General features: G+C 39.8%; 2 protein-coding genes across 3 annotated transcripts; one reads left to right on the forward strand and one right to left on the reverse strand.

Annotated features, from left to right (window-relative positions):
• Window positions 1–7,955: 7,955 nt before the first annotated feature.
• naa25.L (N(alpha)-acetyltransferase 25, NatB auxiliary subunit L homeolog) lies at window positions 7,956–43,347 on the reverse strand. Its single transcript, XM_018263535.2, has 24 exons — window positions 43,190–43,347; window positions 40,997–41,082; window positions 40,733–40,871; window positions 39,429–39,547; window positions 38,740–38,814; window positions 38,505–38,612; window positions 38,007–38,085; window positions 37,134–37,245; window positions 33,202–33,291; window positions 32,671–32,840; window positions 32,188–32,300; window positions 31,417–31,624; window positions 30,253–30,339; window positions 29,455–29,635; window positions 28,421–28,520; window positions 27,468–27,619; window positions 26,402–26,527; window positions 22,558–22,801; window positions 18,953–19,076; window positions 17,347–17,412; window positions 17,163–17,260; window positions 16,879–16,986; window positions 10,356–10,502; window positions 7,956–9,434 (listed from the first exon to the last, which is right to left on the reverse strand). Exons 1-24 carry the CDS (start codon window positions 43,245–43,247, stop codon window positions 9,312–9,314), a joined length of 2,913 nt encoding a protein of 970 aa, XP_018119024.1. The 5' UTR covers window positions 43,248–43,347; the 3' UTR covers window positions 7,956–9,311.
• A 3,460-nt stretch (window positions 43,348–46,807) lies between these two features.
• On the forward strand, window positions 46,808–66,124 carry LOC108716941 (TRAF-type zinc finger domain-containing protein 1). Of its 2 annotated transcripts, none has more exons than XM_018263548.2 (13): window positions 46,808–46,960; window positions 51,321–51,471; window positions 53,376–53,511; window positions 53,985–54,038; window positions 55,336–55,666; window positions 55,845–56,153; window positions 57,550–57,620; window positions 58,912–59,106; window positions 60,622–60,837; window positions 60,979–61,105; window positions 61,288–61,525; window positions 62,498–62,558; window positions 65,404–66,124. In XM_018263548.2, the coding sequence occupies exons 2-13, from the start codon at window positions 51,428–51,430 to the stop codon at window positions 65,440–65,442; spliced, it is 1,821 nt and encodes a 606-aa protein (XP_018119037.1). In that variant the 5' UTR covers window positions 46,808–46,960; window positions 51,321–51,427; the 3' UTR covers window positions 65,443–66,124. The 2 variants fall into 2 exon arrangements, with proteins under 2 accessions (XP_018119037.1, XP_018119048.1); XM_018263559.2 differs by having other exon boundaries at window positions 46,824–47,019.
• Window positions 66,125–70,809: the final 4,685 nt, after the last annotated feature.

The raw sequence follows: 70,809 nt of genomic DNA on the forward strand, positions 1-70,809 counted from the left end.
TATTAGTCCCTGTTGCTTGGTGCAACCATGCTTGTGATACAAATAAGTAATCTATACGCCTGTATACTTGATACGTTTTTGAGAAATGGGTATAATCTTTCACCTTAGGGTGTAAGACTCCCCATACATCTACCAGGTATATTTCCACCATCTTTTGTTTTATCCTTTTTAATCCCTTAAAAGATGTATGACTTTTCCATTAGAAGAATCTAGCATTGGGTTTAGCGTCAAATTAAGATCACCTCCCATTATAACTACGTCCTCTTTAAAAGTATTTAATTCATCTAAAAACTTGTTTATAAACTGCACTTGTGCCTGATTGGGTGCATATATATTAGCTATAGTAATCTTTAGTGCCCCTATCTTACCCTTTATTATGACATTTCTACCTTCTTTATCTATTTTACTATCTTTATGGATCATTATTAGCAGGTCTGTCTTTATGGATCATTATTAGCACCCCTGTTGCTTTCTTCTGTGGATTATTACTATAATATATCTGTGTATAGTGTTTATCCCCCATTCTTGGACAATGACCTTCTTTAAAATGTGTTTCTTGCAGCAGTATTATTTACGGCTTTAACTTTTTGCCTGTGTTTATCATCTGGCTCCTTTTAACAGGCTCATTCAACCCGTTAACATTATAGCTTAATACTTTACACATTTATTAAAATGTTCTTTTTTTGTAGCCTATACCATTGCTATCTTTGCCATGTTGTCCTAGATTATCTACTTTTAAGGTTAAAGAGCACAAAGGAAGAAGGAGAGAAGAGCAAAGAACAATAGGAGAGTAAAAATGAGAAGAGAAAATAGAAAATAGAAAAGGGTAGTGTAAAGTATAGGGTGTAGCAAAGAAACTCAATATCTTGGTGAGAGTTACTATGCCGCCACAGACTTATAGAGGATAGTACCTCTTGCTGTTTCCTAAGGGCGGCGGGTGTACCTAAGCACGGTACTATGGGGTGTTATGGTTACCTATTAGCTATCACCTACTGGTAACAGCTGAGTTGTTATATATACAGGAATCTACTAAAGGATGCTTACCAGGGCCCTTCTTCTTTATTTTTCCTCTTTTTTTTCCCACTTACTATCTTTCGTTTGCTATTTACCCTTGCCATTACCTTAAAAGTTATTGTTACAAATTGGTACTCCTTACTACGCTTATTTCCTCCAGCACCAGCTGAACATCATGAGAATATTTGATGACTTTTATACAAACGCAATTTGCACCTATACCAGAACCATATGCTCGTCCTTAGAGAGAGATCTTTGCTTGCACATGTACTGAAGCACACCTTCCTCAGTGCCAACTAAAGTCAATACCTTTATGACCATGTGATATACCTGAAAGTAATGATATGTCAACACCTCCCGTGTTCCCCACAAACCCAGATAGTTAAATCCCCTTGTATGTGAGTGCGTCTGTATTATTTTATTTTTACCTTTTTACTTCAATGTGATTTTTTTAATTAATTATGATAGATGTGAGATTAAATAATCTAGTGTAGTGAAATGTATTATGTTGCCTTTTATACTTGTGATTACCTTTTATATATAATTTGAATATCCCCGACATATATGTGTATCAAATTATTTTAGTACTAGTAGGGGAGGAAATGCTGGCCCTTTTGACTCCCAGACAATTTCCAGCTAATCTGATGGGAAACCCAGCAATCTGTTTACTTCTGTGTAAAAATTGCCCCCTACTTATTACTTATTTCCATGGCAATCTCCCGGACTGATATTATGGGTCAGCAAATTGGTATTCTTAACTATCACATTTTCAAGTATCGATCGCCTAAACCACGGGCACACACATTGGTACATCGCCAAATGAGCAGATCTCTCCCCGATATGCCCACATTGAAGTGGACGATATCAGGCTGATCCGATCGTGGGCCCTAGGGTCTTCCACTGTCGGAAGTGGTCGCTAAACAGTTTCCAGGTTCGCAAAAGCTATATTAAATTCACGCAAAGCAAAATTTGTTAGCGCAAAGGCATAACTTTTCGCATTCAAATAGTTTTTCCGTTACCGACTTTTATTACATTCCCCCGAAAATCTTAAATATAATAAATGTGGTCTTGCGTCTGTTTAAGAATTGCGGTATTCTCCTTAAAGGAGAAGGAAAGCTACGGAGGCATTTTATTGCCAATAGATTAGCTGCAATAGTGCAAGCTAGAATGCTATATTTATTCTGTAGAATGTTTTACCATACCTGAGTAAAAAGCTCTAGAAACTCTCTGTTTGTTTAGGATAGGAGCTGCAGTATTAACATGGTGTGACATCACTTCCTGCCTGAGTCTTTCCCTGCTCTGGGCTCAGATTACAGCAGAGAAGGGAGGGGTGGGGGGGAGAGGAGCAGACTGAGCATGCTCTTGCCCAGGGCAATGAGGTTTAAGCTGAAGGCAGGAAGTCTGATACAGAAGCCCATGTGTACACAATAGAAGAAAAGAAATGTGGTGTTTATTTTGACAGGGGACTCAGAGCAGCACTACTTTGGGGGTTTACTAGTATATTTAGATGGACCTTTCTGATAAGGCATACTTAGTTTTAACCTTTCCTTCTCCTTTAATTAACATACTGCATTAGAATTTATTAGTACAGGGCATCACAACAAACTGGCTTTCAGTATTATAGTTTCCCCAGTGAATATATGTAATAGGCCTGGCTATATCAGTTTCTCTGTGAAAGCTAATCTTTACGAATGATTGTAATTTCTGCAGAAGGGTTCCTGTCACTCTCTTCTCTTTACCAACCTAATAACGTCTGTTTAATGGGTTTGCTTACATTTGTACATTTGTTTTAGCAAAATGTGTTTTTGTTCTCTTTTTGGATGTAAAAATGCCAATTGTATATTTTTTTATTAAGCATAAATCAACCAATAAGGCAATAAAAGTAAATCTCCAAACATTAAACAGCTGTTCAGCTTTGACCATAGCAGTAAAAGAAATGTTATATCCTTTTATATTGTATGATCTACAGTGCTTTATAACACAAAAAGAAAGATTCAATAGCTATCAAAAAGTCACAAATATAGTGAGACCTGGTTACTTGGTGATATGCGTGGGGTGGTGCACTTCCCTACTGGAGCTCTCACTGTATTTGGGATTATTTGATGGCTGACGATTATATCCTGTGCGACTGTGATATGGTAGATACAATTTGCAGGTTTAACACCCGTGTGTCAAGGTGAGAGCCCATTAGGTCATTCAGATCCGTAAACTAAAGGAATATACAGGGAGGAGGAGTGTTGTTGATTTCAACTGGTTTTGATGAATCTTTTTGTGTGTACCATAAATGATAGCAGACTATTTATAATAAATATTGCCCTTTTAATTAATGCTGGTGCAGATAGTAATGGAGTCTTTCTTTTTGTGTTATAAATAGTTGGTCTTTACCCATATGCACAGCATTTAGGAAGTAGTTTTCATTATTATTTATGCCTGGTGCTGTATTTGTATTTGAATCTACAATGGTGACACTGAAGTACCAGTGAGCTAGTGGTGCAAGTCCAAGTTCCTTTTTGGGAGAAACACAAAGAGTTAATGCTGCTATTTTCTGTTTGCACTTTGAATTTGATTAACTTTTTCTGTGTGGTTTTTATTTTTTTGAATATAATTAGAAGGTTCATATATTTACACACGTCCCAATGTGGTCAGCTTTTAGTCATAACTGAAATATTTCATACCCTTTATCAGTCTGCAGTCTTTTTTTATTTAATTGATGTCCCTTTTAAGCACTGGTGGCAAAAACTGTGCTCCATATAGTAGATGGGGCATTATTTTCTATCAGTTGCAATCTGGACATAAGTATAGACACGCATAGCATCCACTTGACAGAGGAGTAACAGGGCACATTTTTGCCTGAAATATCAAGCTGGGACAGCATGACATGAGAAATAAAGCCCCACAAGTACCTTGTACTAGCTAGAGGTTTGCCTGAGGATAGGAACTGGAAGCACAACATGGACAGTAGCTGGCAAGCCAAAATAGGTTCAGGTTAGGTTCAGATGGAAGGTTAAAATCAGGAAGGGACAATGAGCAACAAAGCCAGGTAAACAAGAAAAACTTAATAACCAAGGCAAGTATGGCCCCATAGCAACCTTTTAAGAGTACAATATGTGGAGAGCACACATGTCAAGAGTGTTGCACCGGTGTCAGGAGTCAGTGTCAGAACATTGTGTACAAAAACATTGGCATGCACCTGAGCACAATAACATAGCTCTGGGGAAGCACATCCATCCAATGAGTACAGCCAGCACAGTAAGAATCCTTACAGAAAATACACACTTGCTCGTTTGCATGCCCTAGACTCTTCTAAAACTATACACCCTTTTAGTACAGGCAATTCTTGCAGATATTGGCTGTCAGTGCTTTTTGTAGCTAATTGTATTATCCACAAACTCCTTGGCCCTTCTCCATCAAGGATTAACCTGTCTTGCGCCTGTTAAGGATAGAAACAGCCATATTTTTAAATAGTATAGCATCGTTTTCCATGGCAAGCACTTATACATTGCTTTCCGTGCCCTCTTTAAAGTCATTAATACACAAATTAAAAAAGATCCAATACAGTACTGTGCAACTCCCCACTTAGGCTATGGATACACAGGCTGTTGTTAGTGACTGTTGTCAGACTGCATATTTTTGCAGGCTGAAAGAAGCAGTGCCCCAGCTCCATTGATCTGAATTTGATCAGTCTGTGTGCGCTCACACAGGCTGAGATCAACCCAATTAGTAAATTCATTTATTAGAAGATAATCTCAAATGTGGTCTCAGGTTGAGATGGTAAAGCCTTTAAATATTGGAATTACATTGGTTTTCCTCCAGTCAGTTGCTACCATACCAGATGAAAGAGAGAGACTAGAAGCCAGAGCCCTGTTAAAAAGCCAAATAATTAAAAACACAAATAAAAAATAAAGACCAATTGCAAATTGGCTCACTATATCATACTAAAAGTTCATGAAAAGGTAAACAAACCCTTTAATGCCCCATAAACTGACTGCCACTGGGCTCTATTATCCTAGAACACAGAACGGGATCCTTGAGCCCAAAGCAGCTAGCTACTGTATATTTGGACAAACTGACACACAGAAATTCATTAATCCATTTAGTTGTTTATTGAGAAAATACAGATTGCTGGAAATCCTCATTTTAAACCCTACTTTTTATGATTGAGCAGTAATTTTTTTTTCTTTTTAAATTAAATCCACTACAATAACAAAACACTGTTGTCTTGGTGTTAAGACAATGCCGGTATGAGGTCCTTTATCCAGAAACCCATTATCTTGAAAGCTCCAAATTATGGGAAGGCCATCTACCATAGAATCCCATTTTAATCAAATAATTCTAGTATTTAAAAATGATTTCCTTATTCTCTGTATTAATAAGACAGTACCTTGTAACCCAACTAAGATGTAATTAATCCTTATTGGAAGCAAAACCAGCCTATTTGGTTTATTTGATGTTTAAATTATTTTTTAGTAGACTTAAAGGTACGGAGATCCAAATTACGGAAATACCATTGATCCGGAAACCCAACTTGCTTACCCATATCCCAACCCGAACCTAATAACCCACACTCTTTTCCCCCACCAAGGTAAACCCTCCCATCCCCAACGTAAGTGTTGCTGAACCCGAGGAGTGACGTCATTCTACAGAGCATGAAGAACATTCCAAGTACTGAACAATTTGTGGGTATTCCATAGGTACCCGACCCGCTGTGAAGCTTGTGGTATGTGTCATTTTAGCCTGTAGATAATTACACTGCTTACTTACACTATTACCTCTCCATCTGCCATTCTTTCTACACATTGCAAATTCTCCACTTTCTGTAGCAATCCTTTCATACTGGACATCTCCCCTTTCATGTCCTTTCCTCACTGGACACTGTGTGAGCCTGGACTGTAGCTCGAGGATACCTGTATATATGCCCTACTACATAGAGGTATGGTTCTGATTTATGGTTTCTCATTGTCAGTGAGACAAAAATCATAAGCTCTGAACCTGACATTGTGTGATCCTGGAATGTAACAATGATATATAGGGAGTCAAGTGTCACAGAAGGCCAGCGCAAAACAACCTCTTATACAACTAACTCTGTTAAATTACAGGAATTAATCACGTCTTCTCTGCAGTATGTAAACATTCCAGACCTGCAATACAACTGCTTTGTTATTCTTTTATCCATGATCAGAAGGACAACAGCAGTTTGGAGGAACATTGCCGCAGGAATATGAATACCAAGTCTTATACCCTCACTTACTGAAGTCTAGGCAGCATAAATAATACCAATCCTCTCCAATCCACACCATGTTCTGTAAGTATTGTCAGGCATAGCATCTTGTTGTAATTACTCACATGGGGAAAATTTCAACCTTACGTCTGCATTCAGTCCCAAACCCACCCCGTGCAAGCACTGACAATCCTATACACTACGAAGTTGAGTGGACTTGTGTTTTTTTGTCGGCAGAGACAATGCCCCGTGACTAATCAATCTAATCATCAAACAACCAACCTATAAAGGAATCTAACCTATTATCTATGCTTATTTACCATATATTTGAGACCATCCAACTCTTAGGCTACGTAGTCTTCAAAAATTCAACTCACAAGAATGTATTAAATAAACTTAAAAAACAAGGCTCTTTTTATTTTTGGCCATTATAAATAGCCATACAGTACTCCTTTAGAATAATCCCAGCTTTACAAAGGAGCCTGAACACCACAATACAGTATAAGGGACCTTATTGGGCAAATTTCTTTGGACAAAATCCAAGAACATACCCAATAGGGATGCACAAAATCCATGGCATTCGGCTAAATTCCAGACCCTAATAGGGCACTGAAAACATAAAAAACAATCTGTGCGTGCAGAAACAAAATGTAGTTTTTATCATGTGATTTCAATGGAGTTATCAAAAGTAGAATTTAGAGGTTTGGGAGGGTTTTTTTTTATACCTCGAATGAACTCACAACTCGAGTATTTTCCACTTTAAGAAGAAACTTGAATCAGTGAATTCCAACACAAAAACTTGAATTAATAATGTTTTCCGTGGGGGGGAAAAAAACTAAAGTTGCTCCAATCAATAGAGTTTTCGAGCGAAAACCACAGAAAAAAAAAAGGCTGTCATTGCCAGCAAAGGGTTTTTAACCAAGTATTAGAAATGAACATTTTATTTTCAGTTTTTTAATTTGTCCAGTTTCTTTTGAGCCCCTGAAATGAAGTGATTGTGTTAAAAAAAAAAAGGCTTTAGTTCCTCGCATTTTTATGCAATCTTTTTGTTCAACCCACTGAATTAAAGCTGAAAGTCTGTGGTTCAACTGCATCCGAGTTGTTTCATTTAAAATTCATTGTTGTAATGTACAGAACCAAAATTAGAAAAAAAAATGGTCTCTGTCCACACAGGCATAACTGTATATCCGTATACATATTTCTTTCCCCATTGCCTTCCAGTTGTATGGCTGCCCCATCCAGCAATGAATACATGTATAAGTTAATATATGCCGGATCCACTATACATAACCGTTTCTTTTGGTCGAGGATTTTGATACAGTACAGCAACACAACTCGTAAAAGGAAGCCGTACATTAGTTTAAACCCGCCTTCATAAATTACACAGATTGCTACTTGCAAAAATCCTGAATGTGATCTCTTACCAAACCATCAAATAACTTCCCAGTTATAGGCATCACATTTATTGCCATGACTGAAACCATAGAAACCCTTTTGGAATATTGGAATTATGTTTTTCCATTTTCTAAAAGGCACAGATGAGAATATGCAACAATCATGCTTTATGCAATATACGTGGATATCAGTTATGCAATTCTATATTAATATGAAATGTAATCAGTGGAATACAAATTTTATTTGATTATGTCCATAATTGTATGCCACGAGGGTATGGCCATGGCATGGCTAGATATCTAGCAGCAAAGGAAGTGGCAGACAAACATACATGAAAGACCATTTTATTATGTAGAGATTTATTTTAAAAATACTCTTGTCAACCACCTAGCATCACTAACAAAATGTGTGTTCATAGGATATGACAATGTTTTGATTGTCAGAATCTCTTTAAATACAGCTTTTTGCGATGCTCAAGCAGATGTGGGATTTTAAGTTTTAAATAGCCCTAGGTCTAAATCTGGTATTGTCCAGCTTGTGGCCCTCCAGCTTTTGTTGGACTACAACCCCCCTTGAGCTTCAGGGGAACAGAGAGTTCAGCATCAGTTGGAGTGCAAAAAGCAGATGTTATTCATCTAGAGGTTTTTTTTTTTTGCTGGTTTATATTGCACATTGGGCTGAGGTTTGCATTTATCACATACATATTAACTTGTCCTATAATACCAACAGTCCAATGAGGTTTGATTTCCATCAACAAGCTTACAAAGTAGAGCAAGGACTGCAACCCTGTGGCATGTAAAAGCATCATTCTGACTATATAGATCAAGAAAACTGCAGAGAAGGGTTCCTCCTAGAAGCAACAGCACAAGGACCAAAGATATTAACTCATAAAGCACCGGGACTCTGATAAAAGTAAAAAAACCTGTGTGTTCACTTGAATGTGGGCAACGAGACAAAGTGGCTTCAGGCAAAGCTGAACTATTTTTAGTTTAAATTATAGGAGGCAATTTCTACATCCAAGAATTTTTTGTGCAGCAACTTTGGTCTTGCAGCTAAAATCCACCATGTATTTTCCTCCCAAAGTCTGCAGTCCATTTTGTGTGTGTTATTCCAGCTGGAAAGGATTTCTATTGGTAACTGTGTGTTTGGAATCTAACATAGCAGCTCATGATTCAGGCTCTGAAACATCTTGCGTTAAAACAAAGTAACAAAAAAAAAAAACAGACTGAAAAAAGCTATTTTCAAAGCAGACAGATCACAGGATTAAAAAAATGTGATAAAAAAGTGAGTAATTATACTGTGCTGGTAATGGAAAAGAACTGTAGCGGTGACTCTGAACTAGCCCCCTCAAGATAAAGCGGACATCTATTGCTGCATCTACAAAGTTCCCGAGTTCACATGTAGATCAAATGGGTATAAACATCCATTTGCTGCTGCCAACAGGTTTATGATTATGTATAAAAGAGTGGTAACACCCAAACTTCGGGTCCTGCTTCCTGTTTATGTACAATAATTTAAAGTAGCCGTAAATAATTAATTCTCAAAACCTAAAATAGAAAAAAAAAAAAAAAAAAAGTTGATGGTTTAAGTCCTTCATGCATTTCTGAGGAAGTTCTGGATTAAGGTTAAGATGGCGTCAGGAGCTCTTTGTGATAATGAGCACTGTATGAAGCTGGGTCACATTCTAGATTTTAAATTTTTTGAATGTTTCGAGTCTCTTTTTAAGCAGATCCCCGATCTCTTGCAGTGAGTGAAGGTAGCTGCTGTGAACCTTGTCTACTGCCAGTTTTGTAAACTTCTTTTCATCCTGTGGGAAGGAAAGAGAAACATTAGGTTAAATGTTTAGTGAAAATCAACCAAAACTTTGTAATTGCCTGAGGGTTTAGAAAAATGTCAGTGCACCAAAGTGACAGTTGCTAAATGACTAGATCATAATCGCGTTCGTGTGATTTCATGAAATCTCCCCCTTACTGCTTGCTATGGCTACTGAGCACTGCCTCCTAAAAATCGAGGGCAACAAAGCACCTAAAATTTTCCTCTGTGCTAATTATCCTGGTTGGCAAGGTGTAAATAACATACAAAAAATAGGAATGCACTGAATGCAGGATTAGGTTGAGAGTCTTTTTCAGCAAGATTTGGAATCCAAGAGCCTGGCTGAAACGAATCCGAACCTTACAAAGTGTAAACATTTGCCATAAAAAGCTTCAGCCATGTGTGCATCAATTCTCTCTGCAGAAAACCCAAGTGAAGCTCCCGGAAAAGGATACGGTTTGGGGTTCAGCTGAATCACGTGGATTTGGCTGAATCCAGAAAATAATGATTTGGTGTTGCCCTCGGAATTTACTCGGCAACTACAGACACTTCTCTTTGCAGTACTGCCTACACCTGGCACACCAGCATACCTCTGTCAGTTTATGTGTGAATGTATAGGAGAATGTTTTGTTACTGTTGAGGAAAGTACAACACAGAAGAGCACAAGGATCGTCATCCCACGCAAGTTGTTGGCTAATGAGCAAAGATACCTGCTCACGGGTCTCTTATGTTTTGTTCCTTTGCAGTATATGTAATATAGGATAAGAATAAATTCTGGTACAGACACTGGCCACTCTTTTATTGTATTATTTTTCCGGTCCCTGGCTTGTCTGTCTCTCTGCTTATTTACTACTGACCTGGCCAGGACTGGAACCAGAACAATCTCATTACAACTGTTTTGATGCCATTAACTTACCTCTGAAAATATGATATTGTCCAATGAAAGATCTTCAAGTTTCAGTGCAGTCAGTGAAATTTCCAGCCCTGTTATATGATCAGTCATATTTGACAGCAATGTTTGCAGACCAGTAATATACTCCAGGAAACCAGTGAATACCAGAGGCTGTGACAGGGAAGGGAGAGTCAGAAATTACAGGACATCAAAGTATAAAGCAAACTGCCAATAGTACTGGGCGGAAATCCAAAATCCAGTGTACCATATGCTCACAGACAAGATTTTCATTTGGTTTTTCCTCCCTTTTAAGCCAACATAAGACTTTAAAGGAATTATTCATTATAAAAATAAAAACTAGGTAAATAACAGGATTTTTTTACTTACCGTTAAATCTGTTTCTCTGTAGTCGATAAGGGGGACACAGGGAACGATGGGGTTAAGCTCCATCCTCCGGAGGCAGGACACTTGAATTATTTAAATTGAATGGGCGTGCCAGAGCAGGCTTAACCCCTCCCACTGAACACAGTCTTCAGTTTGTTCCAAAGCCGCTAACGGGAACTATATACATAACAAAAAACTGGCAGAACAGATAACCAGGGGAGAATTCAGTTTTGACAAAAGTCATGGTCGACGGCTCGCCGACGGGCGGGAAGCCCTGTGTCCCCCTTATCGACTACAGAGAAACAGATTTAACGGTAAGTAAAAAAATCCTGTTTTCTCTGCCGTCTCAAGGGGGACACAGGGAACGATGGGGACTTAACAAAGCAGTCCCAACACAACAGGGTGGGGCCGAGCCTAGACCAATAATGTAGAATTACTTAATCACTGAGTGTAACACCTGCCGTCCGAGAGAAGCCTCGGCGGAAGAAAAGGTGTCAACATGATAAAATTTAGCAAAGGTGTGCGTGGAAGACCAAGTAGCCGCCTTGCAAATCTGCTCTAGGGAGGCAGAGTTTCGCCACGCCCAGGAGGCCCCCACCGCTCTAGTGGAGTGGGCCCGGATACCGTCTGGTGGACTCTTCCCCTTTACTCGATAGGCATGTTTGATTGTCTCTTTAATCCAGCGAGAGATGGTCATCTTAGATGCTGCCTGACCTTTGCGTGGGCCAGAAGGAAGAATGAACAATGACTGGGACTTCCTGAAGGGCTTGGACCGTTCAATGTACCAACGGAGGGCTCTGACCACATCAAGGCTGTGTAACCGACGTTCCTTGCTGTTCTTAGGTGCTGGACATAGGGACGGGACTACTATTTCTTGATTGACGTGGAAAGATGAGACGACCTTGGGCAGAAAGGTCGGGACAGTTCGAAGCACGGCTTTATCTTTATGAAAGATCAGAAAAGGTGGATTGCAGGAGAGAGCGCCAAGCTCTGAAACTCTTCGAGTGGAGGTAATAGCCATAAGGAACACCACCTTCCAGGTGACCCACGTATCGGAGATCGAGCTCATCGGTTCAAAGGGGGGATCAAGAAGAGCCTCCAAGACTAAGTTGAGATCCCACCCCGCTACGGGTGGTTGGAATGGAGGAGCAATGTGAGCAACACCTTGAAGAAATGTACGTATGGCATCTTCGTTGGCCAACCTATGCTGAAACAACACCGACAGGGCAGATACTTGGACCTTGAGGGAGCTAGTCTTCAGACCCATCTGTAATCCGTGTTGAAGGAAAGACAGGACTCTAGGAATGTTGAGGTGAGTGAAGGGGAGTTCAGCAGCCCTGCACCATGTAGAGTAGGCATTCCACACCCTATAGTAAGACTTGGAAGATGAAGCTTTACGTGCCTTGAGCATGGTAGGAATGACGTCCTCTGTTACACCCCTGCTCCGCCAGATGGATGCCTCAACAGCCACCCCGTCAATGCGAAGAGACCTGGATTGTGATGCACTATTGGGCCTTGCTGTAGAAGGTCTGGTCGGAATTCCAGCCGAATGGGAGGCGCTATTGACATTTCTTGGAGGTCGGAAAACCATGTCCTCCGTGGCCAAAATGGGGCCACAACTATCACTACTGCCTGGGACATCTTTATCTTCTTTAGAACTCGTGGCAGCATAGGCAGAGGAGGGAAGACATATGCTAGCTTGAAGTCCCAGAGCTGAGTCATGGCATCCACCCCCGCGGCTAGAGGATCTCGGTAGCGAGCGAAGAACCTTGGCACTTTTCGATTGAGTCTGGACGCCATTAGATCTATACTTGGACGTCCCCAACTCCCGACAAGTAGGTCGAAGGCCTCCGGGTGCAATTCCCATTCCCCGGAATGCAGCTGGTTCCGGCTGAGAAAATCCGCCTTCGTGTTGGTCACGCCTGGAATGTGTATCGCCGACAACTTCACTGCATTGCTTTCCGCCCAATGCAGAACTTGGCTGGCCTCCGTCAGTGCCAACTGACTCCGAGTTCCGCCTTGGCGGTTTATGTATGCCACTGTGGTGACATTGTCGCTCTGTATGCGAACAGATTGCCCTTGAAGTTGACTCGTCCACTGATGAAGTGCTAATTTTACTGCCCTCAATTCGAGGATGTTGATTGGGAGGCAGGCTTCTTGCTGGGACCAAAGTCCCTGTGCTGACTGATTGTCCCAATTCGCCCCCCAGCCCTGAAGGCTGGCATCTGTGGCTATCACCTTCCAATCCGGGGTTGCCCAGGACTGGCCCGTGGCAAGATTCTCGTGGACCAGCCACCAGCGGAGCGCCTCTCGAGTGGTCTGTGTCAACCGAAGTGGTCGTGATAATGCTCCCCCTTCCAGGTGGAAAGAATGTTGGCTTGCAGGGGACGCAAATGAATCTGTGCAAATGGAACCGCCTCTATGACGGAAACCATCGTTCCCAGAACCTGCATCGCCTTGCGAACTGTAGTGGTTCGGTTGGATAAGAGGGATTGTACTTGACTCTTTACTTTGGTCTGTTTGTCTGTTGGTAGACTGACAATCTGCATCTCTGTGTTGAAGTCTAGTCCCAAGAAGGTCATTTGGCCACTTGGGTAGGGGTTGGATTTCTTCCAATTGATGGTCCACCCGAAATCCTGGAGCAGGAGGACTGCCTTGTTGAGATCCATCTCCGCCTTCTGCGGCGATGCGGCTGTCAGAAGAAGATCGTCTAGGTAAGGTGTCACCGATAATCCCTGGAGTCGTAGGGTCGCTGCAGTGACCGACATAAGCTTGGTGAACACCCTGGGAGCTGACGACAGGCCAAAGGGAAGAGCTACAAATTGGTAATGTCTGTTCTTGAACGCAAAGCGAAGATAGCGGTGGTGAGGAGGCCAAATTGGGACATGCAAATAGGCGTCCTTGATGTCCAGAGACATCATTAGTTGATTCTGTTCCATTCCCCGTATTACTGACCGAAGTGTCTCCATTTTGAACCGTACATGTCGAATGAATTTGTTGAGACCTTTGAGATCTAACACAGGTCTGACGGTGCCATCCTTCTTCGGAACTGTGAAAAGGTTTGAGTAAAAACCGGAGAATCTCTCCGGCGGAGGAACGGGTACAATGACTCCTGTTTGCGCCATCTTCTCTATGCATTGCAAGAAGGTTCTTGACTTGGCAGGATTCGACGGGACCCTGGCCATAAAAAAGGTTCTGGGTGGAACAGATGTTAAATCGAGATGGTATCCCTCCGAAACAATTTCGTTCACCCAAGCATCTGATGAGTGAGAGATCCAGACCTCCCGGAATCGTAGAAGCTTGCCCCCGATTTTTTCTAACGATTCCGGAGGGGGTGCCCCGTCATGATGACGCAGGCTTGTCAACTGATGGCTTGTTGTAGGCCTTGTTGTTGTTCTTCCATGATGGACGACCTTTCTCGTTACCTTTGGAACGGAAGTTGGAGCGTTGAGGGGGGCTATGCCGCCGAGAGAAACGTCCGGTTTGGCCACGAAAAAATTTCCCTCGTCTATGAGTTGTGGACGTGCGCCCTCTGGCTTGGGGGAGAAAGGTACTTTTACCTCCAGTAGCTTGGGAGATAATTTTTTCGAGTTCCTCCCCAAACAGTCGTTGCCCCATGAATGGTAGTGAAGTTAAGGCTTTCTTAGAACTTATATCGGCCGACCAACTTTTGAGCCATAATGTTCTGCGAGCTGCTATCGATAGTGCCGAGGTGCGTGCGGTGAGTTGCGCGGCATCTAAGGTGGCGTCGCATAAGTAGCTTGATGCCTCTGCAATAGTCTGGGCGAAAGGTAAAAGTTCATCCCGAGGAACACCTTCCTGAATGTCTCTGACAAGGGACTCCGACCATGCCAGGATGGCCCTGGACACCCAGGCTGACGCTAGACAAGGCCTTAGTGTAGATCCAGCTGAGGAAAAAATGGCTCTCAGAAAACCCTCCGACCTTCTGTCTGAAGGATCCTTAAACGCTGCTGCGTCAGTGACAGGCAGTGTGGTGGATTTGGAAAGTCTGGACACTGGTGCATCCACAGTCGGGGGATTAGACCACTTGTCGACCAATTCTTTAGGAAAAGGATAAGACTTGGTGAACTTCTTGGTAGCCTGGAATTTACGTTCAGGGGCATTCCATTCGTTTTGGATAATACTAGTTAGCTGTTCATGGTCAGGGAAACAGGTTGACAACTTGTGTTGTCTTTTGAAAAGTGAAGACGTTTCACCTTGTTTCTTAGGCTTTTGAGATAAGTTAAGTACCTCGAGTACTCCCTTGATAATGTTATCTATGTCGTGTGGGGAATCCTTATCCCTGCCTTCTTCCCTGTCATCTTCCTCAAACTCAGAAGACTCATCTGAAGAGGGAAGTGCACCTTCTGAAGACAATTGCTCCTCGGCTGAATCATCAGAATGGGATTGAGGATTAACTGCTTTAGTTTCCTCGCAGCGTTTTCGCTTGGCACCTTTCTTAGGTTGAAGGTGTGCTAGGGCCTTCCCTAATGTATCAGCAATAGCTGGTAAACCCTGCAATGATGCCAGGGATTGGGAAAGCTGGACCGCCCACAGAGGAGGTGGTGGGTCAGCAGAGGGACCAGGTGCCGGGTCTGGAGACAAGTCTGGTGATAAGTCTTCAGCCTGTGGTTCTGAGGGACCCCCAGAAGCAGCAGCTGCCCCCTGCCCCCTAGTGCAGGATAAGCAAAGAGGCTCCTTATGGCTCCCAGGCAACTTAACTTGGCACTTGGTGCAGGCCAGGTATCTCACCTGTGTTGTGGAGGGAGCCCTTCCCCCCGCCCTTGTGAATGGCCCCCCTGTCCTACCTTCTGCCATTATAGTGTCAGTGAGAGGGGTTGAGTCGTGTTCAGTCTCGCCTGCAGTGTGAGAAGCGAACGGCACGAAGTCTAAAATGGCCGCCGGAACGCATGCGTTTCTACGCATGCGCGAAAACGCGAGGGAGACTGCCGCGCCAAAAAGAAATGGCCGCTGGAACGCAGATGCGTTCCACACGGAGCGAACCGCTGCGAGCGACGGAGTTAGCCGCTCTCCCCCAAACTGACAATGGCGCTGTAAGTAGCAACAGTCCAAGGACCCTCCCAGGTCACAGAGCTGCAGCAGGCAAGACAGGAGGGCATTACTATAGCCAAGGACAGGCAGGCAGCGGGCCCAGGCGGGGGGAGGGGGGGGCTGGGGTTGGTAAGGGCAAGTGGCAGCAATAGGGTGCCCCCCAAGGCCAGAACCCATAAGTAAATGAGCCACTTACCCCTCACACCGGCCAGACCGTCTGCAATGAAGAAAACAGAGCAGGAAATCGTCTGGGTGGTCGGTTATAGCCTGTGGGCTAGGGAAGTGACCCCGGTGGGTTAAGTCCTCGTAGGGGGTTAACCAATGTAAAGCAGGGAACCCTGATTACGGTATCACCCCGGGTGTCAGCCAAAAGACTGACCGAAGAATTCCATGTCTGAATGTCCTTCCTCCCGGTAGCAGGACACTTAAAAAACTGAAGACTGTGTTCAGTGGGAGGGGTTAAGCCTGCTCTGGCACGCCCATTCAATTTAAATAATTCAAGTGTCCTGCCTCCGGAGGATGGAGCTTAACCCCATCGTTCCCTGTGTCCCCCTTGAGACGGCAGAGAAAGATAGGCTGTGCAAAATAAAAAATGTTTGGAATATAGTTAGCCAAAAATGTAATGTATAAAGGCAGGAGGGACTGGATGTCTAACATAATAGCCAGAACACTACTTCCTGCTTTGCAGCTCTATTGGTTTTCAATTGGTTACCAGGCAGTAACCAATCAGTGATTGAGGGGGACCACTTGGGTCAAACAAACTCACTGAACAGAAATGTCCCATGTGGCCTCCCTTCAAGTCGCTGACTAACTCAGAGTTAGAGAGCTGAAAAGCAGGAAGTAGTGTTCAATTATGTTAGACACCCAGTCACTCCAGCCTTTATACATTACATTTTTGGCTAACTAACTATATTAGAAACATTATTTATTTTGCACAGCCTATCTTATTTACCCAGTTTTTATTTTCACACTGAACTGTTCCTTTATAATGTGCATGGCATGCTCTATTTGCAGTATGCATGTCATGATTAAATATACCAGTCGTTGCCAAGTAACAGAACACAATTGAATTTGGGACCAATTACACTTCCCAGAATCCCCCTGGACTTACTGTAGCACAGCTGTCTTTTTTCTTCTTTTTCTTTTTTTGTAGATTTGACTTAAACGGCCGCAGGACAGCAGCAAAATAACTGGATACCCATAAACTAAGTGAGATTGTCTGGGTAAAAAAATAAATAAAACAAACACCCTTTATTAATATTTCTTCAGTTAAAATGAACAGGCAAAGTGAAAAAGTATACACTAGATTCTAGACAGCGCTGTTAAAATAGTTACAGTTCACGAGAAGGCTTTATTTTATTTTTAGGGGCTGTGGTTGTAAGCAAAAAAACTGACCTCAACAAAGAAAACCAAATTCTCTATAATATGGGAGGATGTTCGGCAGCTCCCTCCCTGGATGTCCATGATGTCCCCTTTGCAGCGATGAAACAGATCTGAAGAGAAAGGACAATACAGACCGTTTCAATGTTAAAAGAACTGTGCCACCGAGTCTTCCATGTGCTGTGACCACAACACTTACCTTGTAAATCTTCTAGTAAAGACTTTAATTTCTTCCCTATTTTTTCTTGGATTTCACATGTATCATCTAAAAAAAAAAAAAAAATACATCAGCTTTACAATAGGAGTGTAAACTGCCTGTAAACTAAAGGCTTACAAATGGGAAACATTGAGCCTTTCTGTATTCTCCTGAAGGCACCATTCAGGGCATCTCAGTAGACTCTTTAAAGAAGTGTATTCTTTACATTAATTGATCAGCGCATAGGGATTCATTAAGTGTGAATGGACCCATTCTTCTCACAGCTACTCAAAATGGTGATCCCATGGATCAGCCAAGTCATGCAGCGAACCCCAGATGTTCCCACACCTCCTACCCTTTATAGACAATTAAGGGAGGGGGATGATCACCAAGAGACATCCTCTTTGTTTGGCAAAGAAGGTTTTTTAAAATAAATCATACTTCAAGCTGTTCAACGCATTTATTTATAGGGGTTATTCCCCTTAGAATTAACTTTTAGTATGATGTAGACATTCATATTCTAAGACTATTTGCAGTTGGTTTTCATTTTTTATTTGTGTGGTTTTTCAACTAAGGCTTTTGTTCAGCAGCTCTCCAGTGTGAATTTCCAGCAGTTAGTTGTTTGATAGGGTCAAGTTTACCCTTGCAGCCAGGCAGTGGTTTAAATTAGGGACTGGAATATAAATAAGAGAAGGCCTGTATAAAAGATTAGTTATAAAAAGTAATAACATTGCAATTGCAGCCTCATAGGGCAATAGTTTTTCTGGGCAGACAAAATTCAAAAACACAAATTGAAAAGTTGTTAAAGGAACAGTAACGTCAGAAAATAAAAGTGTTTTAAAGTAATGAAAATATAATGCAGTGTTGCCCTACACTGGTAAAACTGATGTGTTTGCTTAAGAAACACTACTGTTGTTTATATAAATGAGCTGCTGTGTAGCAATGGGGGCAGCCATTCAAAGAAGAAAAGGCTCCGGTTACACAGCAGATAGCAGATAAGCTCTGTCTGTTTAATGGTGTTAACTGTTATCCACTATTTAACCTGTGCCATATAGCCGTTTTACAATTTCCGCCATTGCTACACAGCAGCTTGTTTATATGAACTATAGTAGTGTTTCTGAAGCAAACAGATCAGTTTTACCAGTGCAGGGCAACACTACATGATATTTTCATGACTTTAAAACACGTATTTTTTTGGTGTTACTGTTCCTTTAAGAAAGGGCCATTCTAGAACACAGTAGAAGTTAACTATCCCTTTAACTGGTTTTGCAACATTCCCTTCATTATTACATGAAAGCCTACATGAAAGCCTAGATGGTTAGTATATCGGTCACTCAATTGGAATTTGACTTTTTCAGATCAGGAGGACTGCTGCTTTGGATGCATGAAGATGTAGAATGTGGAGTAAGCTTTTTTTACCCACTAGAACTCCAGCTAGCAATGTATTTGCCTATTTGTGCCAACACCATCAGCACAGTAACTCACAGTTACATAGGCCAAGACATCTTGTGTATAGTTAAAAGCTTCTTTCAATATCAGTCATGCAGAATTATGAAATAAAGAATAAAACTAACAAAAAAAAAAAAAAGAATGACAAGTTAATTTTTACCTATGCCACTCATATCCAGATCATAAATATCATTCACAAGTAGAAGAGCCTCTTTCTGGCACTGACAGGCTCCGCTACGCAGGAATCCGCTAAGTCGTGTTGCTGGGGGACCAAGGAAAGGATACTAGGAAGCAAACAAATTAAAATGACAGAAAATGAGTCAGAGGAACAATAGTATACTATGTGGTGTTCTGATCCTGCTGAAGCTATAGTGGGTGCAACAAATACTAAGGATGCAGGACTCTGTACCGGCACTCAAAGTCAATGTAAACAGGGGACGTGCCCCTTGTGTTTATTAGGTCACTCAATGATCAGCGACGCTGTATCATCCCTTGTAGTCAAAGGCCAGCAGATGGAAGCAGTGTCCCTTGCTCAGTCCCCCAGGCAATGCATTTGGGCTCAGAGAACTTATATCTGGCCTCATTGCTATTTACAGACACAAATCAGAGATTTTATCAGAGATATTAAAATAGGTATCTGTTTCTACTTTAGCAGAATACCCCCTTGCTTAGCCCTCTATAAAAGCCTACTAGGGTGATCATTAGATCTGTATGAAGGGCTCACGTTGGTGCTGCTTTAATTATTTAATTAAATTGACTTTTGCGAAAGGATATTAGGAAGCCATTTTGAAGTAGAACTGACAAAGAAGTAGGGTGGAAATGTTGCACATAATGTTTTGGGGTTCTGCAACTACATAATGAAATCACCGCCCTTCAGCAGTGAAGATACGTGTCTCCGAATATACAGCCAGTAGTTCCCGGTCTGCTTTTATGCAGATTCCCAGCCCATACTCTGTGCTGATTACCTAAGCTTAGGGGCCGACTCACAATATACTGTATAAATAGAATATGAATGTCACAATACAAGGCTGATTAGCAAATAAAGATTATTAGTACATAGCAGCTCTGATACCAGTGAAATTCTCATCAGAAGGCATTCTGTCATGATTTTTATGGTTTACTTTTTATTTCTAAATTACACTGTTTACATTACAAATAATTAACTCTACCATTTAAAATTTTATTCTTGAACCAACAAATGTATCTTTTTTTAGCTGTAATATTGATGAGGAGGTAATCATCTCAGTGCATTGCATCTGTTCCGAGCTTTGAAAAAGAGCCACTTAAGGATGGAATTGCTTTGAGACAGCTATTTTTTCTCTTCTTCTCTTTAAACCACAACTTAAGTTGTGCTCCCTGGCCTACCACCTAGTGGTAAATATAAGAATAGCACCTAATCAGGAAAAAGCAGGGTTGGGTGTTTTTCTCATGTTTTAGCATTGCAAACAAATCCTTCAGCAGGATTGTTTTGTGACAAAAAGTCATGCAATTTCCCTCCCCTGCACCTAATTTACATCCTGCTGAAAAAGGGTGAATCCTGCTGAATCCCGAACTGATTGAAGGATTTGGTGCATCCCTAATTTCTAGCCATATTCTTTTTTTGGGTTTAGTTCTCCTACAAAATAACTTCTAGAATGTAGGGTTACCTGCTAGTAAAAATTTATGATGCAATAAAAGTCACAAGCAACTCCTAATTATGGCTTAAATAGCAAGCTGAGTGATAATTATACACAGAACTAGAGTTTACTTTAGCTTTTTAAATGATTTACAACATGCCCTAGGCAATAATTTGAAATTATCTGCTTTAGGGAATGAAGGGAAAAACATTACTGCTCATCTGTTCTGACCTTTCTCTAAAATTTGAGTCTGTGTGTATAATGTGTATACTCCGAATTACAGAAAGGCTGAATTACAGAAAGGCTGTCTCCCATAGACTCCATTTTATCTGAATAATTCAAATTTTGAAAAATTATTTCCTTTTTCTCTGTAATAATAAAACAGTACATTGTAATTATTTAATGTTTACATGATTTTCTAGAAGACTTAAGGTATGAAGATCCAAATTATGGAAAGATCCATTATCCGGAAAATACCAGGTCCCGAGCATTCTGGATAACAGGTCCCATACATGTTCTAATTTGTAATAACATGGGCTTAATAAAAGGTTCCCTAAATAGAACTTGCATTGCAAGGAAAGCGGTAAATGCATTACATATAATGCACACTATTATGGGAGGAAATAGAATTGATCTGTAAACGTAAATTCACTTTTAAATATAAGTAGATACTACATCACATTAATCTCAGTAATATTTGTCCATAGTATAAGTAAATACAAAAGGCCAAATCAATTTGAAGGTAAAAATGAACAGTTTCCAACCTACCTGATGTGTTAAAAGGAGCCGTTTAGGTTAGAAGCACTCGCAGTATAAACGTGTTATGAGAAGAAGGCATGTCCCTGCAATTTTCATTTTTACAACAAAAACTTACATTGGTACTACATTTCCTAAACCAATCTGAACAAAACTACCACGTACATGTTGGAATCATTTCAGAACCTAATACACCAAGGGGATTATTTATCAGAGGTCGAGTTTTTTTTTTTTTTTTACCTCAAATGAATGCAAATGAACGCGAATGAACTCAAACGAACTCAAATGAACTTAAATGAACTCACAACTTGAATGGTATCCTATTTAAGAAATAAACTTGAATGGGAAAAAAACAGATTGTGTGAGTTCAAGTCCTGAAACCTGGAAACTCGAATTAATCGATTTTTTTGGGGGGGGAAAAAACTCGAATCATTCAAGTTTTCAGGGAAAACCCTCTGAAAAAAAACTTGAACATCATGAAGGCTGTTAACATCTTCAAATGGTTCAAGGGACCTCTGGCGTTGACTCTTATATGACATTGACACGTTTAAAAAGTTTTTTTTTCCAATTTGATTTTTTTCCAGGGTCGGGGTATAATAAAGTTCGAAAAATTTGAGTTAAAAAAAAAAAACTTGAAAAATATAAAGGGAAACAGTCATGGGAAAAAAAGTTTTTTTCAAAATGAATCAGTTAATAGTGCTGCTCCAGCACAATTCTGCACTGAAATCAGTTTCTCAAAAGAGCAGATTTGTTTAAATTTAATTTTGAAATCTGACATGGGGCTAGACATATTGTCAGTTTCCCAGCTGCCCCAGTCATGTGACTTGTGCTCTGATAACTTCAGGCACTCTTTACTGCAAGTTGGAGTGATATCACCCCTCCCCCTGAGCAGCATAACAACAGAACAGTGGAAGGTAACCAGATAACAGCTCCCTAACACAAGATAACAGCCTGGTAGATCTAAAAACAGCACTCAATAGTAGAAAGAAGGTCCCACTGTGACACATTCAGTTACATTGAGTAGGAGAAAAAATAGCCTGCCTGAAAGTAATTCCTTTCTTAAGTGCTGACTCCTTCTGAAAGCACATGACCAGGCAAAATGACCTGAGATGGCGCTTACACACCAATATTACAACTAAAAAAAACAAATACACTTGTTGGTTCAGGAATGAAATTTTATATGGTAGAGTGAATTATTTGGAGTGTAAGTGTAATTTAGAAATAAAACTACATCATAAAAATAGAGTTTTGAGCAAAAAATACAACTCGGAAACTCAAATTTTCGTTAAAAAAACAACTTGAACCTTAATAAATCTGCCCCTAAATGACATATAAATTGAATAAACAGAAAGAAAAAAACAATATAATTCATACTTTCCTGCAGTACTCATACCTTTATCTGTCTCTCATTAAAGGTCTTGGCAGCATCCAGTGACGCCTCAAACTGCTGTAACAATGCTCGGACAATGTCAATCTTGGATGAGACTCCATTTTCTGTACCCTTCTGAGAGTTCTTGGGCTCAGGCGTGTGACTGAGAGCGGTCAGACCACTAACTAACCGTAAAGTGAGAGATCGGACACGCAGCCAGATAGTCTCTTCCTCCAGGGACAGCTTTCTATGGTCTTCTGAAATGTCTCTGAAACAACAGAAATCCCAATGTGCATAAGTGCTTGTGCAGTCTGTGCAAATATTCGGCCAATTAATAGAAAAATGATGAGTGAGCTTTGATTTTGACCAAACAGGCTGCCAGAACTGGGCTCATGAGGAGCATATAGCTACAAGCCCACAATATGGCATGCCTACCTTGCTTCTCTGAATGCTTAATAAATATTTAACAAAAATCAGTTTTAAAAAGTGTTAAAACATCACATTTACATTTTAACCCAAAAATATGTTGCAAATTTCAGGAAATATGAGGTCTGTTCTACAGACCAATATTTCTAGGTGCTGTGTGAATGGCAGATTGTGTAAAAAGGTAAAGACATACTGTAAAATGCAACAAGAGTGTGCAAATGAGAGGGCAGCACATATGGCTTCCGTTGCTGGTCTCACTTTTTAAAAGATTCCTGCAACAAAAGCTTTTAAAAAAAGGGAAGGGAAATTGCTGCATATGTCTTGTTTTTATTGAACTATAGAAAGACTACTTGTGTTATGTAAATCCATCACTACATGTACAATGAAGCAATGGCTGGATTATTTATGGATATCAGCTGGAATACATAAGCACATATTTTCATGCACCATCAGGTAATTAATGGCATGTGTTTTCTCCAGTTTTGCACAAAAAATATACACGGCACTGTATAAGGGATCATTAATAACAACAACAGCAGCGTAGGATCCATTATCTAGAAACTTGCTAAACTGGAAGCTCTGAAATATCCCAGTTCTGCTTCTCAAAGGGGGAATGTGACATAGATTGACAAAGGAAACCGTTTTTGCACTGCGAACAATTTTGCCTTTGCGAAAGTTTTACAAACATTTTGTGAACGCTATGCTCCACACACAACAGTATTAGAGCAATTGCAAGTTTTATAGTTTACGGAAAAAGTTGTTGCATTTGCTCCAAAATTTACACTACCTTCAAGCAGGTCAAAAGTATGTAATGCGCAATTACAATTCGCAATGCAATAAAAACTTAAAACATAATATTGCATAGTGCAAACTTTTATTCTTATTTGTGCACAAATTTGCTCTCTTTGCAAATTTTATTACATTTCCCCCAAAATGAACAAATCAACATTCCAACCAATTTGCTTTTTCCTCTATGGGGCTCATTTACTTGCAACTGTCTATAGAAATCCATCAGTTCTTAAAGGGAATGTCAACCCCAAAAAAATATTCTGAATTTGAAATATACATTCATTACAAATTTTCAATGGTTATTAAGTTATTTGTATATGTCTTTATATTCAAATCAGTGTTTGTCTGTCCTCTCTATTCCCTGCCCTGATGTCTCAGACTGCTGATACAATGTAAGATAGGGCAGCAGACCTGTCTTTGCTGGAGAACTAAGACTTTTGCAACATTGTTTAAAACAACCTTGGTGGTTCACCTTTAAAGGGCATCTATCACAGCCAAAATCAAACACATTAACAATCTGACCAGTACAACTTAAACACGTTTAATCAAACTACATATACAGTTTCTTGAAGAAAAAAAAAACAGCAGTTTTTAAAAAATGCCTTACTTTGTCAAATGGGATCTTTCACTGAAGGAGTCCATACTGTGACTATAACATGCAAATGAATGCCTAGCTCTAGTAAACTCATCCGCTAGAAGTATCACAGGATTTCCCTTTCTTGTCCTCTGCTGGTTGTCATTATGCAAATGAAGGGCACATACTAACTTCCAGACAGGTGGCAGTACTACTGAACAGCAGCTAACTCAGACATTTGGCTGATTTGAAAATAGCTTAGAATGGTTGTATGGCAACCAAGGAATTTCAACTGAGCATGTGAGATTTCAGAGCTGCAGTTGGCTTGGGAAGATATAGGTAGGAGGAGCCAGTGAAATCCAAGATGCCTGCCTCAACTAGAACTGCAGTGGAGATAGGGGAGATCTTGCAGAAGGAATAGTGAGCTGATGATTTACATTTTACAAACAATTATAACTGTTTCAAAAATGTATTGAACTTTCACATAGTGTATTTACATAGTAAATGATTTTAGTTATGATTGGTGCCCATTTCAGTTAACTTTTAGTATTCTATAAAATGGCTTATTCTAAGCTACTATACAATTGGCCTTCTTTTTCTAGTTTTTTTTTTTAATTATTTGCTGCATTCTGAATCTTTCCAGCTTTCAAATGGGGGTCCCTGACCCCAGCTAAAAACAAGTGCTCGGTAAGGCTACACATGTATATAGTTATTGCTACTTTTTATTAATCCTCTTTCTATTGAGGGCCTCTGCTATTCATATTCCAGTCTCTTATTCAAATCAATGCATGGATGATAATTTGGACCCTAGCAACCAGCTGAAATTGCAAACTAACGAGCGGTGGAATAAAAAGCTAACTAACAAAAAATGAAAACTAATTGCAAATTGTATCAGAATATCACTCTCCACATCATACTAAAAGTTAATTTAAAGGTGAACAGCCCTTTAAGCAAAAGCTGCTTTCAATAGCAATTGTTTTTACAAATGCAGTAACTTTAAAAGCACTGTAAATTTTTAATAAATCTATATTGGAAAGTTGCTTAGAATAATGTTTTCTCTTTAGGCAAATTCTAATTTTGGAGTGGATTGCCCTTTAACAGTCTACTACAAGTTAGATTATGAAGGTAAAGATCTGAGCTGTTGCTGTAGATAACACTGGTGCAATTTAGCAATTGTCCCCTGTATGTCTTATTTGATGAATCAATGTTTGGCGTAAAACAATGCCACTGACACTTGTGTTTCCAGTAACCATAAGTCATGGGGCTCCATATTACAAAAAGACCACTTATTGGGGGGGGCACATTCTGGATAATATATGCCACATATCAAATAAACGTAAGGATTATCTCACACAAAATCAGCCTTTCCTACTATATATTGTAGATTACCAGGGTGTAGCGAATGAATATTTTAGCATTGTAGTCAAGTCATCAAGAATTAAAATTTTACCCAGCATCCAAAGCAGTGTCGAAGGAGAACTAAAGTTTAAATAAAGAGGTAGGCTATAAATGTTGTACATTATGTTTGGGGCTTCTGTACCAGCACCATACAACCACAGGCCTTTAGCAGTAAAGATGTGTGCCTCCAAAAATGCTCCAGTAGCTCCCCATCTTCTTTTCTGCTGATTCACTGCACATGCTCTGTGCTGCTGTCACTTACTGAGCTTAGGGACCGACACACAATATACAGTACACATAGAAATGTCACACTATAAGGCTGATTAGTAATTAATACAGATAATTACTACATGGCAGCACAGAAACCAGTGCACCTAGAATCATAATTTAACTCAGCCCTGTAGCATCAGCTTATATTACAGGACAACCTCATTTTCTGCTTGATAATTTGTGACAAATGCTAAACTTATCTTCTCAACAGCTGTCCAGAGCCTTCTGAACATGTGTCACACTTTCCAAGATGTTGACCCCCTGTGACAAGTTTGAAATCCTGGCTCATTGCCGTTATTGAGAAGCTGAAACTTTAGGCTAGTGCAGTAAGTTCAGTATATAAAATAAGCCATTTTTAGACATTCATTTTTAGGGTTTATTTCTCCTTTAATCAGAACAAGGTCATTATACCTGTCCTTTGGATCCCAGTTAAAGAGAACCGTTAGGTCCCGGTTGTCCCGTAGGTCCTTCCATGGAATGTCATCCTCCTCTGGGCTCAAACTCATGGACTTTATGCTTTCTTCTAGACTACTGGAACTGCAAGGAGACCAAAATTACATTGAGAAATAGTAGGGCAAAGCACTTACCCCATACATAGCAACATAAGTGTATGATGTCAACACGCTAAAAGGGACACAATTAGTCCTTTGATTAAGCTTAGGTTGATCAATAAACACGTTGTCCTTGATGGGGAATATACCCCAGTTCAAACGATGCGTTCTCATGTAGAATGATGTAGGCTGACCCACAGTTATTTATCCTGTCATAGTGCCATTTAGGCAGTTCAGGAGATGAATGTACTTTCTGTTCTAGACAGCACTGCTGAATCACAGATGCTAACCGAGGAGTGCATGTGCATTAGCACCCTATAGCTCTTACAATCTTTCATTCACTTAAACACACTGTCCAGTAGTGATGTGCGGGCCTACCTCAGCACTTCCTTTGCGGGCAGATTCGGGTTAAGGTCTTCTGTCTGTTCTCCCCGCCCATGACCTTACACTGCCTGTCTCTATTTTTATAGGCGTGCACTCGCCCCGCCCCATTTGTGACATCTTTGGCGGTGCTATAAATAGATGGGAGGAAGCAAGTGTGGGCAGGCTCGGGTGCGGGTCAACTCAAGAAAAACCCGACCTGCACATCACTATTGTCCAGTTATCTTTGCTTCTGACCTGCTGTGCTAGCGTGGTGCTGCAGTCAGGGTAAAGAACACTGTATGTCAAAATCTATTTTACAAGAAGCAGGAGAGAAGTAATTATCTTTATTCAGTCAGCTGCAGGTAAAATGCTGAAATCAAAATGTGATTGGCTGGTGTGGGTTACAAATCAGGTACAAACTTTCTCACAGAATAGAAAAAAAACGGAATTTTAGCTTTGAACCTGGAAGTAAGGACAAGCAGGCCAAGCCTGTATTGTGCCCAATAGTCCGACCTAACATTCTAGTTTCACAGAACTCCAGTGTTAATATCAAATGCACTTACATATCAGCTTCAAGTAAAAGGTCCAATAGCATGCGTTCTGTGCGAACTTGTGCAAAGTGTAGAGAATTGTTTAGCCTGTTTCGGAAAGCAATGAATTCTGGGATTTTCTCAAATGCGCCGTACTTGTAAGCTTGTATAATATATTCTGAGGTCTTTATGGGAAGAACAAAAAATGAAAAGGAAGTATAACTAAAAGCACAAAAGTTGAAATATTTAGGAAGATACACACTAAATCCACCTTTAACTTAATAAAGGAACAGTAACATCAAAAAATTTAAATGTAATAAAAATATAATGCAGTGTTGCCCTGCACTGGTTATACTGCTGTGTTTGCTTCAGAAACACTACTAATGATTACCGGTATATAAATAAGCTGCTGTGTAGCAATGGGGGCAGCCATTCAAAGGAGAAAAGACTCAGCAGATAAGCTCTGTAGAACATAATGTTATCAGTTATCTACTATTTAACCTGTGCCATATACGGTAGCCCTTTTTCAATTTCCACCATTGCTACACAGCAGCTTGTTTATATGAACTATAGTAGTGTTTCTGAAGCAAACACATCAGTTTTATCAGTGCAGGGCAACACTACATGATATTTTCATTACTTTAAACCACTTTCAAGTTTTGATGTCACTGGTCCTTTAAGCTTATTCAAGAGAATAACCACTGTTTTAAGGTAAAAATAGAATGCAATACAGCCATATTAACTAAATAGTAAATTAGAACCTTGAGAAAGTATATCAGCCCTATGCTAAATATATGCACAAAGCCCCACCATGTGCCCTCCTCCTCGACAACCACGAAGAGTGTGTTAGCAGTGCACGTCGGTGCTGTTTATATAATGGTAAATCCTACAACAAAAAAACATTTTTGCTGAATATTATTGTCTCAGAAAGTTGTCCCCCAAACTAAAGAAAATATTAATATGGTATACACATTACAATTACTCACATCTTTCTGGTTGGAGTGGAAAAATCTGAGAGCTGCGTTGCAAGCTTGGGATGCAGAATTATATTGGCCCAGAGATCCTGCAAACCGGGTCAGTAGGTAACTGCAAAAGGTTAAATACAATTATTGGTGATTATTAGGGATGCATCGAATCCACGATTTTGGATTTGGCCAAACCCCGAATCCTTTGTGAAAGATTCGGTCGAACACTGAACCCTAATTTGCATATGCAAATTAGGGGTGGGAAGGGGGAAAACAATTTTTACTTCCTTGTTTTGCAAAAATTCACGCGATTTCCCTCCTCGCCCCTAATTTGCATATGCATATACAAATTATGAATCCTGGATTCGGTGCATCCCTAGTGATTATGTCATACAGCACATTCACACCCAGTTCTATGCTACATTAAAGGAAAACTAAAACCCCAAAATGAATACTTAAGCAACAAATATCTATATCAAATTAAGTGGCATATTAAAGAATCTTACCAAACTGGTATATATATTTAAGTAAATAATGCCCTTTTACATCTCTTGCCTTGAACCACCAATTAGTGATGGTCTGTGTGCTGCCTCAGATATAATCTGACCAGAAATACTGCAGCTCTAATAGTAACAGGAAGACGTGTGGGAAGCAAAAGACACAACTCTGTCTGTTAATTGGCGCATGTGACCTAACATGTATTGTTTGTTTGTGTGCACCGTGAATCCTACGATCCCAGGAGATGGAGCATACTACTATAAAAATGGTTTATTTACATGAAGCAGGGTTTTAGATATGAGCTACTTTACATTTTTAGAGACCTACATTGTTCGGGGAGTATAGTTTTACTTTAAGAAGTAGTTGTAAGCTTTATGCATTGACCGCTTGGTCGTACACCAGATGTTAGGTGTATTTTATTGAAATATTCAAACTGTGTAAAAGCAGATGTGAATTTAATCAGTAGCGCCTATGCCCCAAAGGATATAAGAAGTCTAAGAATTATGCTAACACAGAAATACATTACTTTTGAATAAATTTATTGATGAGCAACTCACCCAATTGTATCATGCTGAACGTGTTTAGCATCAAGGCTGGAATAAAGGTCCATAGCGGGTTCAAAAGCTCCAAGTGAGCAGTAGATACGGATAAGCAGTAGTTTAAATTGGGCATTAGATGGACTGTTACAAAGTCCTTCTTCTAATAGGGTCAAACAATGCCATACCGCCCATTCTTCACCTAAACGACAGCAAGGTGTCATGCACTTCAATAAATATATATTATATATATATATAGAATACATTAATAGATAGATAACCCACTTTCAGGACAGATCGAAACAATGGTTTTGGGGTTCTCCTGAATTTAAATGACAATACGGATTGGGTACACTGCAGAATTCATTAAAGATGACATCAATTTGTGCTAAAACAAGTACATGCACATCCATGGCAAAATGGACTTTATGTGCGAATAACTGTACACCACAGCATGCATTCTCTGAACACTACCAGGCCCCACTCTTTGCTATAATCTTAATGAGATGGGTTTTGTAAAAGGAGTGCTGTTTGGAATACTTGCAACCATCATTCAGCCTAGGAAGTGGGTTTTTAGGTTGAATCCAACTCTGAGCCAGGTGTGAGGAACACTAATGACCCCTACAACAACTTCTTGTTAAAATGAACTGGGCGTGCTGGGGCCTTGATATTTACACAAGCACAATTAAAAGTGAGGCAAAGGTTAGAAAATAAACGTTCTGGTTACTAAGAACATAACCCATATTAATGAACACCTGCCTACTTTGTCCTCTGATTAATGATTTTAATTAAACATTCATGTTTAATATACAAACTTACCATTACTCCATAAATCCAGAAGCATATGTGCTCCGATGAGACAGTAGTAGTCTGAGAATTGAAGCTCCGTTTTCAAACAGGATTTTCCTATAAGGATTAAAAGTCATTTTAAGTCTATATTTAAAAAGTATTTGGAGTTCTTAGTTACTTACTAAAAGTCTCTTGCGTGCTACAACAATATTGCACGGCATATATGCTAAAGCACAGCTATGAACTCTTTAAGAAAGCATGGGAACTCCTGCCTGAATTTCAAAATGAGATTTAGTAAACCTGATGTTTTATCCTCGGAGAATAAGGTGCCTGGAAGGCTAGATCTCTATTGAGTCAGTCATAGCATGGAGGGGCTGTGCGGTTACAGACAGAAGTTCATCAATCTGGCTCACAAATGCTACAACTACCATTTTCACTGTCTAAAGAGTAAACCACTATAGATTAAAAAGAATACTAGCCAAAATAGTAAACAAAAAGGGCCCTACTTAATTGAGCTTACAATCTATACATGGATCATTTACTTCTCCCTGGGACCAGGTGCCAGGGCACTTGCTCATAGCACCAGATTAAACATCTAGTGCAAGAAGCAGCGTTATGTATCAGGAGGTGCAGGCCAGCCATATGGCAGGACAGTGTTTTAGGGCACAAGCAGGCAGCAGGAAAGGAAATGCTTAGGGTTATAGCACACGGGCAGATTCGGGGAGATTTAGTCACCTGGCTAATCGCATCTTCTTCGGGGCGACAATCTCCCCGAACTGCCTTCCCCCTGCTAAAATGAAAAAACGCCTGTGGCAATGCACTCGCAGCTCTTTGATTTCCGAAGTCACCCGAAGTTGCCTCACAAGGAAACTTCGGAAATCTAAGTGCTGTTAGTGCATTGTCGCTGGCGTTTTTCATTTTAGCAGGGGGAAGGCAGTTCGGGGAGATTGTTGCCCCGAAGAAGAGGTGATTAGTCGTCAGGCGACTAAATCTCCCGAATCTGCCCGTGTGCTAATGCCCTTATGTGCCTCCCCCCTCCCCAAAACATGAGGTTGGGGTAGCCACAGCTCTATTGAAATTCAAAGACATGGGCAATTTGAAAAACCCGAAGGAAAAAAAAAAAAATAAATAAAAAGTCAGATTGCAGCCTTCTTTGCACCTTGCACACTGCCTTTTAAGGGACATACTCCTTACCAAACTGCAGTCCGTGTCTGTATCTTTCAGTCATTTCTCGCACAGCATTCTGCTTTTCAAGCTTGCCCATTTCATGATAAATGCCAAGCAGACGGATTATTTGAACTACACACAGGTGTCTCTGCAGAGCCTTGGTGTCCCCAGGCAATGCAATTTCACTTTCTGCTGCATGGTTCAACGGTAAAGATCCCAGTAATCGGTTTATAAACTGTAAAAAAAATAAAATAAAAAAATAAAAAAATGTAGCAATTGCTAAAGACACCATGTCAGCCAGGATATTATACAAAACACACATTTATGAGTATCATTTATCTTTCATTCCAATTATTTGCCTTTTTAGTTGAGAATAAATGAAAACGAGAGTAGAGAACATTTCTTGCCTGTGCCATTTTATTTGTCATTGTCGAAGCAATCATCCCAGACGTCTTCAGGAAGGCAAATTTATGGTCACACGGATAGCTATGGTCTGCATAGGCCAAAGAGAATGCCTACACAGCAGAAACCAATCACAATTTGCAAGGTATGGTCTAATTAAAGGCATACCGACTCCTCAAATGATTGCATTGGATTATTGGATTTCAGGCACAAAAAACTGTCCTAAATGAAGTCTTGCTTGGGTTGCAGGGTAGGACATAATGTGAACCATGCACTGAAATGCTCTGCCCAGCACATCAACCCTATATAAATGATGCTACCTCTACTACTGCTCTATTTACCGCAAGTATAAGTATAGAGAAGAATAAAAAATAAATCAGTTGAGCTTCTACTTACACTTGTGTTTTGGCTGGCAGAAAGGAGATCCACAAAGACTTTAATGTCAGTGAAGCAGCATGGCTTGTCTCCAAACTTAATGAAATACTGGTACATCAAATCTTCTGGTTCTCCTGCAAAAAAAACAAATTACCTTAATAATCAGATACAGACAGCTCTGCGGCACATACATGATAATTTATTGTCGCTAAACTGAGTTTCAGATTAAAAGCAGACCCCACTTATGGTATTATAGACTAACATTGCCAATGACTATGCTATTCAATCTTCTTTTTAAACACTTTTAGCGTTATTGAAATCCAAAAGGTACCCCCCATTCTATCTAGTAGTACGAGGCATGGTTCAAGGGGTTTAAAGCCAAACTAGAATGCTGCTCCAACGGTTATCTTTCATACAAATTTATTTTTAATTTACACATGAAGTCATATACACATCTAAACATGCAGCTACCACATTTCACACAAGCAGCAGTTTTAATTTTACCCAGTTTGTATTCATGATTACAGCCTCTCTTTCTCAAACGGCGAATAAGTTCCAGCTTGGCTAGATGTGGGCCTCTGAGCTGGCGTGGACTGTTGGACTCCTTTTCAATCTGTTCTTCTACAAACTTGACTGCCTGTTCTATGGAATGATCCAAATCTCCTTCCAGTGACCTATAAGGGTATAAAAATAAATAACTGGTCCAAAAAATGCCTGCTAAAATTGAGTAAATTAAACGGGATATCTACAAGAAAAGCTAATAAAGCAGACCTGGTGATGCTCCCAAAAAGCCACATTTTAAGTGAATGAAACTGAAAACGGTCTGAAATATAATTCACTCATTGAATGGAGTACAACAGTTCAAAGAAAGTACAAAAAAAAAAAAGCAAACAGGTATAAGGATATGCAAGAGGTTCCCTAATGCATACGTAATATATTTACAAACATGTAAAAGTTAAATTACACGAATACAACAACCATAAGTAAGCATGCTTATTAGAGTACAATTGTCGCATACCCTATGGGGTGACTTACATCTGCCCTTCGTTCGGAGGAGTCCAGGCTTCATCAATAAGGTAAAAGACTGAGTCAAAGTAGGAGAGATAGAACTGCCAGTCATCCGAGCTACATCAAAGAAAAGAAAATACACATCTATACATATCTACACATAAATACACAAATATAATGTTATTTAACCCTTTACAGAGCCTATATAATATGACCACAATGCCGGCACCCTAGATTCTATAATTCCAGTCAGCTCTTTGGTTATGCTATACATTCGTTATAGCGAAGTGTGGCACTGAAAGGAATGCATGAAAAATAATATGAGTGAATGGGGAATTCCACTCAAATGAAAGAAAACGTATTTCTAAGCAACTTTCTAAAATATATTAATTAAAGTTAAGTTATTTGCAAACGTCATAAAAATCTTAAATGCAACTGAAAGTAGTATTTGTGTCCCATTCTGCACAGATGACTGACTTTAAACATCTTAGCAGAAGCCAGCACTCCTTAGGGTGGTGACACACAGTGTTTTCTCAGACGGTGCTGCTATGCCAGAGGAAAAGACAGATCTGACAGGCACAGAAGCTGCCCCATCACTGCACAAACAAGGCAGATGTTGGCTTATTTTCACATCAAAATGTGTCACTCATGCATGCTAATTCGCTGATTCCTGTCAATGTGCAGACCAGATGGGTCAGACGGAAGCAGATTGGCCTTTTCTCAGATGACATATTGATACCAGAGGTTTAAAATACTGGGCATGCCACTGGCTAAAGTCTAAAATAGAATAATGCAAAAAATGCTGTATTTTGCATACTTAATATAAACATGAACTTACTGTACCAGAAGTCTAATAAAACAAATGATTTATGCTTTCAAAGTTGGCCGCAGAGGGTCACCATCTTGTAACTTTGTTATACATCTCTGCAAGACCAAGACCATGCACATGCTCAATGCGGTCTGGGCTGCTGCTTAGACTGAATAATAATCAGAATATGCAGACTGCACTGGGTCCTGTGTGGTCATGTAATCTAATGTGGATTCTATCGTTTTTTTTTTTGTTTAACGGTTAGTCCACACAAGGAGATTCGGGGGGAGATTTAGCCGCCTGGCGACAATCTCCCCGAACTGCATTTGCATATCTTCCCATCCGCTATAATGAAAGGTCGCCTGCGCTAAAGCACACGCAGCACTTAGTTTTCCGAAGTCGGCCGAAGTTTCATCTAGAGGCAACTTTGGGCGACTCCGGAAAATGAAGCACGCTGTGTGCTTTAGCGCACGCGACTTTTCATTATAGCGGATGGGAAGACACGCAAAGGCAGTTTGGGGAGATTGTCGCCCAGAAGAAGAGGCGTTTAGTTGCCAGGCGACTAAACCCCCCCGAATCTCCTCGTGTGGACTAACCCCAATACAAACTTTCTCCAACTCTGCAAAACCAGTGACTGCAGCAAAATAATCCTTCAATTAGAATCCCAGTTTATCTGTTTAAATCTGGTTCCATAATCTTTGTCCCTGCCACTGGAGTTGGAATCATTAAAGGGGATGTAAAGGCAAAAATAAAATCCAATAAGAATCTCTACACAGTTGCTGACTGCTGTACAGGGAAACAAACAAAGCTGCTTGAGTTCTGCATGGCTGGAAAGTAAGGGCACACGCTATGATTCGGGGAGATTTAGTCGCCCAGCAACAAGTTGCCTCTTCTTCGGGTGACTAATCTCCCAGCTATAAATCGAAATCGGCGCACTAGGAAACTTCGGTTGACTTCGGAAAACGAAGAGTGCCATCCTGCCGGCAATTTAGATTATAGCCGGCGGGAAGGTCTTTCGGAGTGATTAGTCACCCGAAGAAGAGGTGATTTGTCACTGGGCGACTAAATCTTCAGAATCTTAGCGTGTGCCCTTACCGTAAGGTGGGGGGGGGTTGCCCTGTTTGAAAGTATGATCGTTTCCCTGCAGCTAGGGACGGTCTGAAGTTTCCTATCTGCAGCTGTCAGAGCAAGTAAAACGAAGGGGGAATTTCACTGCATAGTCAGTTTTATTATAAAAAAAACTGTACATTTTTTAATTCACGTATATTGGAGATAGGTTTCTTTTTCATTAAAAAAGTAAAAATGGGATTTTATTTTTTTGCCTTCACATCTCATTTAAGCCAAGAGCCCAACTCCCACAACACCTTGCATTGTACTTAAGAGGTCTGTTTATCAGCTGGATTCTGCAACTGTAGAAGCCCAACATACTTTTGCCTATAGTTTTAACTACAAAAAAAATGTATGGTTTATTATTCCTTGAGTGAAAAAAGGAGATTGCTCCCTGTTTGGTCTTTGTAAATAATCAAATGTAAATTGATTGTAAATAATTAATTCCAATTATTATGCTCCTTATACAGACCTGCACCAATCACTTATTGCTTTAGGTTGTGTATGTGACTGACTGAGATACAATATTACTCTAAGTAAAATTTCAGCTTTTATCCTTTCAATACTTGAATAAAAAGTTACTTTAACAAATTTCCCTGATTTTACATTTTCCCGGATTTTACATCATTTTTTCATGGTCCCCTAAAAAACTTAAAATGGGAGTTCTACTGTAGATACATAAATAATGATAATAGCTTTAATCATCCTGCTCAGCTCAAGAAATAACAAAACCATAAATTAAAACAATCTGAAAAAAAAAGCTGAAAGAATGTTTGGCACAAGCCCTATTCTTTGAACTCATGTAGAACAAGGGGGTAACAACATTCTAACTACAATCTTCAACAGTTGCCTTGAAGGAAAATAAACCAATTTCAGGGTTAATCAAAAAACTCCTGAATGTACAATTTATGAAGTTCACTTTTGGATGAAATTAAAGGCAAAGAAACAACTATATGAGAAAATAGAAATAAAAAAGCCCAGTGGATATAACATTAGGCAAGTATTCAGCAGCATAGTAAATGTTATCTCAGGTATGGGATCAGTTATCTAGAAACCCATTATCCAGAAAGTTCTGAATTACATGATGGCTGTCTCCCATAGACTTCATTAAAATCAAATAATTCAAATCTTTAAAAGGGATTCCGTTTTTCTTTGTAATTATAAAACAGTACCTTGTACTTGATCCCAACCTAGATATAATTAATTCTTATTGAAGGCAAAATCAGCCTATTCGGTTTATTTAATGTTTAAATATTTTTTTTAGTAGATTTAAGGCACAGAGATCTAAATTAAGGAAAGATCCCTTATCTGGGAAATCCCAGGTCCTGAGCATTCTGGATAATGGGTCCCATACCTGTAGTAATATATGGTGACACTTTAGTATTACTGATGAACCATCTAACGATATACTACAGCATATCAGAGCAGAAGCAGAACCTTAGGAAAAAGTCCAAAAATAGAAACTGCAGTGCTCTTGGCTAATTTTGGACATGGTAAAGATCCTATGGGATCCAATACGCTCACAGAGAAGACTAAAAAGCATATCACCAACTAGAATTCATTATTCTTCTTTATTTATACCTTAGTGAAATACAAGAATGTGTTCACGGTTTTCTGTGAACATCATACATTAGGCCAAAATACTAGAGGCGTATTTATAGAGGCATGTATAAGAATGCATATTTAACCTATGAACTACCAACTAAAAACAAGTTTTGGAGTGCCAACAGCAAAGAGCCTATGTTTTGAAGTTTCAGTCGAACAACATGAAAGGGACGCATGCAGAGTAAAACACAATACTTCTGCCTCTGCTGACAGTTAATGGATTGGCGTAGTAGTTCACCTTACATTTTAAAATTTGAAGTTAACTTTGTTGTACAGCTCTCCAGTATGGTTGCTGGTGCAAATAAGCTCCAACAACCATATAATCATTACAGACAGTTATATGAAAGTCAGAATTCAATCAATCTGGTGGAAATTCTATCTTGCCTGAGCCACAGACACTAACATTTGCCCTGAGTCACAAGAGGTTGGGTATACTCACTTTTGGAGTAGCAGCCTTTTGGAGAGAGCATTACACTCTGGCCACTTGTTTAGCTTCTTGTACATGGCCATACATTTGTTTTCACGACTCTGAAGCTCACTTGTTAACTTTTCTGGGTAGGAAAATAAAAGACAATAGATAAGTCAATTACTTAAAATGGTTGTTCACCTTCCAAACATTTTGTTGGGTTCAATTGTTTTCAGATTGTTGCCCAGAAATAAAGACTTTTTTTAAATTACTTTCCATTATTTATTTTTTACAGTTTTTTTCAAAAGCGAAGTTTAAAGTTTAATGTTTGTGTCTCTGGTGACTCAGGAGCATCTGAACTATTACAATTTGCTACATTTAGTTGATACATTTCAGAATTTGTTGAATATTAGCAACTATTGTATCAATTCTAACAGCCGCTTTTAATGATACTCAGGGATTCTGCTCAACAGGGACAAAGATAAGAAATGTATCAACTAAATGTATCAGTTTAGAACAGTTTAGAGAGTCAGCGACCCCCCCCCCTCCCGGAGCAGCTTTAGGTGGGGACAAATGACACTTTACATTTCAATATTACAAAAACAGTCACACATAAAAAATAAAAGTAATTGGAAAAAGTTGTATCTGAAAACAACTAGGTGTTTTGATTTAACAACTGTTGCAAAACTTTGCTATGTATATACGAACATACAAGCAAGAACACTTGTTTATATATACACAAATATACAATAGTTTATACAGAACAGCAACAGTGTACAATTACATGTGATAACTATTGATGAAACCCTCCTACTTCTGTACAAGCAAGCCAAATTTTAGTTTGTTTTAGGGAGAATATGAGAATGGGAATTCTGATGGTCTTTGTGGCAGAGCAAGAAAACACACCTCCAAGTTTTCCTCTGATCACCTCTAAAGCCTCTTTATGTTTCCCCAAACGTTCCAGAATCATGTAGTACAGCTCCACCTGGAAACAGCCAGACAAAAAATATGATTATGTTATGATAAAAGCAGAGGGTCCTTTAAAAATTATTGTGTGCCACTCTTTACAGCTGTACTATTAAGATAAATTTGCCCATTTAATAGATCACAATTGTTAGCATTTATATAGCTCTAAGAATCACATAAAATCCCTGATAGGGTATTGATCAGGGTAGACACCACTTTCTGACAGCATTTACTTTTTACTGGACACGCACTGCTTGTCTTATAAATAAAGCAGTAAGTGTTGTCTACCTGCACTGACAACATTACCCACCCATCTGCAATCACTCATTAGGTAAACCACATCATTCTGCTTCAGTATGTTTACATAAATGAAAGCATAAAATTAAAAAAGGTTCTACATTATTTTTCTGTGTGATTTTGTGCAGTTTTGCTTATTACCTCAGCTTCTGCTTCAATTTTGTCCTCTTTTACCATTTTCTCTACCATTCTTTCAGCCAATGGCAAAAACATTGTTTTTGAAAGATTCTCATCTTGAGCTGAAATAGACTGGAAAAAAATAGCATTCAAAGAAAACTCAAAATATTACTGCAAGCTCCATCATTTATATGGGCCCCTAAGGGCATCAGAAATATGGTGAAAGGCAGGGTCATTTATAAATCTCATAATTTCTTACCTGCATTATTAGACTCATCACTGACCAGAAATAATATGGGTTTTTGGGAACTATTTTATAAAGTGCCATCCCTGCCTGAAATAAAAAGGAAGCAAAGATTTACATTTGTCATTGTTTAGACAACATTACCCGCTCCCGCCCATAGTCTAAACTCCAAGCTTGTGCAAAATGATGCTGCTGCCAGACTATACAGAGAAGCCACAGCAGATTCAGCATAATAAATATGCCACGCCTTGACATCACTAATACCTTGGATTTTCTGATTCTGTTTGTGCGCTTTACACCATTATATATCTACAAATCTCCTTTTGGCTGACTTGGGGAGGCAAATGAACCCAAGTATTATTTTCAGCCATTTATACATACACATCTTGTTCTATTTTTCTATCATAATAGTAATTTTTGCATCTATTAATCACCACTGTTATTAAGTTAACTATGCCCACTCCGCTCTCACATTGTGCGGAAAGATGAAACTTCCATACTGGAGCCAGTAGGACTGTGCATTGCATTTGATAAATCGCACAATTCTATCTGTGTTTGTAAAAAAAATGATTGCTCACGTGCAGGAGGAGTTGGGGAGGCAATCTTGTTTTTATCCCCCCACCAGGCCCAATTTTTTCCCACCACCCTTTTTTTCAGGGAAGAATACGGTCTGGCCCAACAAATAGATAATGTAGTCTGCGTACCTGCTGCATTTTCTTGTATTCTCCCACTCTGGCATAAGCCATGAACAGATGAGAGTGATATTCTTCACTAGTAGGGATCTTTTTTACAGCTGCCTCATACAGTTTAGTGACCAGTTCAGCTAAAAAATAAAGCAGAACACAGATGAGCAAGTTTGCAGCAATACATGCAAAAGCTTTTTATAAAAGAGCAATTTTAATCTGTTTTGTATGGGATATTTCAACCTAAAGCAGCCCCTGTATTCCATTTAAAGGAACAGTTCAGTGTAAAAAAATAAAACATCTGCAAATAGATAGGCCGTACAAAATAAAAAATGTTTCTATTATAGTTAGTTAGCCAAAAATGTAATCTTATAAAGGCTGGAGTGAACAGATATCTAACAGAACAGAATACAACTTCCTGCTTTTCACCTCTAACTCTGAGTTAGTCAGTGACTTAAGGGGGGCCACGTGGGACATAACAGTGAGTTTGCAATTGATCCTCAGCGAGCAGGTCAGATTCAAAAGCAACAGTTATGACCCATGTGCCCCACTCAAGTAACCGATTGTTTACTGCCTGGCAACCAATCAGTGGAAACCAAGAGAGCTGCAAAGCAGGAGGTAGTGTTTGGCTATCATGTTAGACATCCAGTCACTCCTTTACTTTATACATTAAATTTTTGTCTAATTATATTGAAAACATTGTTTATTTTCCACAGCTTATTTCCCCAGTTTTAATTTTTATACTGAACAATTCCTTTAAAAGTATATTAATACATCCTCACTGGCATCCCACCTCTGTGGTTTACATCAAAACACTGGGCACTGATAAAGCTCAGCATATGTCTTTTGTAACAAAATCTACACATCTTTGATGATTCTTTCCTCACATTTAAAAGCAGCTAAAAACAACATAAAAATGCCAAGGTCCTCTGGGAGATATTTAAGAATACCACGGAATCTTGTCTGATCGCATCCGGAACTCTTATGCTGGCTCTGGAGCGAACAGAAGTGGCAAATCTCGGCAAAGAAATGTGAAACTTTGCATTTCAAGCTGAAATACGCGAGTCTGTTCGCGCCGGAGCAGACACAAGGCTTCCGTACACTAGCAAACAAGAAGACTCGGCTAGTAGTCGGGGGATGAAGTCAGCCTGTGAATTTGAGCAGGCTGATTTCTGCCCTAGCCTTATCTGGTTACCTTCCCATTGCTTATGCGTTTCCTTTTGGTTTTACAAACAGGTAGTATGTATTAGGCTGCAAATCACGAATAGAAAGCTGATAAAATCCATCTGTACAGCAGACAAATCGCTATAATGGTATGTCCTTACGCCGGTGCATTTCCCTGTAGAGGATGGTGAGTGCTTGCAGAGAGTTATCATCAGTGGGCTCTAAGGCTGCTACCTCCTGAGCCAGAACAAACGCTTCCTCCTGCCTCCCAGTCCTTTGTAGTCCAATAGCCTTAAGGACCTGAAAAACAACACTTGGAGATGTATTTTTCTTACAAAGTCACAAAATTCTTTGTTGGTGTGAAATGAATAATTTACAGCAGCATTTACTCAGCCGTGCGAGATCTCTGAATGTATTCATTTTACCTTGGCACAGTGCAGATCTTTGTGCTTTTTGAGAAGTTTTTCAGCCTGCTGGATCGCCATCTTGTTGTTCCCATTGTCCAGATAATCTAAATAAGAGCAAAATTAAAAGCTAAACAACTAGAAGTAAATCAGGGGCCCAGTTAAAAAACACACAAATGAACATCTCCACTTTGCCCACGGTGTACAGGACAGCTCAGACTTACTAAATGCAGCATTGCTTATATTTACATGGAAGCAACGCACGTGTGCACCATGTTTTATTGTCACTACGTTTACTGGGAATTTGAGGCAGGAAAAATAAAAGGCAATTTCCTCATCTCACGTTATTTATTATCATTAAAAATACATCATACGCAGAAGTCTATGGAGACCTGGTCAAGCTAGGAAGCAAAATTCCATCTATCCAGAGGGGACCATGAGAAATTTTTATCCCACTGATTGCCTCCCTAAATAATATAAAGGGTGTGTACTACCATTGTACTATATATTGCAAATAGTGCCATTCACAACTGTATAGGATTCACTACTGTGCAACTGGACCCATACACATTCATGCCTTAATGCAGCAAGAATCCAATTAAAACCACCAGGGAATGCCCCATCACTCACACCAGCTTGCCTCTAAATAAAGACATGAACATAGACCATATGGTGCAACTTGTCACAACGTAGACAAAAGGGGAAAGGCGTCAAACAGTTGCCCTACATGTCTAACTAAACATGATTTTTTTTTTAGGATGGCACGATGTGTTGCCTTAAAATGAATTGCTGTAGTACGATATGAATATATTTTTTTAGGGTTCCGTTTTCTGTGAATCATCTAACTTTTCAACTGTACCTCTCCAGATGGGAATATTCAAAAGTATTAACTGGTTGCTCAGTTTGTTTCCCTAGCAACTAAACAGTGGTATAAATGGCAGCATAAACAACAAATGGGGCAAGGCTTAAAATAAATGTAGTCTCACAATTAGTCCGATTTATACAAAAATCACTTACAATCCCAGAATAGGAGAGGTGGATCAGAAAGGCAACTGAAAAACCACCAGCATGGGTGGGGGGGGGGGGAGGTTTACAGCCTTAGAACATACAGGGGCCATACTGTGTACAACATGTCAGAAGAACAGGGAACCTTACAGTGCTTGCAACAATACAGTAGACTATAAAGTATACAGCATGTGAAGCGGCATACCGGGCCCTGCTGTGTAAGACATCAAGAGCAGGATGGGGGACCCCCAGAATGTATGGTCTGTGTAGAACAACAAACCCAGTTTTGTATGCTCTGCACAGTCAGCAGCATAGGCCACCCTGAAATGCACAGCTATTGTAGCAGCAGCACAGGGTAGTAGCCACGCAAGGAGCACATATGCAGAGCCATGGTAACTGTAGATTCTGGCAATGTCAGAAGGGCTGCTGATGAAGAAGAAAAAGCAGTAGAGGGAACCCCTTTAATGCACCACCATGGGTATTAATAATAAATGCTTATGGGGCTTATCCTTCTAAAAAAAAGAGACCAGTTGCTCTATATAAATATACAGTTATAAGTTCTCCCATGCTAAATCTACAATCACAATTCCCCTCTTCCCCTGCTGCACACGCACAATATACAGACAGGTGAACAAGTGAACAGTGTAGCTTACATGGTACAAAGCAATAAGCCGAAACGTTTGGGATAAAATATTGAGTGTAGCATTATAGCAATGTGATGAGATAGACCCAGATACAAAGCCAGTTATCGGCAGACACGGTACTGGGCACAGCAATAGCGAGGATGGCAGCAGCCTACAAGAACACATACATGTCTATCTGTCCGTCGCAACATACCCTCTAAAGCTGCAGACTATAAGAGGAAGGATATTCCAAAGGAATCCCCATACAAGAATGCAAGTAGAACCTGTATAGAATATAGAGGGGTTCAAACACGACAGAAGCTTCCCCGAACACTAAGTCGCGACATGTTACTGCATTCAACCCTTCCCTCGACTCGAACCCGCACAGGGCTTTCTCCTGCTATCTCCCGGAACCCTCCATTCATCCAATCTACATATCACTCCAGCCGGCGCTCTGGACCAAGGCCTGACCGCAACCATGGCTCTCGCCACCCCCCTGAGCCCCCTATGGAAACGCTCATGCTGTCATCCTCACAGAAGCCCTCAGTGCTCATTTCCCAGAGAAGCCACCGCAACAAAAACTTACCGTAGATGGGTCTAAGCCGCCGATCGTTAGGATCCTGCACATGGCCCCGCGCCGCCATGATGACAAGCTCAGAAGCGAGGTACGCATGCGCGGCAGGAAGCGGACGGCGGCGTTAAAGGGACCCCTAAGCGAAGCAGTAATTGTATCTCCCAGTGACAGAAAGCAGCTGTCATCCGTAGCTTTACAAATGGCAAGTCTGGCAAGATCCTAAAAATGGCTGCCTGACCAAGTCGATAACTAACCATATGCAGCCATCTAGATCTAATAAGAGCTTCCTGACTAAGTGAATAAAATACAGTGTATATCAAGATCTAATAAGGGCTTCCTGACTAAGTGAATAAAATACAGTGTATATCAAGATCTAATAAGAGCTTCCTGACTTAGTGAATAAAATACAGTTCACATCTAGAGCTTCCTGACTAAGGGGCATTTTTTTTAACAGCCATCTATCACTTAGAAAACAAAAGCAAAGATCTGATTGGTTGCTATGGGCAACATCTCCACAAATCTCTCCAGATATTTATCTCCAATGTTAGTAAACATGCCCCTAAAGGTCCCCATCAACGCAAAGATTTCTCTTGCCGAGCGACTGATTTTAGCGAAGTCCGACCAATCCTTCGAAATTATCATGCGGTTTGTGGGATTCGAACAATCATACATCTTACGATTTTTCAGCCGCCATCTGTCAGGAAATTGATCGGCCAGGTTAAAAAATCTTTGTCGGTCCCAGTGCAATCTATCTATGTCTGCAGGGCCAAGCAGGCAGCTACCCTTTGTTTTCCTGGCAAATGGTATTTTTAGTTGATGGGCAATTCGTATGATCGTACGATCGTTTCTAAATAATCGTGGTCTCGTGATGACGATTGGATCTTTTAAAAATCTTTACATCTATGGCCAGCTTAAGTGAATAAAATACAGTGTACATCTAGATCTAACAAGGGCTTCCTGACTAAGTGAAGGAATGTAGATAATGAAAGCTAATTGGTTTTGGAACAAGTGTGCAAGCTTGAAATTCCCTGTACTTTCTATATTTTTATCTTCTCTATTAATTGGCATTCCAAAACATTGTTATCAAGCATAATTTATACTGGCCAGCTGCCATCCATAATGGCTTTGGTTGTACACAGGTGAACAGGTCACCCTGCATTTCTCATACTAGTGTTTTTCCCCCAGACCAGTAATTGCATTGTGTTGCTTGGCCACAGATTGTTGACTTTGAAAGCCGATTGTGGTCCTTGGCTGACAGACACCTATCTATTCTTATACTGAGAAGAAGGGCATAGTTTTTGACCCACTGAGTGGCTAAGTAGGAAAACAACATCTTCCCCTGTATAGGTACAAACAGTTGCAGTTGGCAAAAGTACAGTGGGGTCTCGTTTAATAAATAATAATTAAAAAACAATAATACTAAAGGGCAGACTGGGCACCATACATAGTTAGAGTTGGTCAAACAGTTTGGACAATTGATCATGCAGCTGGAGCTCCTGGACATGAATGGCACCTTGGTGTGATTCAATACTCTGAAATCTTTTGATATAATAGACAGTCTGCTAAAACTGAAAATTTTATCTACCACTACCCCTTCTCTACACCTACACAGAGTGTTGACATACAGAAAGAGGAGCTGCAGTTTCATCTCACTATCGCTCACACCTGCACATTTAGGACAGTTTATGGCAAAATAGCATATTGTATATTTATCCAACTAGTGTCCATGTTTTGCCAACTTTTTAGGTTACCATTGTGGTTATTCAAAACCAAAAATATCATGTGATCAATCTACTACAAGTTAGCAAATAAAAGCACAGATCTAGATATAGATAGTGCCAAGGTTTAAATAAGTTCACAGTCCTTATCCAGCTCTCACTTGTATCCTTCAAGCTTAATTCACAATACCTAAAATAAGAGCCAGCCCAAAACCCTCAGGAAACAATAAAGAAACCATATAGTGTAATATTGTATTTATATAGCACCACTTATTGTGTTCAATAAAAGTAATATATATAGACTGCAGGTGTGTCAACCCCCTTCAGTTAAGAAGAGTAGATCACTGTAGTACCCAAAAGTTTTACTTTCTTATGTAGACTTTTTAGGTGAGTACTTACAAACATTATCTTTCACAACTTGAACATAACGAATCTTATCTTGAAGCACAGCCTGCCTTTTGATATAAGCTGTAGGACAATATGCAGCAGCAATAGTGTAAAATAACCTTCTTTAATATTAAAAGAAAATTGAATATACACTCACATGACATTCATGGTTAAAAAGCATATCTATACCACGTCCCATTGACGTTGCCCCTTGTATGTACCACCACAGAGTCTCTTAGTCAGATCTACATGTAGATTCTCCCTGCAGTGTTTCCTCTCCTGTGCTTGTCTATAGCACACTCTCTGGTGACATCACTAGCCTTACGCTAGGTTTACACTGGGTTTTAAGCAATGGAGGAAATAGAAATGACTGGGGTCCCCAGCAAAACTCATAGGATGCATATTTTGCCCTACACTTCTATGTATGTGTAATACACATACATAGAAGTGTAGGGCCAAATAATCTGTCATATACATATTCTTAAACTGAGGTCTGAGCATTAGGATCAGGCCCTGCCTGGCAATCTGTAGATGTGTGAGGAGAGCCAGATTGCACTCCTCTCCTCCTCCATACCGCTCGCAAGATGGCGGCGCCCAGGGGAAGAAGATACCGTGTCATGGGGCGGTGACATCAATCATCATGTCAGCATGTGATGCCGACATCAACACGCAGTACAATGGGCCAAGTTCAAAGTTTAAAAGCCAGCAAAAAACTAGAAACACTGCTTGTGTATAGGCTTTGTACTCTACATTCCTGGATGTGCTTTTGCTACTATTTTGGACTGTTTCCTGATCTTGACCTCGGCTTTCCTTCTAACCATGAATCTTGCTGCCTGTATTGACCCTCTGCCCGGATAAAGAGACCACAAACTTTGTTTAACCCTTCGGATACCTCTCTTGGACTTTGTTACTCTTTTGGGCTTCCTCTTTTGTCCTGACACCTGCACCTGAGCTAGTAGGCCCTGACAAGATGCTGGCAAATACAGAAGTGCTGCTGTAGAATGCCGTAGACAGTCACTTTGTATTGGGCTGGTGGGGGCTGTTTGAGCCTGCCTCTGTGTACTTGAAATGCCATCAAACTACTTTCAGAATTGTTATACACCCTATATTTGTTGAAAAAGCAAATACAAATTATTGCAAAGAAATGCCAGGGCCTATTTTGAATCCCAGTCCAGACCTGGTCAGGATCCGCTTTGGGTCACAAATTCCCTTGCCCCCCCACCAACCAGCACTATCCTGAGGCACCACTATGCCTTCATCTTTCTTTGAAAATTCAGTGAAATACATGAGACTTAAAGCTATTCAACCACATATTTATTGACATATATTTGCATGTATCATTTTTTTTTGTTTACGTTAGTAGAAGCTGTGATGCAGAAGTAAAATGAACCTTCTTTAGGAAGGATTATCAGAATATGTCACACTCAGTTGCCATTTCGTACTCCGATTATATGCGCCTCCCAGTGTTTTCAAACCTTGATACAAATCAGCCAATCAGCAGATAGAGGTGGAGTCGAAAGTATAATATTGAATGACGTCGCTGGCGCCCAATTGTAGGCCGGGGATTAGCAGGCGACGAAGTATGAGGAAGTAGCGTCCTTGGTAAATGTTTGTGGGCATTTTGGAAGTAGTTCGGTGACAGCCGGTTATCCTGTGTCAGGGTGCTCGTGAGACGCCGGTAAGGGATACAACTGAGTAAGCTGGAGGGACTGCGCGTTATCATTCTCGACTGCTAAGGTGCCCATGTATTACTCCTTATCTAGACAAAGACTTAGCCATCTGCCTGTTTACTTATAGACAGTTGTGCACCGGCTGACTTGTAGTGATCAGCAGGGATATTGCTTGTTTCTTTTTCATTTAGTGGATAGTGCCAGCTACAAGATCAGTGTTTGTTTAGTGCCCACACTCTTCTTTTGTCTGCAGATACCAAGTCTTGTAACAGGAGCACACTCAGAATATCATTGTTAGTCCTGCTGCTTCTTGCCCATAGTTTACCATTTTCTGCATTCATTTCCTCAATAAACTACTAATGCCAGCAGCCATTGCGTGTAGTTAAGTATGAGGGGCATGTGCGTGTCCTTGTGGCTGCCCATTAATTGAGGTATTATAACACTACTTTATTGTTTTATAATCCGCAAGAGCCATGAATATATCCATAAATTATATCCTTATAAACAATGTTTAGTGATGTCATCGGTTATAATCAGAGGTTAGTGATATAATTTCTGTCCCATGACTCCCTGAAAGTTGTGTATTATATTAAAGGGATCCTGTCATCGGAAAACATGATTTTTTTTCAAAACGTTGTCAATTTCCCAGCTGCCCCTGGTCATGTGACTTGTGCCTGCACTATAGGAGAGAAGTGCTTTCTGGCAGGCTGTTGTTTTTCCTTCTCAATGTAACTAAAGCAGTCTCAGTGGGACATGGGTTCTCACTATTGAGTGTTGTTCTTAGATCTACCAGGCAGCTGTTATCTTGTGTTAGGGAGCTGTTATCTGGTTACCTTCCCATTGTTCTTTTGTTTGGCTGCTGGGGGGGGGGTGAAAGGGAGGGGGTGATATCACTCCAACTTGCAGTACAGCAGTAAAGAGTGATTGAAGTTTATCACAGCACAAGTCAAATGACTTGGGGCAGCTGGGAAATTGACAATATGTCTAGCCCCATGTCAAAATTGAATATAAAAAAATCTGTTTGCTCTTTTGAGAAATGGATTTCAGTGTAGAATTCTGCTGGCGCAGCACTATTTACTGATTAATTTTTTCCCATGACAGTATCCCTTTAATAAAGCATGTATAAAAACAGGTCTTGGGCCTTGTGCTTTTATATGGTCATGGAACTCCTCTGTAACTTTTAGGGCAGAGACATGCACTGCTATTCAAGGAGATTAGTCGCCCAGCTTCATTTCCAAAGTTACCTCACGAGGAAACTTCGGGCGACTTCAGAAAGTCACAGTGATCTGAGTGCTATCCCCCTGGCAATTTACACTCTAGCCAGCAGGAAGGCAGTTCAAGGAGATTAGTCACTCAAAGAAGAAGCAATTTGTCGCTGGGCGACTAATCTCCCGAAATAGCAGCCTGTGTCTCTGCCTTTAATATCTTTAGATTTTACACTTTATTCACAATATAATACACTAGAGCCACGAATATCCTATAAATTATATCCTTTTAAAAGGCTCTTAGTGATGCCATCAGATATAATCGGTGATTAGTAATGTCATCTCTGTCATATGACTCCCTAAAACAATAAATAATGTACCCCCTGTTGTAAAATATGGGGATATTATAAATCACCTCGGATTTCCATGATCTTGTGTATGGTCATGGAACTCCTCGGTCACTTATTTCCCTATGTTTTACAGCAGGGGGAACATTATTCACTGTATTATTGCATTTTTATACTTTGTGTTTGTGTGTGTGTATGTATCTATCTTGAAATCTAGACTGGGAGCTCCCAATCTTTTTAATCTGCGATTCACATTGAAATTTATAAAGAGTTGGGAAGCAACACAAGCCATGATATTAGCTCCAGGGGAAGCCAAATAAGGGCTGTGGTTGGCCATTTGGTAGTCCCTATGTGGACTGACAGCCTATAGTTTGGCAGTACACCTGGTTTTTATGCAACCAAAACTTGCATCCAAGCGAGAAATTTAAAAATAAGCACCTGCTTTGAGGCCATTGGAAGCAACATCCAAGGGGTTGTTGTGAGCCTCTGTTTTGGGATCACTGCTTTAGACCATTAGAGTTTTGTTGGCCATAAACTGGAAGACTCTTAGATAATTTTTGCCAAATTTTGCCACCAAGGTGGTGGATCAATAATGAGGCCACATGGGGTGCCTCTGCAGACCTGTTGGGGAAATGACCACAACCCGACATACTCCTTGCCCAAAGGTTTTTTTTGTATAAATTGTTCAATATCTGGCTGAGCCAGAAAATGTATTGGTCAGGCAAGCAATCACAGGCCAGAAAGCTGTTACTCGACATAGTGAAAGAGGGCATCTGACTATGGGAAGTGACACGGAAAGCCCTATGCATGCGAGGAATAAAAGTAACGTTTCTATCACATTTTAAATTTTGAGACATGCCAGCTACCAATGTATCAAATTGTAGGCAATTAGGGAGTGGAGGACTAGAGTAGAGCCCTGCAGTGGGTAGGCTACCCACTGAATACCCACCAACAAATCAATTCTGTTTGGAAGAGTGGGGCTACAATCTTCAGTAGCCAATTAGAGTATTAAGCTGGTCATAAACCAAGAGATTGCAGTGGGGTTAAAGTGTAAATCCATGTGCATATTGTACCCATTTGCATGCAATTTAGGCATGATCCACTTACTCCAGTTTTTAACTTATTGTTGCAATTTTTTTGCAGACATTTTTAGTGGGTTTATAGACTAAGCCTTATTCTACTAAATAAACATTGTTTTGCTCGCTAACTGTAAAGGCTTCTGGATCCCATTTCTCCCCACATATGAGAACAGCTGGTGATGAGGTTACTGAGCCTGCCTAAAAGCACATTCAAGTTATAACTTCTTTTTTGTGTAACCTATGAAATCTGTGTACAATGGTCATTTTTTGAGAATTTGATATTGCTGATTTAAATGGATATCAGTATGGGTGTTGGGTGTGATAAGCATGTGTTGGCCAAAAACAAGAAGGAAAAGAAGAATCGCTGAGCAAGGGGATCCCAATGTGAGAATATTCGGTTTCATTTCCTTTGAATTGTAGCCTGTCTCTGAAATTGTAACATGACACTTGCATATCATTATCCTATAGAAAACGTAGGAAGAAATATGGTACATGCCTTCAACACATATATTATGGCTCAGGTGGCTCTTCAGTTGCACTTTCTTTTACACTAGGGAGTTTTTTTTCTTTAATGCTTAGTCATACTCCTAGAATGGCTGTGATTCATTATGGGTGTGTTGTCTGCTTGCATACACTATGGTTTTATGGTGGTTTCCTCAGCCTGACGTGGTCTTTGCTCACCAGAATTTTCCAACTTTTTTTTTTTTTTTTTGGCAAAGCCTTGCTCAGATATGGGATAGGGAGGCCGTTATTTTGACTGCACTTGTAGGCCTGTAAGCTGCTGACTTGCCAGTGTATGATTAGCTTGCAGCTAGTTAAATCGGGACATTAAAGTATTGAGCAGTATCTTAACACTCTTTTATGTGAATTTCTTGAAAATAAGGGAAATTTTGCTAAGCTATAGACACCGAGGTATCATCTCAATAGTGTTTTTTTTTTTAACATTGCCTCACACATAATTTAAAAAGCATTGAACCATTGGTATGTGTCTTATAAAAACTAATTAGCCCACTAGTGAACAAATGGAGACTTTGCAAGGGGGTCACATACACAGTACGTCCCCAGTTTTATTGTTTCAGTTGCACACTCAACAGCAGAAAGTGTGGCGGAAATGGTGTTATTTATTAAAGGTTGTGTTGTTTTTTTCCACAAAAAATTAGACTTTTTGAGGGGTTTTAATTCAAATTTTTGTAGATGTATTATACCCCAAACCTGGAAATAGCTGGAATCGGAAAATACATCATCTAAAACCTGTCAAGGTCATGTAGGAGTCAATGGCAGAGGTCCCTTGAACCATTTTAGCCTTCATGATGTTTTCTTTGTTGGGTTTTGTTAGAAAATGCAATCATTTTGAGTGATTCAAAACTCGCTAATTTGTCTTAAATTAGAAAACATTTGAGTTGAGTTCATTCAAGGTCTAAAAAAAGCTCACATAACTTTAAAATTCGACCTTTGATAAAAACCCCCATGTGTTCATACCTGCCGGATCCCTGAATCAAACCTTATCTGTAATATATGCACATGAGTTGGGATCCACGGGCCAGCATAAACACACAGATAATCATACAAAGTTGTGTTTGTTGTTCACTCTTTTCTTTGTTACTAGAAATAAATGAATCTTTGGCTGAATGCCCAGTCCTGGATTTATTGTTTTATTTAAATCACACAATTTGCATTAATGTGTAACTTGCAGCATTTTCTAGTAATTGAGCTATTCTATTCATATCTGTTGTGCAGTGTGACTGTTGAGTGGAACAAGTTGACTTGGGAATATAGAAATACTCCAGGGCTTCGCCCATTTGAGAGGAAGCACAAGTGAAAGTAATCGTGTAGGAAAACTGAACATGGCATCAGAAGCTGAGCAGGAGACACAGCTCTGTGGGAATTGGTGAGTAAACACACTAAATAAAAAACGCCTTCATTAATTGGGACTTTATTTTTCATTATGTTTTCCAGCAATAGAGTTGTATTAATAAAAGTCTGATACATTGTCAGGATGTGATTTTTGGCCCAGTTTATATGAAAGAGTTGTGGGCTCAATTTAACATTTAGGCCTGGCCTAAATTGCTATAGTCTTTTACACTGGTTAGCCACAACCTACCCTACATCATCCCATAGCCCTTCTATTTTGTTATAATTCCTTAACAGTAAGCTTTGGAGGGTACATTGTAGAGCATTAGAAGGTGCATGGTCAGCCATTGGGACCATAAATAATAGAAAAGCAAGCTCCTCGGTTTCCCTGTTGCCAGTACAGAGTAATCCCATTAACCTATTCCAGCAGAGCTGCTCTTCCCCTGTACTGACTACATTTCAGCAAAAGAAAAAGGCTGTAAAAGCCCTTTAACCTCACTGAGGAATAATATCCAAAATGATCTGATAACCCATTGATTAACATGCATCTAACCTATAACCCAAACAATATAGCAACTGCCATGCCAAAAGCAACCTCCTCCCATTTCAGTTTGTTCTTTTTTACATTTTGTGCATCTTACATTGTGTGTGAGTGTAAGTAAGTAAGGGTAAAGCTATTTATATGGCATACTGTGCCGTTCTCTGAGGAAAAACATTGAAAATTATTTTATGCTAATGATGCACATGACCGTTTTTGGCTGAAATCCCCATTATGCACACCTATGGGTGCTTATTTTCACATGGTCGGGAGTGCATTGGCAGTTTCTTTGCTAGTGTTTACCTTTGTCAAAGAAAGCTCAGTGTATGTCCTTAGCTTTAAAGGTACATTGTAACATTATGTTCAAAGTACATTCCTAGTCCAACACACTAGAAGTTGGTTCACAATTACTAAAGGATACTATTGATAAGTAGAATGGTTCCTGAGAAGGGAAACTACTATGGAAACACAAAATTATCTTTTATCAATTATCTCATGAAAATAAGGACCTTTTAAATATTAAAAATTCTGTATAATTTCAGACGCAAGCTATCCCTCTCTCCGCAATATGTCTCTCTACATGCAGCCTTTGGAGTCTTATATTGAAGGAAAGTTAGATATGATACCCGCCCAGAACAAAGCGTGCATGGACTAATGATAGGTTAAATGTCCAACTGACTCATTTGCACAGAGAAATTATTGATAAGGATAGTCTTGGATATTGCTGGAAGTTGGGCAGGGTGACTGCTATGTTAATATTAAGAAATATGTTGGCCTGAGCAAATTGTACAACAAATGCAGCTTCAATTCAACCTGCCTGGGGGGGGAAAGATCATCCTGGAACTGACAGTTAAGGTGGCCATAGACACACAGATAATATCGTACAAAACAAATTTTCATACTATATTCGGTGCATGTATGGTGGGAAAAGAGCCGACTGATATCGGCAGAAGACTTGAGGCTCGTTAATCCGGCTGGACGGAAAATTTTGTTCTGGTGCCTTTGAAGGCACCCAAACATCGGCCTTTGTTAGTGCTGAATCGTCGGATACAGGTATAATTCTATTGTTTCTACCTGTATATCTGACGATTCTGCTCTACACGTGTGTGTGTTGAAACCAACGATCTTTCTTGGAAAGATCTTTTCCAAGAAAGATCGTAATTGTGAGATACTGGGAAATGTACCCTGATCGTAGGGCCTATAATATTCTTTATTTGGTTGGTTACTTTTGTACAGCAGAGGCATTTGTAGGGGCTTTCCTGGGTACAGAAAACAGGGACCGAAACTGAATATGAGGGACATGTGATGAACACTTTAACTTGTCCTGCCTCCATCTGTAGCTACTCATTCTGCTTAGCAGGATTTGACTGCATTCACTACTGTGTATTTCTGTTCCATTCCAGTAAACGTGACATTCCTCTGTCCAATTTCACCATCCATGAAATCCACTGCAAGCGGAACATCAGTGTCTGTGATGTGTGCAAAGAGCCTGTGCCAACTGCAGACATGGAGGAGCACCTGGTCACCGAGCACGCACCGGTATTCTCTCTGTAACCCTTTATAGGCACTGATAGAGCTGTATTACACCACTCTATAGGCACTGATAGAGCTGTATTACACCACTTTATTGGGCACTGATAGAGCTGTATTACACCACTCTATAGGCACGGATAGAGCTGTATTACACCACTTTATTGGGCACTGATAGAGCTGTATTACACCACTCTATAGGCACGGATAGAGCTGTATTACACCACTTTTAGGCACTGATAGAGCTGTATTACACCACTCTATAGACACTGATAGAGCTGTATTACACAGTGTTATAGGCACTGATAGAGCTGTATTACACCACTTTATTGGGCACTGATAGAGCTGTATTACACCACTTTATAGGCACTGATAGAGCTGTATTACACCACTTTATGGGCACAGATATTGCTGCAGTCAATATGGCTCAAACCAATAAGCCTCTTTTGGAACCTTAGTTTTTATACTTTTGTTTCTCGCAGGTGACCTGTAAGTGTAAAATGACAATGGAGAAGAGTGTTCTGGAAGAACATGAGGTTAGTGTCTTTAAAGCATTCTCTAGTAACAGAGAAGTATAATTATTATATAGTCCGCATCAATGTCCAAAACTGTGCATACCCTGCTTATTAGAGATTTTTGCTGCTTTTTTCGAGAGTCAGGGTCAAAGTGAAACTAGTACAGTTTTATTGGCTTCATAAGGAGACCTAATCCACATTGATAAATGTTGCCCTAACTAGGAAACCTCAGAGTACCAACTCTTTCAGAAATAACAGACATAAAAGGACTAATTCTATCCAGTACTTCAACTGTACCCCTTAATGTTTTGTATTTCTAAATTTTAGTGAAGGCACAGTCCCCCCCCCCCCTCCCACTGGTATGTGTCTTATGGCATTATACTAATAAACACTTTTTCACAGTTTCTACAGCTGCCTAGATGTTTTTACTGTGACTTTACTTAAAATATAGCTGGTTAGGACATTTGGCCGAATACCAATCCGAATCCTAATTTGCAATATGCAAATTAGGGGTGAGAAGGGGAAAACATTTTTTACTTCCTTGTTTTGCATATGCAAATTAGGATTTGGTTCGGCCAGGCAGAAGGATTCGGGCAAATCCGAATCCTGCTGAAAAGGCCAAATCCTGGATTTAGTGCATCCCTAAAAATCCTTGTGTTAATGAACTGTTTTTCTGAATATCTTTCAGCCATGCCCCGTTCAACACCTCTGTTTTGCTAACCGGAGTTAATAATATCCATCAAAACACTCCAACAGTCCTTGGGCTGAACTGTGGACTATAAAAATGCATCGGAGACACCCCACCCCCCTGCACTGTAGATACCACTGCAATGATGAACTATGTAGGAAATGTTAAAGCAGTTGTAGCGTCAAGTTGTGAAACTTTTTAACTAGGGATGCACCGAATCCACTATTTTGGATTCAGCCGAATCCTTTGCGAAAGATTTTGCGAAAGATTCGGCCGAATACTGAACCAAATATGAACGGGAAAACCTGTTTTACTTCTTTGTTTTGTGACAAAAAGTCATGTGATTTCCCTCCTCGCCCCTAATTTACATATGTAAATTAGGAGTCAGATTTGGTTCGGCCTTGCAGAAGGATTCGGCCGAATCCCTATTTTTAACTGCACATGGTACAGAATAGGGTAATTTGGAACTTTTATGCCTTAGACTTTATTATTGTGAACCTACTTTCTACTTCATGTTTATCTGAGCCTGTATACTTGCAATTCACCTGCAGGCAGAATTGTTCCAGGGATCTGAAACGTTGTTATTAAACTTACCCGGTGAGCTAACTTTTAATTTTTCTCTTGTTAAAGCTTTCCGCTTGCCCTCTGCGTTTAGCTAAATGCCAGTTCTGTGAGCTGGAACTTGCATTCAATTTGCTGGCAGGCCACGAGGACTACTGTGGAGCCAGGACTGAGCGCTGTGAGAAGTGTGGGCGCAGTGTGATGATAAAGGACCTGAATGATCACCCTGATGTGTGTGGCAAAGAGAGCGTCCCAAAGAAGCCTTTGTTAAACAGCGGAGCCTGGTTTGATGCTACACAGAATGATCTTTTGCATGCCATATTACCATCTCGATTTTACAGAAATCCCATGTTAACACCATCACTGCAAAATCTTCATAGAGGAGAAGGACAGAACAAAGGTGAGAGATTAGTACTATGTCAATACATCTACATAATGTAAAACTTGTTTCTCCACAGAGAAAGCAGTGGTAAATAGCAGGGCTAAAGCAACTTCCCATTTATTTGACATAGAAGATTCTCTTTAATAGGAAAGTATTTGTTGAAATTGGTGTATAACTGTTTTTTTTTTTCTCCTAGCTCTAAAGCAAACAAACCTGACGAGAAATATCCCAGCAAGGGGACAAGAGCCGTTCTCAAATCGGAGAGATTTTCGTTCCATTTATAGAAATCAAGGACACTCTGGATTGAGCTCTTTTCGTCCTCCGAGATTTCAGAATGAGATTGGTTCCAGTGTAGACCCTGATACTGATCTTTCAGCCAATGTCAATTCATGGAGAGCATTTGATTCCAAAGACAAAGTTGCTAAGTACCGTGACTGGCAAAAGGATTCCAACCTTTTCTGTGATGATAAAACTGTGGAAGCTGATTCACCAAGCACTCAGACAGGTGAGGGCCAATGATTTCTTTTCAGAGGTACCAGAAATAATTATGCCAATCTGTTTGGCCACATTAAACCATTTATTCTTTTGAGGTACCCAGTCAGTCTTTGATTCCCAGATTTTAAAATAATAGAACATTAATCATTGGACCCCCATCCCCTTTTTTTTCCATTTCCCAATTTGATTTTCTTTTTCTGATGTCTGCCAAACCTTAGTTCAATTTAAAGTAGTGATGAGATATAACCATCACTGCTGCTCCTGGTGTATCATCCTTTTATGCAGCAGTGTCCTTCCAATGCTTTTATGAAAGGGATGAAGAAGAGGCAAATTATGATCCTGACGGTCCTTACCTTGTATAGAATGTGCTTCCATAGACCTTTTTCATTTTGCTTCCCAAGTCTTGTACCTCTTTTTTTTTTTTTTGCTCATGGCCACAAGTTTCCAGAGTGGCGCTCAAACAATGGTATTGATTTCCACATTCCATTACTTTCCCTTCATTCTCTTATCAGTCTAGCTATCCATTCATGTTTCAGGAAGCTTGTCCCAAAGCCGTATCTATGCTTCCTTTACTTTTCTTAAGAAGGAAATGTAGACTGGGATGCCCATTTAAAAGGTTGCATTTCAAATTCATGTGATTTTTTGGTTAATAAATTCAAATATACTCGAAATTCAATCTGGAGGTTATTTAATAAAAAAAAAAAATGAATATCTGAAAATCGAATGAATATTACCAACTTGAAAACTCGAATCGAATTAGACTAAACTCGAATAGTTTTTTTTTTTTTTTTTTTTTCTCATCTTCAAATTGGTCCCTGGACCTCTCCCATTGACTTATACATGAAGTCGGAAGATTTAAGGTGTTGAATAGTTGAATTTAAATTATTCCCAGGGTAAAGATTTGATAAATGTCGAAAATTCTAATGGAGTTTGAATTATTCCCAATTTGAATTTTTGACAAAAAAAAAATTTCTATTAGACTCTTGTGAGGCGACTTCGGAAAACCAAAGTGACACTTATGCCATCCTGCTGGAGAGTCACATTCTTGCTGGTGGGAAGGCATTTTGGGGAGATTAGTCGCATGCAGTAGCGAAGATTTATCTGAGGCACTAAATCCCATGTGCCACCACCCTAAGTGGAGCTGTTTGCAGGATTTGCAGAGGTTAGAGGCTGTGAAGACGCTTGTGTATGAAGGATTTCCATTATTGTAGATGGGCTGCTGTGCCTCTGTTACTAACACTAGTATTTACAAGACGAATGAGTACAAAACGCATTACTTTTTTCTTGCAAAAGTTTTAAATTATTATTCTTTTTTTTTTTTATTTTTTTTTTATTACATCCTAATGAAGAAGTTTGTCAGAATCAGCTTTTTATTATTATTTTATTTGTTCCTTTACCCCTTGCAGAGACTGAACTTGGCCTTCCATGTGAATTCTGTGAAAAGCTTTTTCCTGCAGAGGACCTTATACTGCATCAGGTACAGCATGTGGCCCATTGCAATGAGCACAGTGTCTAAAGCACTTAACTAAAAGGGAAACTGCAATAACCTCCGTAACTATCCTTTTTTACTGTAAGAATTGTCTCGATATCCTTATAGAGGAAACCAGAGGACTTTACTCATGAAGGACCTATTTAAGGCCTGTCCTCCCATACTTACTTGTTTTTTTTTTTTTTTTAGTATGAATTTACATCTTCTTTGTGCTAGATACAGGTATGGGGTCTATTATCTGAAATGCTTGGGATCTTTCAAATAAGGCGTATTCTGTAATTAGGATCATTAAATGTTAAGGCTACTAAAAACATTTAAACATGAACTAGAATTTTCGCCACCAATATGGATTCATACAGTTTAATTGGGATCAAGTACAAGGAACTGCTTTATTATAGAGAATAAGAGCACACTATGTCCTGGCCAAGTCCAGTGCATGTTGTTACCAAGATGGTGTTGGCTTCTTATCTCGGGGCTCTGACTGGGGTGTTCCTCGTAGAGTCACATGACTCCCTCTTGAATGCTGATGGAAAGTCTACCCCCAAAAATTTCTCTTAAACTAGAATGCTAAACTTCCCGACCAGCCAGGCAGGTCAAGCCTGAAGTTTAGGGGTGTCCAACACCCAAACACAAAGCATATTTAAAGGGGTTGTTCACCTTTAAAATAACTTTTAGTATGACGTAGAGAGTGATATTCTGAGATAATTTGCAATCGGTTTTCGTTTTTTATTATTTGTGGTTTTTGAGTTATTTACCTTTTTATTCAGCAGCGCTTCAATTTACATTTTAAGCAATCTGGTAACTAGGGCCCAAATTACCCTAGCAACCATGCATTGATTTGAATAAGAGACTGGAATATGAATAGGAAAGAGTCTGAATAGAAGGATCAGCAATAAAAAGTAGAAATAACAATACATTTGTAGCCTTACAGAGCATTTGTTTTTTTAGAAGGGGACGGCGACGCCCATTTGAAAGCTGCAAAGAATCAGAAGAAAAAGACAACTATAAACAATAAATAACGAAAACCAATTGAAAAGTTGCTTAGAATTGGTTGTTCTATAACATACTAAAAGTTACTTTAAAGGTGAACCACCCCTTTAACAGGATACTATATGCTCCTTATACCAAAATGTACTGTACAGAGATTTTCTTATACACCTAATATTCCATCACGATAATAATACCTTCAGTACCATTTCTACCTTGGGCAAAACCAATTGAAGTAGGCTTGATCAAAATGCTTTTTGTTTTGTGGCCCTGAATTTGTTTTTCTTACCAGTCTGGTTGCAATCCTCGCATCTTTGCTTCTTTCTGTGATCGAAGACCCGCTCCCACCAACTTTTTGGATTTTGAACGTGAGCAGTATGTACGGCCTGCATCCCCACCATCTTCTGTGCACATACCCAACAACATTCGCATCCCTTGTGAATTCTGTGGTGTACAAATGAAGCAGGAGGATCTAGTGCGTCATGAGGTACCGATTATAAACCTGGGGTGTCAGTGTAATGGTGCTACCGTCTTTGTAGCAGTGATTCTCATTTTGGGGGTGTGAATTGACCAGCATAACTTATTGTGGGCTGCATGTCTGCATTTGTGTGAGGAAGTGAGTCTCAAGCATCAAGTAAGTCCGTATGTCTGAATGCAGACCGAGAATGTCTGAGCTCCACTACCTCTTAGTATAAGTCAGGGATCCCCAACCTTTTGAGCCCGTGAGCAACATTCAGAAGAAAAATGAGTTGGGGAGCAACACAAGCTTGAAAAATGTTCTTGGGGTGCCAAATAAGTGCTGTGATTTGCCATTTGGTAGCCCCTATGAGGATTTTCAATCTATATTGAGGCTCTGTTTGGCAGTACATCTGGTTATTATACAGCCAAGACTTGCCTTCAAGCCTGGAATTCAAAAATAATCACCTGCTTTGAAGCCACTGGGAGCAACATCCAAGGGGTTGGAGAGCAACGTGTTGCTCACGAGCTACTGGTTGGGGATCCCTGGTATAAGTAATAGCCCCACTTTGGTACATGCTCTAGAACACACGTAAACTACATGCATGTATATACATCTGACAAACATGTAATATAATTGTGCATTATAGTTTGTGTGAATATGTGCTGCTAAAGGCAATGCTCAATTCCAAATCTTTCACCTGAAATTGTTCATTAGATTGTAAGCTTTTATGGGCAGGGCCCTCTTTACCCCTTGCACTGGCTATTGGTTGTTTTTGTATGCCTGATGTATACATGTTAAAAATAATGTATATTAACATGCACTGCTGGGCCAAGCCGACAGGGAAGAGCAGGGGATGGAGGGGAGAGGAGGGAGGGAGGGGCAGGGGAGCTAACCCAGACTAGGCGTGGGCAGAAGACTTTTGAACAGGTACCTGCCCAGCACCCCCATGTTGTCTTGCCCTAGGCAAGTGCCTCTTCTGCCTACCCCTAGTTCCAGCCCTGTTAAAGGGGTTGTTCACCTTTAAATTAACTTTTAGTATCATGTCGAGAGTTATATTTTGAGACAATTTGAAATTGCTTTTCATTTTTTATGATTTGTGGTTTTTGAGTTATTTGGCTTTTTATTCAGCAACTTTCCAGTTTGCCATTTCAGTAATCTGGTTGCTAGGGTCCAAATTGCCCTGTCAATCATGTATTGATTTAAATAGAAGACAGGACTATGAATAGGACAGGCCTGGATTGAAAGATGAGCAATAAAAAGTAGCAATAACTATAAATGTGTAGCCTTACAAAGCATTTGGTTTTTCGATGGGGGTCAGTGATCCCTATTTGAGAACTGGAAAGAGGAAGAAGAGGAAGGCAAATAATTCAAAAACTATAAAAAATAAATAATGACAACCAATTGAAAAGTTGCTTAGAATTGGCCATTCTAGAACATACTAAAACTTAACTTGAAGGTGAAACACCTCTTTAATGTGGAGTTTGCAAAGGTAAAACAATCTTATCTTCTTAATCTGAAGTCTTGTCTTTTTTTCTGTTACAGTCTGGCTGCAATCCTGCTGCTTTTTCTCCTTTCTTCAATCAAAGTTCCCCTTCTACTCGCTTTTTGGATTTGGAACAAAATAGGATAGAACAGCCACATGACAGAAACATACGCCCCGTATCCCCACCACCTTCTGTGGACAAATCCAGCAACATTCTGATCCCCTGTGAATTCTGCAGTGTACTAATGGAGGAAGATGTTCTCTTTAATCACCAGGTAACAATCCCTTACAATGGGGAATTATACACAAAAAGGACAGTGTCGTATATAAATAATTAAATGGTGAACATTGATTGGTGCAACAAATCATTGCGCACCTTTACTGATATGTGTTTAATTTGTATTTTTTTATTTAAGGACCAATGTGACATGTGCCCAAATTCTGAAGCTGTGGCTAAATTTGTAACGTCTGTGTTTCCAAGTCCAAGGGAATGTAATGATCTGCAGGATCGGTTATTGGCATCTGATGACCTGTTTCCCCAAGGTAGTAAATGGTGTAGAAAAATCCATGTACAGGGTGGGACTGAGAGTCTGCTTCATGGGGGTTTTTTTAAGAGATGCCATCCATGAAAATGGAGGGATACAAAGAGGCGGTTCAGTAGTAACATAACTTGTGTGATGTTTTAAGAAGAAACAAAACTACATTGGGCTTTCTTGTATTGAAAGGACGCACTGCTCCAAGTCATACCAAAAACACTGGTCGGCCATCACGTTCTGTACCTGCGAGTTTCCTAGAGGGGGTCCCAACTGAACAGCCTTACGTACCCAGGGTGCCAAGAACAGGCTTTGGTACACACCACATAAATGTCGATGAGAGTAAAAGAAACATTGAGACGAATTCCCGACACCGAAACACTTTTGATTCAATTTACACCGCCCCCTTGCATGGAGGGTTACATTCCAGGTAATTTAAATTATTTACTAATTTAATTGGCAAAAAAATAGACCTTTTGGCGTCAAACTGTGACTTCCATTAGTATACAAGCACTCAACAGAGTCCACTTAACATTTATACGTACATATAAATAGTTTACTATAAATAAGGAGTAGTTAATCACCTTGTATTGTACAGCAATGCACAATATGTTGGTACTTTGGGGAATAAATGTTAATATTAAAACAAATAACTAGGTATGTAAGAAATATTGTGCTTCTTTTACATGTGGGGACTGGGTTACATCCCCTATTATAAGTGAAAAAAACTTCAATACAGACAGACAGAAACTCACTCAAAGAGAACAAGGATAACAAAATGAAGGGGCACATTTACTAAGGGTCGAAGTGAATTTTCGAATTTAAAAATTTGGAACAAATTTTTGGGTATTTCGACCATCAAATAGGCCTAAATTCGACTTCGAAGTAAAAAAGTTCGACTTCAAAAATAGAATTATTGTCTCCTTAAAAAAGTTAGACTTCGTCACCTTAAACCTGCCGAATTGCTATGTTCGCCTATGGGGACCTCCTAGAACCTATAGGCAACATTTGGCTAAGTTTTTAGAAGTCGAAGTAAAAACGTTCGATCGATTAAATCGTTTGAATCGTACGATCGAGCGATTTTACTTCGACCGAATATGGCCAAATTCGATAAAAAAAACCTTTCGATTTCGAATATCGAAGTAATGCAATTCGATGGTCGAATGTTTTTTACACTTTAAAATTCGACCCTTGATAAATCTGCCCCGAAGAGATGTTTGTATATTAAATATTCTCTTCCCTGTATCGGTCACATCATTGTTGCAAGTTGTGTGTGGATCTGGGGCAAGAGACATGAATAAGGGAGACAAGTATGACATTGAGACAGGAACAGAGAGGTGTTACGTTATATGAAAAGGTGAAAGGTAGAAACTCATAACTTGCATTTCTTTTTTTTCGACAGGAATGTAAAACAATTTACAGCAACAGCAAGCAACACTGGCAGCTCCAGAAACAAAGCCAAGGTATGAAACCAGCATCTTCCTTTCCTCTGTTACTTCCTTATTCTTATTTATTTACTAAATTCTTTATCAACAATTGGCACATCTGCATTACAGACAGGTCATATGAACAACAGCTTGCATGATTTTTCTATAAACATAGGGAAATCTAATATAACTGAAACATAACACATTATCTATGCTCCAGACATAGAGGAACAGTAACCCCAAAAATGAAAGTATTTTTAAAGTAACGAAAATATAATGTACTGTTGGATTGCACTGATACAACTGGTGTGTTTGCTTCAGAAATTCTATAAAAGTTTATATAAACAAGCTGCTGTGTAGCCTTAGGGGCAGCCATTCACAACTGAAAGAGGAGAAAAGGCACAGGATACATAGCAGATAACTAGTACTATAGTAGAATAGGATTGTTCAGAACTTATCTGTAATCTACTGTGTATCCTGTGCATGAATCGCTGCCCCCATCAGCTTTTTAATAAAAAATGTAGCTGTGTTTCTATATCAAACACACCAGTTTTACTAGTGAAGGGCAATTGTACATTATATTGTCATTCCTTTGAAATACTTTCATTTTTTTGGTGTTACTGTTCCTTTAAGTTTATCCTCTCCTATGCTCATGCTACTGGCCCCAGGCACTGTTGTGCTCTTGTAACGTCAGTAGGGTTGCCACCTTCTCTGAACAATTTTACTGGGCGGGAACAAAAGGGGCGGGCTGTGATGTAAAAGGGAGCGGAGCCACACAAAGTGACAAGAAAGGGGGCTGAGCAACATCACGCAATGGCCAGAAGGCTGAAGGAAAGGTAAGTTCTGAGCAAATTGGGGGCGGAGAAGGGTTTATTTTTTTTTTTTTAAGGGTATTACAAATTACCAGCATTGCAGGTGAATTTTTAATACCGGCCCCGGCCTTGGCAGGTGTTTTACCAGCTACACCAGTAAAATACCGGCCGGTTGGCAACCCTAAACGTCAGTTGTTTAATCTCCCACCTTTTTATGACCTCTGGTATCCCATATTGTCATTACACTATTATTATATTCTGCAGAGTTGTGACACTCACCTAGGCCTGTTTTTCTTTGCACTGCATTTTATGATGGGAGCACATCTCATTAAAGCAAAGCAAAACTTTCAATTAGTTTTACTTTAAGTGTGCAACTTGAGCAACTTTTCAGCTGGTCTTCGTGTTTTATGGTTTTCTAACTTGTCACCCGATTCTGCCTGTTTTCAGGTTGCAGCTTGAAATGCTATCTGCTTATCTGTGGCACTGACCTTGGCTACAAACAAACAGATTCACCATGAGACTTCAGTTTCATTATGCTTATTTATTTATTGCATGTCATTTTATTCTGTACCTCTCCCGTTAATCATTCATTCTGACTTTCAAATTGCTGCTTCATTGCTAACGAAGCATTGGCAACCACACAGTAGCTTCAATTCCAAGCTTGGGATCTGCAGAATGAAAAAAGGAAATTAATAACCCTCCCCTGTTGAGTTCAGCTTTCCCTATTGCTATACACGTATACATGAGCAGTGGCTTTAGGGTAAGGTACCTTGCACATTTCCCAGCATCCCTCCATCAGCTGCTCTGGATAAGGAGTGGTGGAATTTCTGGTTCTGCAATATGTAAAGTACAAAATAATAGCAAAGGCTGGGCAGACTCCAGCATCAATTAATCACCTGCCACCCCCACATTCAGCTGAGACAGAATCACTACATCGCTAATAGTGCAAATGGTTTGAAAAAAGTATTGGTTAGGAAATATAAGAAGTTTATAGTACAGGTATGGGACCTGTTATCCAGAATGCTTGGGACCTGGGCTTTTCCAGATAACTGATCTTTCCGTAATTTGGATCTTTATCCCTTAAGTCTACCAGATGTTTAAATAATAATGTTTAAAAAATAAACCTTAAATAATCCCAATAGGCTGGTTTTGCTTCCAATAAGGATTAATTATATCTTAGTTTGGATCGAGTACAATGTACTGTTTTATTAATACAGAGAAAAAAGAGAACAATTCGTAAAAAAATGGATTATTTGATTATAACAGAGTCTATAGAAGGCAGCCTTTCTGTAACTCTGAACTTTCTGGATAACTGGTTTCTGGATAATGGATCCCATACCTGTATAAGATATCCAAAAAGACTATACTTTCAGAAATTGATCAAGCTTTTTATTTTACATGTGCCGAGTGCTGTTGGCTGCAATCTGCTGGTCTGCAGAGGGCCTGTCACAATCAATGGCTCAAAGATTTTTTTTTTTTATATATATATATTTCCAGCAGTGGTGATCATGGCTATATGTATAGACTTAGACACCCTATATCTCTTAGGCTACCTCTACTTCTGGACAGAGAAAACAATCAGACATGTTTGGCTCTGAGAGAGCACATATATCTCAAACACCAACATCAGAGCTGGCTTTTTTCCACTGCAATTGGGGAAGTGCAAAGGAACTTAAACTGGGAACAATGGGATTGGTAAAGGGGCAGTATAGTCATTTGGCAACATGAACAAATTAAAGAGAATTTATATTTAGTGCAGCGTTTTCTGCCTCTTTGCTGCATATACTTGTCGGGTTTTATAAATGATCTACTGTACATACATGTAAAGAACAGCCAACTCCTGATACAAAGAAGCAGCAGAATAGGGCAGCTTTCTTGTTTCATTACGGACATAACTAACCCTATTGGCTGGGCCTTCCCAGTAAAGGGGATTGTTACTGAATAAACCCACAATGCTTTGTGAGGGATGTGACTGCTCCGTGCACCTGTTATCCACCCCAGGAAGTCCTGTCAGTTATGTGTAACATGTAGAATCTGGTGGCAACTTCATTATTTATGTTGGTTTGCAGGAGAAGAAGCTGCCTGGAGATGTTGTTAAGGAAGAATGACACGAGCAGCCTGCTTGACTTGTTCCTGACCTTCATATGCAGAATTATCTCTCTATAGCGTGAAAGAGAGAGATTTCTTTTTCTGTGCCTAGAAAAGATATGCAGAATTGTTTTTTTTTTTTTTATACAGAAACGACTTTACTGATTCTTTTTTTGTGTTTGTGTGTGTATATATGTGTGTACATTTATGTGTTATGTAATGAGAGAGAGCACATTTATTGGTATCCAGGGTCTTCTAATTTCTCAGAAATCTGTTTATCTGTATGCATTATGTATGCTAGCATTAGTACAAGTCTCCCTCTCACCACATAAGTCACAAAAAAAGCACTTCTCATGTCTCAATGTAAAGTGTTCAACTATGAGCTACACGATCTCCGTCTGTTGTTCAACTACATCAGCTAAGGGCATTTGTCGAGGGCAAGATGAAGAGCGTGGGCAGAAAAGGCCGCGATGGATAAACGGGCAGATCCAATCATGTTGCTGCATTACTGCTTTTGTGTTTATTTACATTTCTCTTTTCATATGCTGCTTTTCTTGGTATCCATATTGGAATATGGGTCTGAGTTTTTAAAGGTGTATTGGTATTCTACTGTTAGGGTAAATAAGGGTTTGCACAAAATGCATTAAACTTAGCCTATGTAAGTGATTTAAACGGACATTAAATTTTGATCAGATAAAACAATTCTGTTGCAGGCTTTCTCTGGCATCTGTAAAAGTGTTACTAACCTTGCTTGCAGATTCTGCTTTATCTGCGCCATTGCTCCCATACAGTACTATGAAATAGAGATGCACCGAATCCAGGATTCGGTCCTGGATTGTGCCAGGATTCCGGCTTTTACAGCAGGATTCGGCCGAATCCTTTTGCTTGCCCAAACTGAATCCTAATTTGCATATGCAAATTAGGGGGGGAGGGAAATTTTGTAAAAAAATGCTTTCCCCTTCCCACCCCTAATTTGCATATGCCGGTTCGGTATTCGGCTGAATCCTTCACGAAGGTTTCGGGGGTTCGGCCAAATCCAAAATAGTAGGATTTGGTGCATACGTACTATGAAAACCCTTACTCCAGCACATTGTACTCCTACTATTTAAAGGGATTCTGGCATGATCTTTATGGTGCAGTTTGTATTCCATTGTTTGCAAATGCTTCACTCTGAACCTATAAATTATTTTTTTTAGTTGTAACATTGGTGTGTAGGTAACAATCTCAGGCAATTGTGCCTGATTCTGCGTTTTCAGAAGGAGCCAGCACCACACAATAGAACTGCTTTGGGATAAGTTAAAATTCTCTTGATTGGTCACTGGTGCAGGAGCTAACTTATCCAAGAATCTAGGCTAGGGGAAACACCAAAAGGAAAGTATACTTGCAGACTTGTGTTAGTTTAATGGAATGTCCATGTTTTTGAGCCTGTGTCAGAAATGATACAAACTGATTCATTAAACATACACTGCTGTTTAGGGATTTTAGTTTAGAGTGACTGGTTCCTGTGTCCACTTAATCTAGAATTCTTTCCAGTAGAAGACTTATGCAAGAGTTAAACAGAGGGAGGATACCATGAAGTAATAGTATGGCCAGGGACGGATTTACATAGCGGGCACCCCTAGGCCTGCTGATGTTCGCCGCCCCAGTCCCTTCCCTATGATTAGCGCAGATTTTCTTCTTCTAAACCGGAACCATTGTTGATTGACACATGGGAAATTTAAAAACAATTTTATCTCCTGCACATCCCCAGTGTTTCTGAATCAATGTGGTGTGGTTTGGCAGCACCCCGCCCCCTAAAATCCTGCCACCCTAGGCCCGGGCCTTGGTGGCCTTTCCACAAATCCGGGCCTGAGTATGGCTCTCCCAGAAGCAGAATATGTCTGTATATGAGCATGTATATCTAGAAATAGTTTATATAGTGAATAAAGTACCCCCGCTTGTAAAATATAAGGATATTATAAGTTACCAAGGACTTTCATGACCATATAAAAACACAAAGCCGAAGGCCGAATGTTTTTATACAGGTCATGGAACTCCAAAGTAACTTCTAATATCCTCATACTTTACAACTGGGGTACTTTATTTATTATAATACACAAATTTCAGTGAGTCATGTGACAGAAATGACATCAGAACTCACCGTTTATAACTAATGACATCAGAAATCACCGTTTATCAGGCTATAATTTACAAGATATTCATAGCTTTTGTGTATTTTATTTATATATATATATATATATATATATATATAATATATATATATATATATATATATATAAAAATATTTACATCTGGAATCAAATACAGGAGAAGATTACATTACATTTTTACATATAAGCCATCAGTATGTGCTGCATTGTACTGTAACAAGTGTGTAGTTATTACATTTGATAAAGAAAACTCTACACGTCTTTGTATCACTATCTACACTGCATCTAGAAAGTGCTGGGAGTTCACATTGAAGTTAGATTAGAAATTGTAGTCCAGCAACCTGTGGAATGTTTCAGACTGGACAGCCCTGGTGTATATTATAGTAATACCAACTCAAATCAGCTTGGATGCCAAAGATGTCCTAAATCTGACAACATGAGTGAGCAGCCAGCATTGATTCTAGTTAATGGTTGGGCACAAGCTGTGACTGTATATTGGTAATGATGCAGTGTGTCTATGCAAACACAAGGACCCAAATTCACTAAGCGCCTAACGCTAGCGTCAATTCACTAGCGTTGGGCATTTTCGTTACTTCGCAAATTCACTAACGAACGCTGGCGTAGATTCGCTAGTGTTACTTTGCACCCTTATGCCTTGCGAATTTTCGCTACGGACGTAACCTCGCAAATTCACTAACGCGCGCATTGTACTGAACGCTACCTTTTACGCTAGACTTCCTTCGCCACCTCAGACCAGGCGAAGCGCAATAGAGTAGATAGGGATTGCTTCAAAAAAAGGTCAAATTTTTTCTAAGTCCCAAAAAACGCTGGCGTGTTTTCTATATTATAGGTTATAGGCTGAAAAAGATCGAAAAGTTTTTTTGGGGCTCCCCTCCTTCCCCCCTACATTTCCTAACTCATGGCAACTTAACTATACAGTGGGCACATGTGTAGGGCAAAATAAAAATTTTATTTGATGTTTTGAAGGTTTCCCAGGCATTTGTAGTGATTCTACGTATTCCTCCATTGAAATTTGAATTTGGCACTGTATGCAAATTAACCATCGCTAGTGTAACTTCGCTTCACTTAGCGAATCAACGCTAGCGCAACTTCGCAACCTTACGCTACCCCTGTGCGCAACTTCGGATTTTAGTGAATTTGCGGAGCGCTGGCGAAACTACACCTGGCGAAGTGCGGCTGGCGCAACTACGATTCTTAGTGAATTTGCCCCAAAGAGAGCTAGCATGTTCCTGTAGTTCCAGCAGTTCATTCAGAGATTCATGGTCACGCTTTCTTTTTACAGTTTGCTCCTTTTAAATGTGTCAATAAAATAGTCACTTGAACGGTGTTATTGTGTCCTTATTCATAACCTGGCTTTGTGCTTGTAGAATGGGTACAGCCATGTTAAAAAAATAAAATATGTATATATTGTGGGAATTCACTCAAATGGTAGTCTCAACAATAACTTGACAATGTAGAAAGGCAAGGACTTCCAGGCAGCTTTAACAGAAACCTGTATGTTTTATTCACAACGGAGTGTTCCAACAAGTAATTGCTTGTAACAGAATTAGCAGAACAGCCTTGTTCACTGGCCACAGAGGTCTTGCTCTTTTCACTAATGCTTTAGGGCAAGGCCAGACGTGGCGTTTTTGCTGCATTTTTACATTGCATTTTTAAAAAAGACAGGCGTAAATACACATAAATTGCACTACCACCGAAACTAATGGAAAACGCACTATGGCAATTCACACAGGGCGCTTGAAGGCTGAAATCCACCACAGGACGCCAGTATTGGCGTTTTGTAGCAGAAACGCCAATACGTCAGGAAACTACCAGATCAATAGATTCTATGGGATCTGCACGTTTGAAACCACACTTTGCGTAAATACACGGCGTATTTTAAATATGGCGTCCAAATTCTCAATGAGAACAATGAGAAGTGCATGTTGGGAAAAGAATCCTACGTGCTGAAAAACGCATGTTGACGGTCGCATGTGGTTTCAGTAGTGTATTTACGCCTGGCTGGTCTTTTTTAAAAACGCAACGTAACAACGCCACGTCTGGCCTTGGCCTAAGTCCCACTTAAGCAGTTAGTCCATTCCTCGGACTCCCAGAGACTTGTCTCTAGAGTGTATCCCAAACCCTTCTTTTCACTGACCTCCCTTATTTACCTCACACACATTCTCACTTCCTGCCTTTGACAGAGAGCTTCCTCCTCACAGGGGGTGACATCAATCCCACACCTGCAGTGCTAATTCTCTTTACATTCTGTGTGTCATAGAGCATTCTGGGAGATCTGTACCTTCCCTCTAGAGTTCTCCCACACACTGTATTACTAGTGCAGCTGCTGGGAGTGATGTCACCACCTGCAGTCGGACTGGGACACCAAGGGCCCACCCAAAAGCCTTAAAGGAAAACTATACCCCCAAAATGAATACTTAAGCAACAGATAGTTTATATCAAATTGAATGACATATTAAAGAATCTTACCAAACTGGAATATATATTTACATAAATATTGCCCTTTTACATCTCTTGCCTTGAACCACCATTTCGTGACTCCATCTGTGCTGCCTCAGAGATCACCTGACCAGAAATACTACAACACTAACTGTAACAGGAAGAAGTGAGGAAGCAAAAGGCAGAACTCTGTCTGTTAATTGGCTCATGTGACCTTACATGTGGTTTGTATGTGTACACAGTGAATCTTACGATCTCGGGGGGCGGCCCTTATTTTTTAAAATGGCAATTTTCTATTTATGATTACCCAATTGCACATACTACTAAAAAAGTATATTATTATGATAATGGTTCATTTACATGAAGCAGGGTTTTACACATGAGCTGTTTTACTCAGTATCTTTTAATAGAGACCTACATTGTTTGGGGGGTATAGTTTTCCTTTAAACCAGGGGCCCACTCTCAGTACTATTATTCTTTTATTCTCTTAGTCTCTATTCTTTACATATTATAATCTTTTATTCCATCTATTTAGCCTCTTTGTTCTCAAAGAAATAGGAAATGGCCATGAGATAGGCCAAGTCTTTAGCAGCACAAGGGCCCCCTGACACCTGGGCCCACCAGGAGTTTTCCTGGTAGCCCAGTGGGCCAGTCCGACACTGATGACCTGGGACAAGGGAGCTAACTGAAGGGAAGCTATAAGGCTTTTGGAAGCAAGGGGAGTTAATGTGGAAAGCTGCAGTAAAGCAAGGCTGTGTAAATGTACATATGTACTAA

Source organism: Xenopus laevis, chromosome 1L (genome assembly GCF_017654675.1).
Source record: "Xenopus laevis strain J_2021 chromosome 1L, Xenopus_laevis_v10.1, whole genome shotgun sequence".
In the NCBI taxonomy this organism is placed as follows: Eukaryota; Metazoa; Chordata; class Amphibia; order Anura; family Pipidae; genus Xenopus; species Xenopus laevis.

What these genes read in the sequence shown, in the direction of transcription:
- LOC108716941 (XM_018263548.2), top strand. Translation starts at nt 51,428, where the DNA reads ATGGCATCAGAAGCTGAGCAGGAGACACAGCTCTGTGGGAATTG. An exon ending in GTGTTCTGGAAGAACATGAG is followed by an intron (nt 54,039 to 55,335) that starts GTTAGTGTCTTT and finishes CTCTTGTTAAAG; the next exon opens with CTTTCCGCTTGCCCTCTGCG. An exon ending in TTCACCAAGCACTCAGACAG is followed by an intron (nt 56,154 to 57,549) that starts GTGAGGGCCAAT and finishes TACCCCTTGCAG; the next exon opens with AGACTGAACTTGGCCTTCCA.
- naa25.L (XM_018263535.2), bottom strand. Translation starts at nt 43,247, where the DNA reads ATGGCGGCGCGGGGCCATGTGCAGGATCCTAACGATCGGCGGCTTAGA. An exon ending in TCCACTCCAACCAGAAAGAT is followed by an intron (nt 27,620 to 28,420) that starts GTGAGTAATTGT and finishes CTTCCCATAAAG; the next exon opens with ACCTCAGAATATATTATACA. An exon ending in CTTTTACTTGAAGCTGATAT is followed by an intron (nt 26,528 to 27,467) that starts GTAAGTGCATTT and finishes GTCTCCTTGCAG; the next exon opens with TTCCAGTAGTCTAGAAGAAA.